Source organism: Chaetodon auriga, chromosome 14 (assembly GCF_051107435.1).
Source record: "Chaetodon auriga isolate fChaAug3 chromosome 14, fChaAug3.hap1, whole genome shotgun sequence".
Classification (NCBI taxonomy): domain Eukaryota; kingdom Metazoa; phylum Chordata; class Actinopteri; order Chaetodontiformes; family Chaetodontidae; genus Chaetodon; species Chaetodon auriga.
The window spans coordinates 9,510,809-9,571,756 of NC_135087.1; the positions used below are offsets into that span (position 1 = coordinate 9,510,809).

At 43.1% G+C, this 60,948-nt stretch overlaps 1 protein-coding gene across 2 annotated transcripts; it reads left to right on the forward strand.

Annotated features, from left to right (window-relative positions):
• The first annotated feature begins 5,847 nt into the window (after positions 1 to 5,847).
• On the forward strand, positions 5,848 to 60,312 carry cdin1 (CDAN1 interacting nuclease 1). 2 transcript variants are annotated; one of them, XM_076749612.1, is made up of 12 exons: positions 5,848 to 5,940; positions 6,196 to 6,323; positions 16,418 to 16,463; positions 17,504 to 17,568; positions 18,458 to 18,518; positions 21,625 to 21,697; positions 29,065 to 29,144; positions 29,535 to 29,584; positions 31,097 to 31,164; positions 32,710 to 32,775; positions 32,935 to 33,040; positions 58,855 to 60,312. In XM_076749612.1, the coding sequence occupies exons 1-12, from the start codon at positions 5,938 to 5,940 to the stop codon at positions 59,009 to 59,011; spliced, it is 903 nt and encodes a 300-aa protein (XP_076605727.1). In that variant the 5' UTR covers positions 5,848 to 5,937; the 3' UTR covers positions 59,012 to 60,312. The 2 variants fall into 2 exon arrangements, with proteins under 2 accessions (XP_076605727.1, XP_076605726.1); XM_076749611.1 differs by lacking the exons at positions 29,535 to 29,584; positions 31,097 to 31,164; positions 32,710 to 32,775; positions 32,935 to 33,040; positions 58,855 to 60,312 and adding an exon at positions 29,686 to 30,322.
• Positions 60,313 to 60,948: the final 636 nt, after the last annotated feature.

Below are 60,948 nucleotides of genomic sequence, written 5' to 3' on the forward strand. Positions count from 1 at the left end.
AGTTTCACAATGTTCCTCATGAATTAGTTAAGTCTGTTAATTGCACATTTATTACACTCAAGGCCACAGAGACATACACTAAATGGCTGCGGAATAAAATAGCACTTGAACACGTATAGGAATCATGAAAAATAAATTAAGCTTTTATATTACAGCTTAACCTTGTGTGGCAAAAAGAAGGCGGATAAATTCTATTTATTTTGTCTTTTCAGAGGAAAATGACAAATTCTTAACCTTAATCATTTCATTGGGAGAAGAAATGTTAAATTCCACATTTTGCTTTAGTTTAAAAATATTGTTAACAACGTGTATGCTTGATGCGCAGGACTGGGTGACAAATCAGACAGCAATGAGTCAAATTTAATTTTAGAAAGTTTATTTTCAAGAAAAAATAAATAAAACGAACAGCCCTAATTATTCCAATATTTACATTCGCAAAACAACAACATCGTAACGATCATATTTATTCAGAGACAAGAAAATAAGGCAAATATCAAAATGATCCGGCTGCATAATCTCTTTGTGTTTACACTTTATCATCGCCTTTTCTGATCTCCGGCGTGTTTCATTATGGAGTGACGTTTGAGTGACACTGCGCCGGCTGTCACAGCCATGTGCTGAGGTTCCCTCTCATTTCCAGCACCAACAATAATAATGACTGTTCCAGTGCTAGCCCCACTATTTGTGTTATTGTTGTGGGGTGTCAGACACAGGCCCTGACGTTTGCTATGCTATCAGCAGGAGTGTACAAATACAAACACATTTGCCTGAGTTATTGACCTTTATCTCCCCACTTTCTTGACAGCCTTCTCCAGTTATTGACAATACAAACACATGGGACGACGCATAACCTTTCATTTACAGAGCACTCTCTCTCTCTTTTTGTCTCTCTCCCTCTCTCTCGCTCGTTCTTTCCCTCAGTCTGTGTCTCCCTGCTCTTGCAATCTGTTTAAATAAAATGGGGCAGACAATGGTACTGCTCATTTCTGCCATTTTTCTTTCACTCCAAATTTCAGAGGATAATATCATTAGACCGATACAATGGCTGCTATTCAGCCTTAGATACACAGATATTTCAAGTATTCAATATAGTTTTGACATGCTGACATTAGGGGAGAGTGTTGTTTCCCTATTTGTTTGCTTACAATGTCGATTCCATCATAAATCTTGGATTCCTACGGCAAGATGTTAGTCTTTATAATGTTCAGATTACCACAGAAATATACACACGATCGGTGCAATCAAAAGACGAATAATATGCAAAAGATGCACAGATAAAAAAAAAAAACAAAAACATTTTGAAATACTAAAAATCGCCACCGTTGAAAAATAAATATTTACAGTGCATTGTAGCGTTTACATTTATGTTTAAATACATGGAAAAGTATATGGAGTGTAGTTTTATTTATGCAGAATGAGAAGCAACATAATTATTCTGAAAATGGGACTGAATCCATAAACCCATAATAAACAGAATAATTTACTGCATCTCAATACAGCATTGAATAACAATGGTCATAAAAACCACTAGTATTCCACTAATGATTCTCCTCCAGGATTTATTGTGTTTTTCAATGTGTGTCCTCTTGCATTTCAGCGTGAAAAATAGCATACATAAAACACGGGTGTCCCCACCAGTAAGCCCCTCTGCAGGTACTTCAGAGCCCCAAAATTAAATTTTAAACAATCCAGACCAGTGTTTGGTGACCATGGTTAATCATCAAGAAACAAAGACATCAAACAATATTTGATAATGAGAAAAATGCCTCCAGGATATTAGGGGATGGGGGGAGAGCACAGCGTGAGCCTCGGCAGCAGGGCTAGGTAGAGAGGCCAGACCAGACACAAGCCGCATTCACATGTCTGTGTGCGGTGATGGTGGGTGTCTGTGTGTGTGTGTGTGTGTGTGTGTGTGTGTGTGTGCGTCTGACACACAGAACCCCACACACACGCATGCACACATGCATCAACTTCTATCTCATGCACATAAACACATGCATGTACGTACACACACACACACACACACACACTCCTCTTACAGAGTTAAAAAGCCATTAAAACATTGGCTCTTTTTTTTTTAAAGTTCATGACGAGATAATTAGAATTCAGCGTATGGAGCCAGTGCTGAGATTACAGCTTTGTGAAATTGTGCTACATTTTGAACTTCACTGCATCACACCTCAACCCAATTATCTGCAGTTAAAATGGCTTAGTGAGGCTCCAAACTGTGGCTGCCAAAAAATAAAGACAAACCAGAAAAGTTTTCTTTGTAGATAAAAGTGATCATTTTCCTCAAATTTCCTAAAAGGCTAAAAAGCCAGACTTCTAATTGATGTATTGTTCAAACCAAATATTACCACATTTGGGCGATATTTTAAAAAGTGTATTCGTGTACTGTAAAATGAAATATCTAAATTGAAATATTCAAGGATTTCAAACCACGTAATTCTTAAAAAAAGAATTCAAATTCTTACTCCCAGTAATAAATGTAGGAGAATGGTTTCATTTTTCATCAGGCCTGTGTAATTAGTGCTAACTAAAATAAGAAGTTGGGCAGACGGGGGAAGCAGGGAGGGGAGGGGGTGTTGGGTAATGAGGAGAAAATGTTTTTTTCCCTTTTCCTCTGTCATACTGTTACTGGGTTATCCTTGATTGACGCAGCGTTAACGGTCTGGCCAAATCAAGGCAGATCCAGAAACCTAGTCCGAGCGGCAGCATGTGCAGCCACCTCGGACATGCAAATTGCACCCGGGCAACCCGTTGACTATGATTAATGAGCCTGGGCTGCAGCCTTTGTTTCCGCGTGCAGCCGTTTAGAGTGAAATACAATCCCAAAATATTATCAATCCCCTATTAATCCAGTAAATTTGTTCACATTGCACATGTTGTTTTGAGCAATTTACGGCCAAATGTGTGCATGTGTGTCTGCATGTGTGTGTTGGGGGGGGGGGGGGTGAGCACAATCGCATTTAATTACATGTCCTCTAATTAAATTCATTAGAGGATAATAAAATAAATGGAAGAAACAGCTTTGAAAGCTAGGGTGAAACACATGTGTCTTGTCTTCCATGATGTAAAATATGGATGTGGGATTTTCAGGGGCAGTCATGCTGTTCAGGGGGGAATGCATGAATCCGATACCTTGCTAATACTACAGGCATTTCCTGGTTACGGCTTGCCTCATGTTTAAACTGTGAATTTTAGAGCCGAGATCCCAGACTCCCTGAAGATTGGAGAGCAATTCTGTGGTGCAGAGGAGTGAAGTCACTTCACAAATGGAAAAAAAAAAGAAACATTATGACAGTAATGCTGACAATCTAGTGTAACAAAATGCTCTGTCTGTATGGCGAGTAATATCACTGGATATGGTTAGGAGGTACTAATGTGCAAGACATGGGAGGACTTGCAATTTCCTTAAACTGTGTGATGAGTAAAGGAAATTATACAACCTCACAAATCTTAGATTCATCGACTGAAGATGCTGTTGATAAAAAAAAAAAAAAAACACGTGCACACACACACATTTTCTCCTCTGCACAGCCACACACTTTCCCTCTGCTGCAAGCAAAATGTAAATGTTTTCCAGGCATTAAGGTATATAAGTGCCATTAGTGGCACAGTGCTTAGCACTACAATGGTGCGCCGAGAGCAGTGGAGCAGAGATCAGTGCAGCATCTCCTGGATATCAGAGGGAGACATCCTTTGTAAATTCATCTCCCACTGTGAGCAGGCTTCACAGCTGGTTAACGGCACTGTGTGTACCACTGCCCTGTTTACACGCAGCCTCCAAAGCACTCGTCTTTCCCCCTGCATCCTTTCCATGTATCCCCTCCATCGCCTCGCTCTCTCCTTCAGCTCTCATCACAGCTCACTGTGGCTCTCATAGCCATCAAAGATGCACACAAACTGATTTGTGTGTGCGCACGCAGGGGCACGTACACACACGAGCAGACACCTACACACAACAAAATCTCTGATCCCCTCGCTTTTGGGGCCATTACAGTACACTGCCTTCCAACCCCTTCTCTGATTTTTATCTTTTTATACCATCGCATTACACTGATCCTTTTATACCTATTACACACGCTGCTCCCCACCAAACCCCCTGATCCTCCGATACCTAGATGAGTAAACTGCTCCTCCTGCCCCTGACCTCAGCCCTTTGTAGCAATCAGACCAGACTTCCTCAGAGGCCCTGATCTTATCTGGCCATACCAATCCCACTACACAGCTCCCTTTTGTAGCCACCACAGAGCACTGAGCCCTTTCAGACCCAGGGACTGTGCTGGTGAACACACAGCCCGAGACCTCAGCTCATCTCAGACATCATACTACACTGCCCAACAACAATGAGCTCTATTTTCTGATGCACCACAGGTCAGATAGAGCCTTTCTGCTCACTGATGCATTGTTCACCCACAACGGAGGAAACCAGCAATGTTCATGTCAAAAGAATAGACCATAGAATCATTTGGTATTGTCAAAGGCTGGCAGACAATAATGTCAATTTGAATTGAGATCTTTGCGCATTTCCAGGCTAATTATTCGTGGGGACAATATTGATAAAATAATAAAACAAAGCAAACAAACAAAAAATACGAAACTCACCATAAAATGTCTTTGAGGCTTCCTTGCATCTGTGTGTAAAGAGAGAGGGTTAGAGAGAAAATCTATTAGACTGAGGGAGTTTTAGCGCTGTTCAGAGACTAATTAGACAATAATGCCTTTGTAAAATTGTATTGTTCTCAAGGGATTTATTTGACAAATAAGGTCTTTAAGATTTTAGTCCTATCTTGGTGTTATCTAAAATCAACACTCAAGAACATGAGGCAATCACATGGTTCAGGGGGAAATAAAGAAACAAAATAAATACTTAATTGACTTTTGACTACTTTTCATCAAATATCAGTTTGCATTTCTAACCACTAGATAGCTCTTTCCATTGAATCACACGCACTTTGGACTACAGGCAGAGCAAACATTTATCCTTTAAATTTAACATTATTCTGGAATGTGTCACAAATTTCTCAAGCCTTTTCTACGGCAGTGCTCTACACTACATCACCATCTTCAGTCTAATTTACATATTTCATTTAAAGAGCTGCCTTCACTGGTGAGGTGAAAGGTGCCCATGATTCTGGAGGCCCACAGCTGGGGGTGGCCCACAGAAATTTCTGCAGGTTTTAGGAAATAATTAAGAAAAGCCCAGCCAATATTCTCTCAGGAGGTTGGGAGAATTGACGTCTATGCCCCAGCTTTAACAAATTCAAACGTTAAAGAAAACAGTATACTGTATGCACATTAATGTTGTGTCACTGCAGTGGAATTTGTAAAGAAACACTCACGTACTTAATTGCTTTTATCAGCAGCTTAACAAGTTGTACCTTGAAGGTGTAATATAATAAAATTAAATGAATGTTGTTGAAACTGTTAGGAGTGCAATTGCAATGAGCTAAAATGTCGTTAAAAACTGATATTAGTGACGGAAATTGTAGTGAGCAGCTGTACGTGTACTCTGCTTTACATACGCATTCAGAAAGGCGCTCCTTTCACTCTCCTTCCCTATGCTTCTATGTCTCTGTCACTCTCTCAAACAGCTCTCCCCGTCCGTACAGTTTCATAATCATCATTATTTTTCTTTACTCTGTCGGACTTCTCGACGAGCACTACAGAGGAGCCCGCATCTATTCATTTGAGGTACCTGCCTTTGTATCGCTTGCATTCGACGAGAATACTGTGACGCTTCGGAGATGCAGAGCGTGAGCAGCATGTCTTAGCTAGACACCGCCCTCATGCTGCCAAGTAACCAACCACGTGCGGATATACTCAGCTCCATGGATGAATCGACCAATCAACGCGCTGCTCACACAAAAGTCACCTCTTCAACTTCCTAGCGGGAAGCCGCTACCGGGAACTATCTACAGGCAGCAGGAATCAATGGTAAACAACCCTTTTACATGTTATTTATCGTCCTAGAGTTATGTTTGACAATGTGTCGCATCCTGTAGTCGTTCAGCAGTCCTTCGACGAAAAGACAAACTGTTTTATTTAGTGATACGCGTTTAGTGTGTCGCGTTAGCCGTAACATTAAGCTAAGTTTGGTTAGCAATGCAAGTGCAGATGTTTTTGACAGCTGTCAGATCAGATAGCCATAGCGGCACCCGTTAATCAAACTCTCACTCTCTGATTGCACAGATACATACAGTAACTAATGAAAGAAAGATGAGACTCTCCCGAGGTGAATATAAGGAGATAGTGAGATGGACCGAACATCTGAGACCCACACGCCAGTGCATGAAGATGCTGAAGGAAAGATTTCCAAAGTAAGTGGCTCCACACGGGACTCTCTATTATGTGAGCGTCCTTACACGTGCTAATGTATTGTGTATAGCTGAAGTATGTGTGTTTATGTATGACAGTGGGTGAACGCTATTCTGCTGTACATAAGCATGTTTTACCATATTTTGGACATTATCAATAAATGATTAATATCTGAAGTGCACAAAACTAAATGTGCTTAGATAATAATTTATTTACATGAGAGCTAATTAAGGTAAATTCAGTGATGATGTTATCATCTGTCTGTCCATCAGCTCCCTATGGCAGGCTCATTTATCCCTGTGTCTATTTTTTTTTGTCTGATATTATTGCCTTTAACATCATTTAATTCACTTCTTATGATCACTCATTAATTCCACGCAGCTTTCTGTATAGGCTCCCACCACAGCTTCAGCCAATGTTTTGCCACGCAGCGCCTCCACATCCAGAAATCGAAGCGAGAGGTTAATGGTTGTGTTTGCCTTTCTCCTTGACACTGAGGGCCCTCACTTTATTGAACGTAACATGTGTAATCCCCCAAGGCCACCAGGACACCATGGCTGATCCCGTCGAGGTCACTTACAAAGTCGTATGTATTTGGAGCTTCCTACTTCCATTGTGCCCTAATCACCAATCTAGAAGAAGGTATCAGGTCCCCAAAGGGGGCACAGGGGAGCTTGAGCTTGCCTTTGTTCTTCGCTGTCAGCATTTTACAGAATATGTCATGCATATAAAGTTCATCCAATATCCTGTATGTTTAGGCACCAACACCAGGAGGTCCTACTCATGTTTATTTTCAGTTTCCTTTCTCCTTTTGGTTTCCTAATCCAAACTGTCTTTAACAAACACTCCAAATGCCAGTTTTTTCAAAACGAGGCACTGGTGGGTGTAATAATTAAAGGAAAACATTGGACGGTTTTCATTCCAATAATTCTGCACGATCTCTCTCTCCCGGAGGTGCTTGCTCTTTTGTTTAGTCTTGCTGGTTATTGTTATTATTTCGTTCACCATAACCAATCTTGGGGAGGCCCTTGCTCTTTAAAATCCCTGAGTCTCGTCACAGGGCCTGACAGACAGGCACGGCAGCAGTGTTTTCACAGCCTGCGAAATTATTCTGGTTGTCCAATCAGCTGAGCTGGGCTCTGGAGGGTTAGTGATTGGACTGGCAGGAAATCAGGCTCTTAAGACATAACATATCGACTAGGCCATCCATCATCTCTTAGCATGCGCTCAGGCACGGCAGTCAGCCACCCCCGCCCCACACCCCTCCTGTCCCCTCGGACTGTGTGGGAGCCCTGCCACTGCGTAAATATTGGCCAGGCTGGCGCTGGCAGGGGAGGTGTTGGAGGGGGGTTAGCGGTTTGTTGTGGACAAGCCAGCGCTCAGGGGGTGGGCAAAAGATCGGTTGGGTTATAATAGTGAGAGAGATAGAAAAGGCAGGTATCTGGATATCAGATCATTTCACATAGTACTGAGTGATTTCCAAATGATGCAAGCAATGTCGAGTGAACTGTAGATTCATGTGTTCTCTACCAGGGTCATGGCGGGCAATGTGGTATTTTTTCAGGGGCATGTGCCATGTTTTCATTGCAGAGGACATACTTGTTGTTTTTTTACGTGACAATTTTATCATATGATACCGTTTCTGGTATTTTTGTACAAACTTTGCCCAGTCACTGTCTGGAAATGTTCACCAGGAAATGCATGCTGAGAGTAATTAGTTGCAATTAATTATCTGTTATTGACTTAAAGTGAAATCATGTTGTGATGATATCATGGTACAGTGTTATCATTTATGAAATTGCTCCGACTTAATTAATGTATCTGAGCAAATTGTAATTAAAAAGTAATACAGAAAGGACTTGTAATATTTTTTAATTCTGTTTATTATTATTGTTATTATATGTGTGATTATATGTGCAAAGATTCTGCAGTGCAGAACAGTGGCGTCACTGTGTTGAACATCATTTGTATTATTTTACATGCAACTGAATCTTCCGCATGTTAATGACAATTGATATCAGAAAATAAGATTCCAGTTTATATCAGTTTTGACTATTTTGCTGTCTTTTTTGGCATAAGAACTTAAGATCTGAGTTCCAGTGATTCAGATGTATAGGAATAGCCTTTGTCCTCAATTCTCTGAATGCTGTATTGAGTTCAAAACCATTTCATTATCATTGCTTTTGATTGGGGACTTAAAGGGAGGAAAATTTAAACTTTGAACAAAATGATTGCTATAGACCATTTCAAGGTAATTTCCACGGAAGGTCTGTCATTCTTTCTGTTGTAGTTTGAGTGTGGGTGGTGGGAGGAGAGAGGGAGTGTCCCATAGACAGACAGAAAGAGAGAGATTGCGATGTGGAGTCCCTCATCTGTAACGGCTGCATAACACAGATGTTGGGAGTCATCTGTCAGCCTGGCCTCTCTTGCCGGGCCCGAGCTGCTCTGGGGGGAAAAGAATTGGACATGGTGCTGTCACTTTTTACCCCCACTCACAATGGAGGGACATGCAAATATCAACCCCCATTCCTGCCCTCTCTTCCTTGCCGTCCTCTTAGCCAGCCGTGGTGTCCTGCCTTGTATCTGGACCGCGGCGAGGCACTGAGGGGGGTGGGAGGGCACGTCGCAGGCCGGTGTGGGGGGGAAATGTGACATCAGTCCCATCACGTCCTTCTCTTGCCACGTATTAGAATTGGAAATGATGGGCTGCTCTCTGAGGCTTTGCCTGGCTTCCCTTGGGTCTAGAGGGGACCCCAGTCCTTCCACCCATTGTCCCCAGAGAGAGTCTGTGTAAGACGGGCGAGAAAAAGTGGGAGGGAATGTGAGAGTCCGCTGTGTCCTTCTGTGCCATATTATGAATGAATTTGGATGTAATGATTACCCCCCTCTTTAAAATGCCATTCAGCTCACTCCTCATATGGCTTTCACGGTCATGAAAGTAGGAGGGTGTGCAGAACGGGGCAGATGCCTCTGTGTTGGAAAATGCTTAAAAAGTGAAGTGTGAAGCATCCCTCCCCTCTAAACACAGCCACTGCCTCTCTCTGTCTATTTTACTCTCGCACACACACACACGCACACACACACACAAAGCTCCCTGGTGAGGAGTCCCTGAACGTTTTTCGAATCGGGCCCTAATGTGCCGTTTTCATCAGCACTGAGGCGGGCTGCAATATGGTGCTGGGGCTCGCTCTGGGAATATGAATGTTGATTAAGCATGCGTTCAGCCTTTTGAAATTCTGAAGAAGTGTCAGAATAATGGATGTTGAGCAAATGTCAAGCATTTGTTAATTTCTCTGTTATTTGGGGTTTATCTAGCATGATCTTTGGAAGGAAAGCGGGGGACAGGGTTGTTGTGGCATGTGCCATTGATATGGTGATTTCTTGGCAACAGACACTTTGTTTTTGATGGTAATATCTAGGCTCAGGACGAAGCTCAGGGACTCGCTCATTGATTATTTATTGTGGCTGTAGTGTTTATCTCTTTTTTTTTTTACATGCTGGTTAAGGGTTTTGGTAACAGGCGTGATGCATTAAACCTGCAAGCTCTTTATATGTTTAGTTTAAAGGTGCAAATTGTAAGAATTCGATTTTAAAACATTCAAAAATTAACTGAAATTATCAACAGAATGTGAGGAAATTACAGTTTTGGCATCAACATCTATGCACTGTTACAGAGATATCTACTGAAGTTAGCATGCTAACCAGCTAGCCCTGTCTCGTAATATCACTTTGTACCTCAAGAGGCAATAGTCCGATAATATCGATTAATCCTCTGGAGGTGGCTGCTGACGATAACGACGGCGGGCTGATTGATGCCCGACCTCACTCTCGCTTCTCTCCCTCTTCACACCTCTCTTGTCCCCACCTGAAGCCACTGTGTCTTCATGGTCCCCAAAGTCCAGTTCAGAGTCCTGGTTGGAGATGTGTAAATCACCTTCATACTGTATTCCCTGTTGTCACACTGGCCTCCGTTGGTCTCAGAGGCTGTCTTCCCTGTCCCAGGACTGAAAACCTCCTCCTCCAAGTGTTTGAAAGCTTCATGGTAGTGGTGTAAACACCAACATTCTCCCGGTTCTCTAAACTCCCAGTCCAGGTCCGAGTCAACTGCCTGATAGAACCAGTAGCTGCATGGCTAACTGAGCAAACTAATATCAGCTAGAGTCAGCAGAAGTTATTGGTTCCTCTGGTTTGTTCGGAATATGAATTTGACAGGTACGTATTACACCTTTTAACTTTATATCTCTAGAACTCAACAAAAGATGTGACAGATTGGGATTTACTGTCAAGTCTTAAGTAAAATCAAATGAATGCATTTCTGAAAATCTGTTTTTATTCCTTTATGACATCTTATATTTTGTAGTGTAGGTCATAGTTGTAGGAAGCCATTTAAGGTTTTTTTTTTTTCTTTTTTTTAAGTTTTAGATAGAAAAAATGTATATGTAAACAGTGCTCGGGCTAAATGTCTCAGTTGGAGTGTTTCTACATTTAACTGTGATTTCCACTATTGTCTCTGTGGAGTCAGCTGAGTTGCTCTGTTGTAGCTCTTGTGGAGGTAGAATTCTACCGCTATGTTGTCGCCTGGAAGTGGCAGTGACATTACCCAGAGACTGATCTAGTGCAGAGCCTGTGGGGGCAGCCCCGACGGCCTTCAGTGCACGGCCTCACACTTCTGGCTGCCCATATTGAACAAAACACAAACTGGCAGTTGGGGCTTTGGGGTACAACCCTTAAAGGTTGAGAGGCTGGCAAAATAATTCCACAGCTCTATGTGGTTAGATGAGCAGTGGAAGGGTGAAGGGATGAATGAAGTGTAAGCAGAGAAGAGAGACTTAGAAGGAAGAGAAGCTGTGCTGAGTTTACAACTTCATGTCAGGCTAAGGAGTTCATGAATAATAGATGCAATCAATTACTTGATTAGGAAGCACAGGAATGACTACTTCCTCTTGATATCTAAAGGACGTTGTCCAAGCACGCTCTATACATTGTCAAGGCTTTTCGGCTCATTGGGCTAAAAACACTGAGGTAAGCAGCCTGTTGCTTAAGTAAGGTATAGCAATTATAAGGGTCTGGATAAAAACTGTGGTTATTGGATTAGACAGATGAAGATGTTAGTATAAGTATCTGCACAGCAATATAAGCTGTTGCAAGACCAGCATCTTGTGCCTTGCACTGGGCAGTATCACCAGTGTTGTCCATCAAACCCCGAAGCCATACACACACACACATAGCATAGAGTACCACCGTTCAGCTGGCCAGCTATGGTAGAGCCTCTTGCCCCAGGTTTTCTTTGCATACTTGGATCAATTGCAAAAGAAGAATGAAACAAATTGCCCAGAATGGTACAAGTTCCCCAGCCACGCTTGGGGGAGTAGGCAATTGGTCAGCATAATGTGTTTCTTTGCCAGAGCAGTGGACGCTCGCCATTTGACAGATAACATGGGCCTCATTTTCAATTTCCATGAGACTTTGCAGAAGCAGCAATGACAATAATTACACTACAACAATGGCAACGCACCATAATAGTTATAACATGCTTTGTCACAGGCAGAGTCATGAAGATCCCTATCTTTCAGGAGGAATCACAATTAGACGGTGATTGTGGGATCTTTCTCGCTCTTTTTGCCACCGTTATATAACAGTTTTGACATCTCAGGGCACCTCAGCAGACAGAGATTTTAAAGGTTGTAATAAAGTGAAGTGGGCTGTGTAGGGGTCATATTTTTCATCTATTAGGACAATAGTAGGCAGTGAGATGCCCTGTTGTGCTTCTGCTAAAGCCATTTCTGTGCACAGTCCCCCGCAGGCTTGTACTTTTGTACGGCCTTCTGCAGAGAGACAGTGGGGGGCCACTATCAGTAAATGTAGTGGAATGTGCTCTGAGTCAGGCTTTTGGCAAAGCTTTCTTTAGTTATGGGGGGAAAAAAAGCTTGAAAAATGTAGCAAAACTGTTGATTTGTCATATTTTATATACTAATAAAAGAATTAAAAAAAAAACTAGAAACAGAGTGATACATTTGTACAACTACAGTAAGTAAGATACATGACATGTTGCATCGATTGTAATGGGAAGAAGACTTTACAGCTGTTTTGCAGAAAAAAAAAAGTAAAACAAATTTGAACTGTAAACACGTGTGCTCATTGTGCAAGTATTTGTTTGAAGCTGCATGACGCGCCGAGATTTGTGTTTGTTTCTATCTCTTGTCAAAATATATCACATTTATACATTAACGTGTAAAGATTTTTTTTTTTGCTACACATTTGTTTGGCTGCTGCTGACGGTAGGCTTAGCTGAGAAACAGATGTTAGCATTTTGCCTATCAGCATGTGTAATTAGCAGCATTTGCATATCCAGAGTTTAACCCACATTCAACTGTTTTTTTTTTCCACTTTATAAAATATTGATCTATAGGAAAGTAAATGCTTAATATATTACTGTCAGCACTTTTGCTTCCTTAGACAAGATATTAATCCTAACTATCCTAGGAAAGTATTAGCTAGTTTTTATGGGAATAGAGGTATGGATAACAGTAGAACACAGTGTTAAAACTAAGCAATATTTCCATGCACTTTATAAGACTGACTCATTTCATCCATGTCATTCCCTTTTCTTCACTGCCATTAGTAAAAATATGTGCTATGCCTCAATTAGCCAGATCCATGCCCCGAAGAGTCGCACCATGCAACACTCTCTGCATGCAGATCCACCAAATGCTCAGTACTGTCACAGCATATGATACCAATGCCATTAGCCAGGTGGCTTTCATTACCTAAATTATAGCTATTGTTTATAATTAATTATTTGTAAATAGGAAGATTCTGAATATAATTGATAGCTCGAATTCCCCACATCGCCTATTAATTAGGTTGATGGGAATTTCTCGGCGTTTCGCTGCTGTTTTTCTGCTGTATGCTTAAGACGCTGATGCACTGTGAGCGCACGAAGAGATAAAGCAATTGAACACTCAAACACGAATTTGTCACATTCATAACCAGTGGATAGCCTAGCTTAATAGAGCCTAAAGCACTGACCAGACAGGCATACCAGCTCAATGACGAAGTGAAAGTCCCTAATTGTTTTTAATTTAATCTGCTGCTTTACTATTTTGGGTGCCAGTGCATATTAATGCTCTGTCTTATGTTGTAAGGAAGGGTAATTAGGTTGAGAGTGAATGATTCCCAAACCACTCTTCTGTCTCCCAACCTTCTGTTTCCCCATGTTCCAAATTATATCCAAGAGGGAGGGGTTTTTTTTTTTTTTCGTCTGATAAAGGTCAGTGTACGGATGTGCTGCAGTTCCACACACTCTTTTTTAAAGTAATTATCAAACGTGCATTGTTTGCTTTAATATGTTTTAATAACCAAACTTTCAAACCTTTCTGTAATTCATAGAATATAATCATGTAGGCTAAGGAAGCAGGCCATATTGACAGAAGCATTGAAAAATCATCTGTGCTCAGATACAGTTAGAATTCAGGTTCACTCAGCTGCTGTCATAGCCAGGGCGTTGTTTTAGGATTCATCCTGAGAGGAAATCAAACTAATCTAACAATTAAATAAGTTCAATCAATATAAAAAACTTACTTTATGTTATATCATATATCATAATCCTTCTGCTGTGTTCATCATGTGCAGAAATCCAAATACAATACTGCACATGAGCCCTGTTAAAAGCCAAAAATGACAAAGAAGAATGAATGTGGTTTTGGAATATATTTCTCGTATCAGCTTACTTCTTTTTTAGAACCACTGAGATAGGACAGAGTCCCTCAAATGCTGGTATTATGAGGCGGGGTGGGGGGGGTGGATGTATTACAGTGAAAATGTAAAGCTACTGTGCAGCAGGACAGATCCAATCCCCATTGTGAAACTGCACTTGGCTCCATATTTTAGCATGAAGTGAGCATACAGTGCCCAGGAGAGTACATGTTGGATATACATTAATGTAAACCTCGCAATAACTTACTATTAATGTCTGTTAAATGGAAAAAGGGCATAATGCAATATGAGCGCAGTGTAAAACTTGACAGACTCTATAAAACGCAGACAACTCTTGGTTTGGATCCAGATATCTGCCCTCATCTCTTTACATTGCTCTCATTATTTTTAGCTTTTTCAAGTCTTACAGTGTTTTGGTGCTGCAGTTATTTTCAGCACTTTTGATGCTTTTGTCTGGTTTAAAAACTGATTCAGGTGAAAAAGAAAAAAAAAGTCCCCAAAGCTCTTAGTGTTTTTGAAACAGATATGTTTTCCCAGATATTTAGAGCAGTTATGTCCCTTTAAAGTTAACAGGGTATAGATTTAGCAATTAGGCAGTAATCATGCTCATTATAGAGAGTAATCCATTTAAAACCTAACAGATGTCTGTTCCAACAGGGGGATCGTGATGGTCCCATGCCAACAATAAGGCTGTAATGTTGTTGAAATGCTCAGGTGCAAGGTTGAAGTGTGGAAGAAATTTTTTGCCTCACTTAAGTGTCCACATGTTGACAGTTGACCATTTAATGGCCCACTTAATTGCAGTTGCCCCTCCGTCCCCAAGTGTCATTGTAAATTAATACTGAGGTGGCAGTGTTTTTTCATGGAGTGTCTGTCCTCTCCTTTAGTTCAAACATTTGTAACTTTGTGGTTGACGACACTCATCTGTGCGATGCGTCGAGCCCCAGAGAGTTTGAATAGTTGAGAATTAGCTGTTCTCCAGCCAGAGCCGTAAAACTGTTTGAAACTGGCATCTGGAGAACCCAAGATGACGTCTTTGGTGGGGTAAGTCGTTATAAACTGCTGAACTATTCCAGTGGTTGAAATACTTTTCTTAAGATATGGTCACATCCTGAGACTCCAGACGGAAATCAATGTTTGAGATTCCTTTGACTTTGTTTACATGTCACATGGTTGTTTCATGGTTTATAGTGATTGATGTCGAAGGCCTATGTGGACTCAATATTTCAATGCAGATTGCAAGCTTCGGCTTCTCGTTGGTATTTACATACCACTCTCAGGTGACTTGTAACGAAAAGTCCATTAAATTTAACAATCGAGTGTACTGAGAGTGGTATATGGAGACACAAAGCCGCTGGAGAGCGGTTTGTATGTGTATGTCCATGTGTACATGCTTCTGCTGCATTCGTGTGTGTGTGTGTGTGGGGGGGGGGGGTTTCTTGTTGTTGATATGCAGGTTGGAGGTATGCATCATCCAATTAGAATAATATCTGTCACCGCTTTAAATATCTTCAACTCAGAGGATGCTGTGGGGGCTGGGGAGGCGTATTGAAGGGGCTGTGAGTCCCTGTTGGAGCTGCCTGTTTTCCAGGTTTGCCTCTCTGCCAGGTGTTTGACATTGACTGGAGCTGGAGATGAATGTAACTTATGGCAACCCATGGAATTGACCGACTCCTGGGACTCCCAGCTTCCTGCAGTGAAAGTTTCCATTTTCAAAGCCCATCAGTTGCAGTGGGAGGGCTCCAGAACGGCGCATATGCCAGCACTGACAGTGAAGCAGGAAAACTTTCTCCTATCTGTGTATTGCTACATACAAACACACACACACACACACTGACAGTGGTCCGGCCTTTGCAAAGAAACACCTACCAAACCAAGGAGCGTAACTGTGCATGCCGTGCTTCTCTCGAGTGGCGATTGGACTTGAATTCTATCAGTTATTTGCATGAATGTCATTAATTTCTCTCCGGTTGTGTCCATTGTTTAGTTTGGCTATGAGTGAGTGTTCTTGCCTTTTGTGTAGTTTTACAACAGCAGACACTGCACTTCAATTAAGAGCAATTTAGCTTTCAGCACTCTCACTGCAGAGAAAGGGGACGGGAGACGATGGTATGTATGAATGAGTGAAAGAAAAAAAAAGCAGGCTATATTTTTCTCATCTCTCATACCACACACAACCTCCCCCTTTTCTCCCACCCCCACGCCATCGTGGCAGGAATCCTTTGTCAGAGGTGTTCATCTGGAACAACTTTGCCACACTTGTTTTCATGTTCTTTTAGATTACAGGGCAGCTGGCCCCAGCTTTGAAGCTCCCCCTCTCCCTTTGTCTCTGTGCAATGCACTCTGGTAATTAACTTTGTCCTTCTTTTATTTGTTCCAGTCACTCGCAGTCCACTCTTCTGAGCATCTTCTCCCTGGAGTACCAGGTTAGAAGTTTTCTTCTTTTGTGAGCCCTGACAGGTGCCTAATTGAATGATGAATGTCCCTTTATTTCTTTGTAATTGAACTGCCAGCTCTCTGATTGGTTTGGAGGATGCCCCCCCCCCCCACACACCATACCCCCGTTTATTTCACTCCCCCCTTACCTCCTCCCCCTCCTCCTCCTCATGTTCTCGTTGAGGGCCCTTGCCTGCCTGAGCCTCAGTGGATGTCTGCCAAGCCTTCCCATCCATCTGTCTAATAACACCTAGCCCCTGCTTATTTGGTGGACCTGTAATAAATTATGCTAAACCATTATTATTCTGACAATAATAATTTCCCCGTGTAGTGCGGCTGCGTGTGCTAAATGTTTGCTGACTCGCACTGTCACTGCTGCTTTCCACGGCTGACAGCGGATGATGATAAATGGCCGCTGCCGCCAGTGGCAGAAGGCAGCACAGGCAGAAAATGGAGTCATTTATCATCCCCCTGACAGGTGTCAGTCACAGTGCCTGTCTCGGTGGAATTACATTTTTTTTGTGTGTGTGTAGTAGTTTTTAAATAAGTTGTTTTTAACCAATGCTCTTCCTCTTTTATCCCCTGTCGTCCTCCTTCTCTGCAAAGATGGCAATTGAATTGCATGGAAATGTCAGCGTGTGGAATGTGGAATAAGGTCATTGTTTGAATGAAAAAGGGGAAATGAATACAAGGTTTGAGTGAGGGGGGTGCAGGTGGGGATAGGGTATTTGAACAAGGTTGCCTTGGCACACTTTGACCCTCAACAAACTTATTGAAATTAAATTACTCTGACCCGGGATCTCTTGCGCTTGTTGGTATAGAATAGAGCATGAAAGAGGAGCCGAGGCTGAAAGCGTCTGCATTTTGTTAAGGTAGACTGTGAAAATGTAAAGCTTTTGCCTTGTAACAAACTGTATTGTATCTTAATATATTATTATTACTATTATTATTACTTTTACTATTATCCATATTAATATTAATACTATTATTACTGTTCATATTTATGATGCCTGTGTTCTCTTTGTGACAGAAACGAACCAAAAGAACCATCTCCAAACATCATGCACCAGATGTTATTGAAAGCCACTACCAAAGGTGCTGTATTACGTTGCACTGTGTTACTTTATTGCTCCTCTCTCTTCTGTCCAGCACTGTCTGTTTATCTTCCTCTCATCTCTATCACTGTTTTTCTTATTTTTTTTTAATTTTTTTTTTTAATCTGTCTCCCACTCTTGTGTGCTCTCTTTGTCTTCCCTGTTCTCTGACTGAGGAAGGGACTTGCCAAAGTCCCTTCCTCAGTCAGAGAGTAGGTGGGCCACCATGACAGATATAATCTCCTCCAAACAAATCACCACCCTCAGGATTCATTCCAGACCTCCACTTGCACCTGCTAAGCTAACGCTCTGTTCTCCATGTCAAATTGGAAGCAGAAAAATAAATAAATAACCAGCCATTGGACATTTGGCTTACACGGGCTTATGATGGGATGATTATCTGTAATTCAATGAATAAGGAAAAACAAGAAAAAAAGAAAAACAGGCTGTAGGGGGGGGCAAACCTCTTTGCATATTGCAATTAGCCTTTATCTAGCTTATTAGGCCATTGTTCTGGGGAAAACAAGGCTGGATAATGCACTTCTAATCCACTTACAACAACAAACCTCAGAGATGATCTGGGTAACATCTGAGGGGAGCTGCAGTTTTAGCTGGCGAGGGAAAAAAGGCTTTTTGGGCGGCAGGGGTTAACTAACCATCATATGCTTGTCTGGCTTCAAGGAAATTTGAAGCCCTTCAAGCAGTGCTGTTTTAACCGCACTGAGCCTGCCATATGCCACCTAGGGCAAAGTCATCAGGGACATTAGCATGTCTTGGCTAGCCCAGTCGAGTCCCCTCTACCCTTCTGTCTGCCTTTGTGGGCCATGTTTTTTTTTTGTTTTTTTTTTAATTTTTTGTCACTGCTGTTGTTCTTCTTTGTTATAATGAAGGTATCTGAGTGAAGCCAAGGCACATCCCACTGCTCCTGTCCTGCTGGAGTTGGCCATTGAGGTAATGGCATAACCTTTAGTTTCTTGCTTTTTTCTTGTCCTCCCAAAGAAAAACAAACTCCTCAACTGATGCTTTCTTTTTTTCCATAAATGGATAGGTAGAAGTTGGCCGCAGTTTTTGATTTTCTCCCTTGTCTGTTAGTCATTATCAAAATTGGCAAAATGGACCGCTCCATTATCAATTATTTAATTAGCTCTCGCCTCTATTAAGCAGATGTGAAAATACTTTTTGTGTTGTACTATGTAATTTTCCAAATTGCACTTCAGGCAGAGTTGCCGCAAACTGCGGACAGGTGAGGGCAGGGTCACTGCTTAACTCTCCTCTTCATCACTTGTTTACGTGAGGAGGTCAGTGCAGGATTTGTCCTCTGGTTGATGTAGTAAAAGGTATTGAACCATATGATTATATGCAGACTTAAATCCAGGTTAGTCAGGTGGTGCATGTTTGTATATTAGATATGAAATAGCCACATGCTGTAAGCACTTAAATTATTCACATCACCAAGTTTCTGCATTTCACATTAGTAAAGAATTAATCTACTCAGTGCCCACTAGTGTCCCTTACGTTTTGCTCCTAGTCAGTAAATTATCATATCCATTAGGGCAGTACAGACAGTTCCTACTCAGTGGACAAAATGCAGCAAAAGCAGCTGTTGTGGCTGAATTACAGCAAAAACACATTTTAGATTCTCATGTCCTTTCCGTCTTCTGTGAAGCCAGATGCTGGAGTGTTTTCCACATTTCATTATTTGTCATTTGAATACATTGTTTGTGTTGCAGTTTCCTCTTATTTTGATTATTAGAATAGGCTGCATAACCTTTTTAAAATATTTAAATGCACATTTAAATTTTTATTGGTGCTTGCAGCAGGCGACGAAATTTGAGGGCTTCTTAATCTAGAGTAGTTCACATGCATCAGTGGCACCTCAAAGCTAACTGCCATTATTCATTCTCCATTTAATTGACACATGATTTTTTTTCTCCAAAGGATTAAATCCAGCTCAGAGATAACTGTCTATGAACCATTTAACTGTCATTTTAATATGCTACTTAACATTTAAACCAAGCACTCATGGTCTCCCAGACCGCTAATTGATGTAGTTTCATCCCTTTATGAGACAATATATCTCCAACGGAGGGAAATGATTAACAATGATGAAAACTATTCACGGATTTCTTTTTTTGCCCCCAGAAGTCTTCATGAATGAGAGGTCTAAATTCGACATTTGCTGTTTTTTTTACACGCTTTATGTGGAGCTTTATGTAAAGGTTACTTAAACATATAGGGTTTAGAGCAGGTGCAGTTACGCTGTACTGTGTGTGAATCCCACTAGCTGTGGGGGCTAATAAAACCAGACTTTTACTGAACAATAATTGTTTTCTGCAGGAGTTCAAGGCTGTGTGAATCTTAGTCACATGTTAAACACATGAAGTGCTGCGATCTGACGAGAGAATGGAGATGGACTCATGATTAATATGAAAATTAGGGAGACGCAAGTACCTGAACTAATCAGCTGGTCCTTATTCAGGCTGGGCCAGCGGTGGTAATGTTGCCATTTTTCATGTGTCAGCCCTGATGCAGGTTACCAGGAATCTGATGCACTCTCGTTATCCAAAGGTGTGAATGGAGAGCAGGCCAGCAAGCACAAAGAGGGAAGCACTGAGAGGGGGGAATAAAGAGTGAAGAAATGAGAAGGGTTAGGGAGAGGAACGAGAGCTATAGCTGCAAGCCACAAATGCTAAGTCTGAAACGTTATCAGAGGTCTTAATGAAGATATAAACTCTGTGTTCACCCCTTAATTATTACAGACGCGTTTGGCCTTTTTTACAAGCTGCCTTCTTAGTGCAGTATTATGGAGATGTTAACAAATACTGCGGGTAAAAAGACATTGTTTAGAAAGCAGCCTCTCTGCTCCCAGCATTACCAGGAAGCATCAGAGGAAAGATGAAACCCACCATTCTCACTATAGGCTGAGGGCAAATTCACTTTTGGTACCCAATTATGCTAACAAGAGAAAAAATGATCTTTGGCTGCAAGAACGTTGTGTTTCCTAACAAGCTGGCTAAGAACGGCAGTCTTCAAGCAATATTTTAATTCCCTCCATACTGAGGAGGCTGTGAAAGTTAGGAGTGAATGACTTAATGTGTGCTCTTATTTGCAGCGTATGTATTGTTTAAACAGAGGTCAAATACAAAATGCTTGAAATGAAATTGCCCCGTACGCCTGGTTTGCCTTTAAAGCTTCAGAACTGAGTAACATATTCTGCTGGCCTTGAGAATATCTGGATTTTCACCGCATACCATTCGAACACTTTCATGGTGATATTATTTCTATGTTGAAGGCATCGTGCTGATAAGAATGTGTTCGGATAGACACCTTCGGTATCAGTCATTAGTGCCCCCTTACCTGTCAGGGGATCTCCCTGCCCTCAAACCAGAAACACTGCACACCTCTCAAGGTGTCTCTGTGTTCAAAGGGTGCTGCAGCCATAGGTTCTATCCTTCCTATTAAGGACTGCATTCCCACAGTCCCTCCGGTGTGTCCTGTTGGTTTCTGCAGTTTTGACTTGGTGATCATCCTATGATTAAAGCTTTCCATCGTCTCTAGCCTGGGCATGGCGTGCGCTGCTTTTTCATGGGAGATGAGAGACTACGGTTGTCCGTTTGACTGAGGCGAAGGCAATTCGGCTGGGTAGCCTGGCTGCGTAATAGGCGATCCCTTGTTCCTGTGGGAAAGGTTATTGCAAAGCAAGGCTTTCAAAGACCAATTTGCACGGGGATTGTCGAAAGTTAGGTCAAGGTTTGGAAATGCAATAATATCATTTAGAGCCATTACAGTCATTATTATCTATGTGACATCAGCAGAAGGCACTGTAGACTCGCAGTGCAATTTCAGTGCTATAATTCTAAGGCTTTGAAATTTTTTCTCACTTCCAGCTGGATATGTGGGATTTAGTCTGACGGTTTGTAAATGGAGTAATTCTCCAGAGAGGAATTCGACTGTAACTATGTTTTGAAGAAGCATTAACTCGCCATTGACGCCATAGCCTGTTTTTTATTAAGGCAAATTCTCTTTTTTTTTTTGTTGTTGTCCAATCTACGTAAAGGTGGATCTGTCTCCTGCACTGATGGCTCGTATCATCCTGGACAGGTTCCTTCAGGGCCTGGAGGGTGGAATGCGTGAGTAACACTTTTCCAATCCCCACTCTGTCCTTTCTATCATTCCCCCCCATCAGTCTTCATTGCAGCACTTTGTCTTTTGAATCTCTTTGTGTTTGAGTCCCACTTCCAGCTCGAGCTGCTGTATTTTCAGCCTGCCCAAGCCTAATGAGAGACAGACCACATTTCGTAGTAGCTGCATCCCAGGGCACATGACTGGCAATTAAACACTGGGAGGACCACCCACCTCTCAACTGCGGTGTGGATCAATGCTAGCTCACCTCATCAGTGTTATTTATAACGCCCTTGATTTCTATCCTCACCCTCTTTTATCCCCCAATGCATCCATCTACCTCCTGCCTTCTCTTCTTCTGTCATCCTCTTCTCCTTTCTCCTTTCCTGCTGGGGTCCTGCGAGGAAAGTGAGTTGAAGGAAAGCGAGGCAGAAAAAGCAAACCATTCCGAGGCAACGCTGATGGACAATCTGCGGGAGAACAAAATTCCAGACACAAACATTTTTGTTGAATGTGTCAAAGAGATTGTCCAGAAATTGTGTGAATAATTATCCATGCACTTTCTGGTTAGTGTCTTTTTTTTTTCTTCCTCTCCAGATCTTTCTTACATCATCTTTTGGCACAAACACTGGCATAAGTTGCAGTTGCACCTTTTTACATGTGACATTTGTTAATTCATACAAAAACCCTTCCTCCCTCTTTTTTTTTTCTCATTTGGGAACTCCCAATGTCACATGCACATATGGCCCCATATCATTTCAATATGCCTATCCTGAGGGGTGTGTGTGTGTGTGTGTGTGTGTGTGTGTGTGTGTGTGTGTGTGTGTGTGTGTGTGTGTGTGTGTGTGTGTCTGTGCAGTAGTCAGTGCTTTGAGAGTGAATCGCATGATGTCAAAAAGACGTGCTTCCAATTTAATCAAGAAAGAGATTAAAGTGGATGTGTGTTATTTTCAACTTCGCCACAGCACAGCCATTTGTCAAAGTCAAAGATGTGATTGCTTTGGACCTACCCTTATCCACTGCCTGTCAAAATACTAGTCTGAGCAGCTTGTAGAACAGAGCATTCATCCAGGAGAAGCGCTCCGTCTCAGATAATAGCACACTGCATCCCTCCATCTCCATACAGTGAAAACATGCTTTATTACTGCTCAGAATAGACTTGTAACAGATGAAACTTCCTGGATGAGCGTTGTTTCATTTCTAAACATTGTTATAACCATTGCGCATCTCAGCGTTTACAGGCTAGCAAAAGGAGTGTCATGGTTCCTCTCGTAGAAAGCGATTTCACAGAAGCTTGATGGCTTTTGCAGGACGATCATAGATCCAAATCCGCCTAACTAAGCCGACATGCTGTGACAAAACTCTATGATTTAGATCAGATTAATATCTGGTATCTTATCTGGTAAAGCAGTTTGACTGTTACCTGCTCGATGAGCATGACACATTTTCAAACGATGTCATTATTCTGCACCTTTCCATTGTGGCCAGCTGTAAAGTCACTTGCTTTGAGGGTGACTTCTGTTGTGACAGAGCTCCTCTGCAATGGCCCGCGTGGCTTTGCAAATGAATTGCTGCCCACATGGACTGGGCGGTCAAATCGTCCAATCTCCCTGTGTGTATATTAGAGTCCAGTAATGTGCTGCCATTATGAAACAATGCAAGGATAATTGTCTTTGCTGGCAATTAGCTAACAGGTTGGTTCAGTGCTATTGTCAGGCGTATCCGTCATGCCCCCCTCCAGCACCGGACCGCGCTCCACTGTGCATGTGTGTGTATTTGTGTGTTTTTGTCGGACTCCAGAGGGAGGGCAGGCAGGCGCACCGCAAAGATCAATAGACTTCTATATAAGGGACATTACCCCCAACTGGGTGAGTGGCTTGCTCTGCCTAGCATCGTTTTTTTATTCCCCTTCTCTTTCCCTTTGCATTTAAGAGACACGGGAATGGGGCCTTTGGGACTGTGGAATATATGTACAATCACTAGTGCTGGATCAATACAGAGTTTTAAATTGTTTTCTGTCCCTTCCTTGTTTTGTTTTGCTCGCTTGTTGTTGCCCCCCGCCTCCCACGCCTCCACCTCCACTCCATCCCCTCCCTCCTTCCTTCCCAATAGCCACACACACCACCGCCAACACACCTCAACGTGACGACGCCACCAACGAGCTGCCTCCCCCTCTCCTCGCAGCAAAAGTATTGGAGAGAGCATCAGTCAAGCAGAATGAAAGACTATCTGGTGGCGCTCGTAAATAAATCAATACATTCAAATCAGTTTTATCACATATTGAATATGATATCAACATCCATAATGCTCCTTGTCTCATGAAAACACACCGGGCAGTAGGGGAGGAAAGGTCATGTGCACTTTTACACTCTTTATATCCACTATTTTAAGGTCACCAGAAGCTGAGTTTTTGATGATTTTTAGCGAAAATACAACATTTTAAACCAGCAGAGACAGCTTCACTGTGTATGTCTGAATTCCTCTCAGGGTTGTTGGTTATCGACTAATGTCCGAAATAGAAAATTAAGTTTAAAAGGCATAAGTAAGGCAGTGTATGATATTAATGAAAAACATTACAGTTCAGTCTATCCAGATAATGATGTCATCAAATTGGTTATTTTCTTGTCTTTTTGCTGTTATTTAGTATTTATGTTTTATTACCACTCTGTTCTTTTTCTTAAGTTTGCATATGGGAATGATGAAAACGCTAAAAAAAATGTTATTATACAGTGATTTGTACGTACAAACAGAAAAAAGTAATAAAAATCTTCATATTTGACTGACTGGGACAAGCACATGTTTAGTGTTTCACTGATTATAAAAGCAAATCACTTTAAATTGATCATTGAAAACTGAGCCGATGTCACTAAAACGCAATGAAGTCTGTAACTGAGATAATGATGTGATTTCTGTTTATCCACAGCAACAAAAATAATATTTTAAAATAGTTTAAAATGTTTACGTTGGCAGGGGCCGGATGTCGTAAACTGGATTAAACCTCCATCATGTGTACATGCTACGCGTCTCAGGCCACTTATATGTTCTGTAAATGATAGAATTACATGGTAAACAGCCATGTTGACATTCCAGCTCTCTGTCGGTGGATACTACTGCACCTCTTACAAGTCACTAGAAGGCACATTGGGGGAGCTCCAGCTCCTCTCGTCCCCCTCATGCTATCTCTTCATCTTTCTCTCTATTCCTCCTTTGACAGGAGTTGATGTGCCTCTAGATTTAGACATACTTTTTTGAGGAGGCAATTTTGCTAGCTATTTGACCTTTTCCATTTTCCCAAGGCCCAGCTCCAGATTAGATTGCTGCTCCATGTTTTGTAACTATGTGATTCGACCGCCTTTAAGATTTATTGTCACATTCCTTTACAGAAGCCTTGTACGCAAGGTTATAAATGTCCTGCGTTTGATGTTAACACTGTGAGAATGTTGGCGTCTACTATGATCCTTTGGTTCCTTGACAGAATTCGTAATAGCTTCAGTGTTTTGCAGATCAGACGTGTTGATAACTGAATATTGTATTATGCCCCATCCAGTAAAATCCCAACTTCCACCGTGATTGTTATGGTTCCTCCTCTCTTGTCTTCAAGTGCTCTTCTCTTCTCTCCCTCACCTCTCTGCTGTGGTTGGAGCTGGTGTGTATATGCAGCCTTTTTTTTTTTCCAAATAATGAGAGCAAGGGCACTTCATTAGCAAGAAGGGAGGGAGTAAGGAGGCAAAGGCAGTTTCTATGCGTGTGTGTGTGTATGCATGCAAGGGGTGGGTGCAAGGGAGGTAAGCAGCAGCGTGGCACTTCACTTGACAAGTATACTAATTACTCCTTTTCAGCAGAGAAGCTCCAGTCAGCCTCTGCCACAGTCTAATGGCCTGACCTAGGAAGCCTCTCTCCATAGCAGAGCCTCCCCAGACCTACTATTACTATACTGCTATACACACATAGCCGTGTGCACACCCCCACACACACACACAAATGTAGAGTCTCATCTCACCGCTATCAGGGAGAATCAGGTGGAAGCAGATCAGTTCTGCCCCAGTAACCTCTTCAGGGACTGGGCTCCTCCTGCACAGAAGATACCACTTCATATCATCAACCAGCACCTACACACCACCACAGATAGTTAAAAAAAAACACACACACACACACTCTCTCTCTCTTACTCTCTCTCTCTCATTCTTTCCCATCTTCTGTTTTTTTTTTTTTTTTTTTTCAATACGGGAGGATAAATTTAAAAGGAGTAAATTGGAAAATCAAATGAGGGCTTTAGGCAGCCGCAGAGATTTGCAGGGCTGTCGGCCAGCGTCGCAGAGCCTCATCCATCATGTCCCACAAGTAGTCAATTCCTCTAGTATCTGTAAATGTTTTCAGATATTAGCCAATTTATATGCTCCGAGATTCATCATGGAAAATCAGCTTTAGCGGCGCACATTATCAGGACCTGTCTCTCCCTTGCTCCATGAAGTTTGATGAACGAGTGCCCCTCCACAGCTCAATGGCTTGTGCATGGGGAGCGTGGGGGGGGGTGTGGGCATATAGAGGAAACGTGTAAGCAACCCCCCCCGCGCGCCCCCCCCCACCCCCCATCCATGGAAAAAAGTGGGTTTTTTAATTAATAAACAAACTTGCAGAGGAGCTCATCAGTGTCAGGGGCAATAACAATCGTCATCCGTTACTGTTTATTACGGTCCTCCCTCAACAAATGTTGCTATCTAATGAGGTTTCTCGACATTTTTTTGTGTTTGAGATAATGACTTTTTCGCCCTAGTGGAGAAGGGAAGAGGAGTTACAAATGACACAAGTAAGCAGTGAGAAATCAAGCCAAGGTTATGTCGCTGTTACCTTGCCTTATATAGTTTATCTTGTTTTGGGGTTGCATATGAAAAAAGCCTTGTGATTTGTTTACACTGGTTGTTTTCTTTAGCAAATCCCAACGGAGGCGTAACGTTTCACATCTATTATTCTCCTCTTCTCTGTTCAGATGTTGAAGGTGTGATATGGTGCCTTAGTCAGAATTTATACCAACATGGGACAATTACAGTAAATTTGGTGAATGTTTACAAGGTGCAAAGTCGTGCTGCAGGGCTTTGTTCCCTGCGTCTGGTGTTCTTCAGATTATGCTTTTTATTTTCCTGCATGTGTTTTATGTGTGTGTGTGTGTGTGTGTGTGTGTCATGAATGTGTGTGTTTAAAGAGCACGGTGTGTGTGTGTGTGTTTGTGTGGCAGAGAGGAGCTCAGGGTGTCATAGAGGAGTGCTGCCGTGCGAGGCGGGGGCGTCTTTAATAAATGTATGCTGATGTTGGAGGCTGCAACGATGCGAGGGATGCAAGGGCTCTGTTGTTATTTACTGCTGTGTTTGTGCACAGCAGCGAATCCTGGGCCTGCAAATGGCATTACAGCCCGTGATGAATGAGCATTAGGGTAAACTCATTTTAAAAGCATCCTGATTTATTATCGGCCTGGCCTTCCATTTTCATCAGGTCAGTGCTTGGCTGAAATTCCACAATGTCAGCGCCAAGGTCACCTCTTTATGGCTATTTTTAACCCCATCGCTCAAAAAAGAAGCAGAGAAAGGGATCCTATCACTTACTGTGGCCATCTACCAAAAATATCAAAGGTCTGGGTGGACAAGGAGAGAAGGAGGGAGAAGCCTAGTCCTGGAAGTGTGTGTTTGTGTGTGTTATGTGAGAGACCAAAATGTGGTGGTGGTCAACCTCCAATTATGAGTGCTAGTAAGACAAGAGCTTTAATGGCTACCGTTTGCCTTCAGGGAGGTTTATTACACACTACTGTTTTGCAGAAGCAGCGTCAAATCTATAAAACGACCATTAGGAAGAGGGAAAAAATCAATCAAAATGCCATTAAAGTGGAATAAGTTGCCAATATTGCTGATGTGGTTGCGGGTCCTTTGATTTTCCTTCAGATTATTAGGCACAGTCGAGTAGTGACTTTGTTAAGGGAAACCAGTGTTGTTGGGGAGTAATACGTCTCCTGGCTTCATAAAGTTTGCTGCCTCATATTTCCCGCTTTATTGATTATCCATTATCATTTGTCATGAGGTGTCCTAACTCAAGGGGAAAATATAACCCTCTTTCTTCACCGCCGCCCGCACTGCACAGGAGCATGGTATGGATCTGCGTGTGAAGGTACCAATCTCTGAGAAAAATGAGCAAAGAAATAAAGCACAGCCCTGTGCCTTGCAGCTCTAAGAGGGAGTGAGGGGTTATGGGGTGGGCTGGGGGAGTACCGTGGCTGGGGGAGGCTGAAATGGAGAGGAGGTAGCAAAAAAAAGAAAAAAGAAAAAAAAAAAAGAGGTGGCAGAGAAAAGATGGAGACAAAGAAGAAGAAACCGAGAGGAGGGAGTGCTGAATGGGCTTTGTTCTTCTCCACACTCCTGCCTCTTTATTTCATCATAAGGTAGATGAGGGATCACAGCACTGTTTGTCCTCTGTGATAGCTTTCTCAAGGAGTCATGCCTATGAAAGAGGCGCAAAGGGGAAGACAGGACAGAAAAGAAGGGTTTTAAAACGTTCCTCTAAATGCCTTTCTATTAATGAAATTCATTAAACACACCCTTAAAAATTCAGTCAGCTTTTTGAAAAACTCCTTTTCAGTTGATCCTTTTTCATTCGGGGGTTTTTAAATCTCCCTTTTTATCCTTTTTTTTTTTTTTTTTTTTTTCCCTTTTAAATCTTCAAATAAGCTTTCTGGTTTTTAACAGTTATATACTTTGCACAGTTTTCTAGATGAGCCTGGGAGTCTCCGGTACAGGCACCATCCATGCCTGAAATGTGAATAGAAACATTCCTTGTATTGTCTGTAATGTTGCAAGTCTGTCAGGACCATGTATCACTAAAATGGTGTGCCTCAACCATTTCGTCACACAATGATACAATCCATTTAATCCAAATCTTTTTAAGAAATGATTTAAGGAATTTTTTGCTGTTGCAGTACCAGCGAATCAATCCAGCAGGCTTTCCTTTCTGATTTATAATGTTAGTAGAGCAAGAATGGGGATGAGAGATGCAGAATAGTCGGCGTTCATAACATAGATAAACTACATGGGGCTCCTGTGCTCTGGACTGAAACATTTATCTATAGAAAGTCTGCATAGACACCAAGCAGCCATCTAATGGACTAGTGTAGAAATACTGCACTAACAGTAGCATGGTGAATTACAGTTTGTCAAGCCTGTCTTTGTCTGTGTATTTTCACTGTTTGCTCTCAATTCAATGCAGCTATGAGAATATATGTTTTTGCGTTTATACGTTTGACAAGCTGCAGCTCTTGATGCAATTTTGCATATTAATGTGATTTTTTTTTTGTCTTTGTTTCTCCTCCTCTCCTGCCTTTCTGCCTCATTCTCAGCCTCTAAAACAGTCCTCAACGGCATGCTTAAGGAGCCATCCTTAATTCCAGACCAAATTTTAGCCAATAACATCTACCAGGTAAGTGTTTTAAATTTTAAATCTGGACTGAAGTATTATGGGAAATTGTTGAAATTCTTTGGAGTCAAATTGTTTTAATTATTTCAATCCAGTTTCATGTGCTGTCATAAATTCCGTTGCGTTACCTTTTTTCCGTGTAACACATCTACTGCTTATGTACAGTGAGTTTTTAAGTGATATTGTACCACCTGGCTGACAGACGGCATCAGCCGCTCATGTTTGCTGATGAGGTCACGTGAGAGCCGGCGGTCATGCCTGCCAATCTGCCAGCATCTCCTGTGTTTTCTCCTTTCCCGGCACTGTATGGGCTTCCTTCCCTCACCTCCCTTCCACCCACCCACCCACCCACCCTTTTTCGCACGCCATAATATTTCTTCCCCCTCTTTTCAGTGCACAATAAATGACTGCTGTTATGGACCGCTGGTAGACTGCATCAAACAGTATCCTATCCCATAAAATTTTAAGCCTGGAATTGACGAGGAGCTATTGAAGGGGATGAGATGTGTCTGGCTTCACCTGACATAAAAGTTCTGCTTCACAGAGGAAGTGTTTCATCCTGCCTGCCACCCCACTATCACCGATACAGGGGCTGGAAGGTGATGGAGGGAAGAGGAGGAGGAGAGGATCGGCTGATCTGAATGCATCTCCATGTGCACACAGTGGATCAGACCCAATGTTCTATGATACAAGAGAAGAATCAGTCATAAGCTTCATGCTGGTTAATGTGTGCTTGTGTTTGGTGTTTTATTTCACCCAGATGATGTGTTATTTTACGTTACTTACAGAAAATATTAATTGTTCTTACCTGCAACATTGTAGAGTCCTTTTTAATTGGCTTTCATTCAGTGCTGATAACCCTTATGTGGTTCAGCACCATGGAGAGTTCTGGGCACATCAGTCCAACTTCAACATTCAAGTTCAATTGTGCGTTCGTTTTATTGTATTTATTCATGATTCAGTTGTACTCCTTGTGTTTCTGGTGTTTGGATTGGAGTCCGGCCGGCTGTTTAGGGGCAAGCAGCTGGGGAGCAGAGCAACTATTTCCTGGGGGAGGGCACTTATTTGAATGAGCATACATGTGAAGGTCTCAGTGTTTTTGTGTCTGTCCACGCTTTCGTGTGTGTGGTGGGGTTGGGTCGTTCTGTTCATAGCCAGTCAACCCCGTCCCGTCCTGCCCCTCTTCCGCAACCTTTCTTTGGCTGTCCTCGTGTCAGTGTCAACTCAGAGTTAGTTACTCCACCAGAGTTCATGATAGCCGCCCACTACTGAGAGCTATGTATTAATTAATTAGAATCCATTTTGAGTGATTAGTGTTTGTTGAAGTATAACGCTATAAGAACCTTTCTCTCTTGCAAAAAGCTAGTTTGGCATATATGACATATGGCCTCTGTAATGCAGGATTCCTTCAAGAGGCTTGCATCCTGATGCAAAATGACATTTATTCTAAAAGCATTTTTCTTCAAGGATTTTAGAGGAATGAGCGGAGCAGCTCGTCCGGGCGCTCTATGCATTTTGCCAAATTGGCATTTGTTTCGTCTTCCTCATTTAGGTAATGCACTTTTGAGATTTGTTGTGAAAGCAGATTAAGGTTGAACTGAAAACTCGGATGGTGCTCTCGCATCGGCAGGAAAGAGAAGTGGCTTCTGCTTTGCATAGTAAGCCAATAGTGGAGAGAAGCAGATTCTTAACTTTAACTGATGGCTAACATGCAGGTTTGAGCTTACCTCACCTCACGTCTGCACGCTCATGTTGTTACTACAGCAAAATAGTTTGACTTGTGGTTCTGACTAATTTTACAGGTGAAATGCCTGCATGCCCGGCTGCTGTGTTTTGTGCTCTCATTATTTTTGACAGTTTTCTTTAATTATACATTATTGCAATTTAGGTGTTTCAGTAGAGATGTGAAATACTGCTGTTGCTGTAGGTTGGAATCCTTAACTCTTCCTTCTCAGCGCTATTGGCCAGGAGCATGAGGTGCTGCTCCGCGACAAACTGAAGGAGAGAAACCTTTCCTTTCTAGGTAAGCCATCTCTTGACCTTGTCATCACATTTCTAAACCCAGTCCGGTCATGGCGGTGCAACCTTTTTGTGGAGGAAAGGAAGACCTGGACATGAGTGATGCAGTGGATGTTATCTCTTATTGATTTGCTAACAACAAGGGGCTGTTATCAAATATCCTTAGCTGTTTATGCAGCAGCTGTATGAATATTTCAAGAATAAAAGCTTCAGAGGTCCGTTTTAATGTTTCATTAGATGTAATGTTCAGTCCTCTCGGGTTTCTGTTCAGTTTTCTTTTTCTTTTTTTTCCAAAAATGAATCAACAAGACCAGTTTCTATTTACATGAATACTATGTTGGCACCATTCTGTGACTGGAAAGACTTTTTGGGGGGTTCATGTTTAGCAAAAAGAAACCTCATACTTTGTGGTTGTAGTTTCTGATTTTTAACTAGTTACGTTTTGTAATAAGAGAATGTTTCCTTAATACCCTCCCCTTTCCTAACACCATTGACTCGTTCCAACAATATTAAATCAAGGTAGAGACTCCAGGTGTGAAATTGTGAAACAGAATTTTGAACCCTCCCTTCCTACCATCACCCCCATCCCATCACCATCCCCTAGGTCAGATGAGTGATGAAGGGTAAAAGTCATTCCCTCTGCCATTAAGACCGTATCATTTATTTGGACCTGCAGTGCTGACCTTTCCTCAGAGCTGTACAGAGGACTGTTCTAAAACTGTCAGAGTTCGGGAGGCACGAGGGCCACTGAGGCAGCCTCACCCCATCTGATAAATGGATTGGAAATAAGCTACCCAACAGCAGGGATGGCCCATTAATTTTAATCAAAGGTGATGTAAAAAGGCGATCAGAGCCACATGACAATGTCAACAGCCTGGTAGGTATGAATAGAGGCTTCCATCCTACCGCATACACGTCTACACCCACATCACCACACCCAGGATGCCCCTCTGTACCACAAGCCTCTGGCAGCCTCGCTGACCTCACTCAGCTCTCATTCTCCCCCCGTGGCTGATGCTACCTCCTCACCACTGACACCGCCACCCTCCATCTCTCCTCAATTCCCTTCCATGCCCCATTAGTTGAGCTTGGCTGGAGACAAAGAGGCAGGCCCTTGGAACTGAATGACCTGGTCAGCCTGAGATTTAATGGAGAAATCAGGTGTTGTAGGGATAATGGCCGAAGCGCACCAGAAGTCAAGGACAATGGCTGCGGCCTGTGCAGGCAGGGGTCAGGCTTACAGAGGCTATAATGCCAACCTTATCCTCTTGCTGTATATTTTATAATGCTCTGGCAAACTGCAAACTGGGTAGCAGCTCTGTAACTGGGCTTTACAGGTTTTTGTGCAACAACAGCGAATATGTGACAGGTTTTATTGTGCTTGCTGTCCTCTACTGTTATTCCGTCTTTGCTAACACTAAGGGGTTTTGTTACCAGCACCTTGGTCAAGGCTGTAAGGTTACCTGCCTGTTATTGACGTAACTTTTGCGGTGAAGATCATTGCAAAGTGAGAGCCAGATGTTCAAATTCTGCACTTTATCTCCTGTAGACGAAAACCAACTCAGAGCTATGGGCTACGACAAAACACCTGACATCATCCTGGAGGTTCCCATTGGTTAGTATTTACCTTACAGATGTAAATATTTTCTCTAAAATAACTGCCTGTTAACTTTAGCTAGAGGATTATGCAGTTGTCAAAACACTGTCATGTAAATGCCAGATCTTCTTTGATTTTTGTGAATGACGGGGCTGTGTGTGACTGTTTCTGAAAAAGCCGTGGAGGGGCACATTGTACACTGGATTGAAAGCAAAGCCTCATTCGGAGACGACCAAAGCCATCGCACGTATCTCAACGAGCAGTTCTGGAGCTACTGGAACAGGTGAGTGTTCTCTGTGCAGTCTGTTTTCATTTGGTTCATCTAAATGAATTGTATAATGTTGCAACTCCCATTTTTCCACTTCGCATTTTTTTTTTTTTTTTTTTTAACTACTCATATATCCGTCCAGCAACGCTAACCACTTCCTCCCTGGCCTAGGCCACACTAACCTCACACTTCCATGGTGTGCATCTGTACATCACACCACTTCCGCATCCACTTCTGTCACTGGAGCCTTTCACAGCCTGTGAGCTTGATTGTTCCAGAGTACACATATTGTTTTGGAAGGGAAGCTCGGAAATGGGTGATTAATCCTTTGCATCTGTTGTCCTGAGAACCTTTGGACAGGAACAGGCCCTCATGGTCTGACCCTGGGAGTACAGAGGTGTGTTTATGTGTATGCTTATGAATGTGTGTGTCAATGAGATGCTCAAAATACATACAGTACATATCTCATTGTCTCTTGAAAATGTCAGCCAGAGTTTCTCTTCGAAAACGTGTCAGCCCACATGTGCTGGAAGATTTCGATATCCTGAACAAATGGGGGAAATTCTAGTCAAATGTCATCTGTGTTTGTGAACCATATTTTCCCATGTTTTTGTGTCTAATGGGGACAACAGTTGTTAAAGTTGGTCCAGTATTGACTGAGAGTGCTGCAGCAGCCAGTGCAAAGTGGCCTGCAATGTACTTCCCTCCGGGTGTTTGTGCACCATCAGTTTACGTCCACTTAAAGTGTTTGTTTTTGCCGCTGACAGGTTCAGATTGCTTTTCTAAGTGTTAGACAATATATGGAAAGGATCCCTAAAGAGGTGCCTTTTTGTTAAAGAGTGAGATCCTTTTTGTTAAACCAGAAATGGCTGCTGTATCCCTCTCACCGAAGCCACCAGACTCCATTTACAGAAACAGTGATTTTATAATCGTAGAACACACGTCATTCAAACTCGACAGAAACTAAATAAAACTCACCAAAACCGTCTTGGTTCAGTTTTCCACTGTTCCTGCAATCACCTCCAGCTCTGGAAATAAACTGAAATAAACTCTGAATTCGCCGAGTGAGATGTGACCATATCAGGAGAGGAGCGTGAGGGAGGGCAGACATCAGAGAAGCTGCAGGGGAAAACAGCGTGTAGAGCCAGAGTATTTTCACACCTAACTATGGAATCATTGTAACCAGAGAGATTTAAGTATGTCAGACTTCAACAGATTTCCCTCGTAAAAGAATGGTAATTACTGAATAACGCTAACTCTGGTCCCAGCCAGTGAATAAATTGGATAGGTCACTTTTTCCCTATTAAATTCCAGCAAAATTGGCTGTCATACAAAGTGTCATCAGCCATTATCCAAATCATTTAGCACAATTCTCAGTGTTATATTGACTTAATTTCAAACTGAGGCAATCAGGTAGAGCGACTTTTGTGTTGAGGCACACAAAGTTGAAAAGACGCCCACTCTGCCTCCATTGGCCCCGCTACAGCCCCGGCCCCCCTCAGCCGTGACGGCCAGCTGACATGTTGTGACATGGTGCTGCAGCGCCACGCCGTTCCAGACCCCAGGCACAGCCGGCCTCTCTTTGTTTTTGTTTTCTTGGTGCACCTACAGTCCCAAATCGGGATCAGACTTCTGGGTCTATCGAGAGCACAGCACAGAGAGAGAAGCCGTTTATCACGCCTGAATTTTCTTATACGGTTTTTATGCATTGTTCTCAAACGTGAAACAATCCCTCTATTGTCTTCACGTCAGAGATTAGATCGCAAAATACTTATTTGTGTGAGGGCTTTCCTGATACATATAACTGATATTGGATCCTTATTCTTAATTTAGAATACAATAAACAAACTAAATTGTTCATTTTGGAATGATAACCCCTTCATACTCTACAGGCTGCCTTTCCTACAAATGATGTAAAATGAATCTGTATTTCAAGCAATAACATAACATTTTTATTTTTTTTTTAATATGTAAAGACTTCTTAAAAACTAAATGAAAGAGAAATTGTGGCTCCACATTCAGAACATGTGACCCCGCCTTTAGATGAGTGACCCGCTGATTTCACTCAGAAGCTTTCAGCAGAACAATCATTTGATTTTCAGGGAAGATGACTCATCCAATATCACTGAGCAGTTAAAATGTGAGATATGAGGTCAAGGTCATAATCAATGGTGTGTTTTATTTTCTCAGAGTAACATGGTTTTATTTGGAAATGGTCTGCTTCCACAAGAGAAAGCTCTTTTTCTTTCTTTTTTTTTTAACTATCGTTGACATCAGGAACTGGAAGTTACTGAGATGTGAATTTACAAAGGGCCGATCCTTGATGGTTACCATCTTTTTTAGGCCCCATTAAATGTCGCTAAAATAGTTGGTGACAATAAAAGCCTTTGCTTAAGCTCCAGAAAATGTGTTTGATGAGAAAGATTGCTGTTTCAGTCGGTCAAAGTTAAAATAATGTGAAAAGAGCTGACTTGATTAGCACCTCGGGCAGCATGACATGAAGATCAGATGTCTCCATAAATATTTCACTGTGTAAGTCGATGGTCTTTCTTCGTTTGGATTGAACAAAGTGTTATTAATTTGTCTTTGGTCTCCCTCTTTGGTACTCGGCAGTAGTTTACAATAGGTCAAAATATCAGAATACTAACAGAGTGATTGGACGGTTAGGGTCCGTCTGAGCCTTACATATTCGCCCACGGGTGTCTTTCATTGATATTCAGTGGGGCGGCCTTGTCCGAGTGTATTAAGGAGATGACAAAGTAGATTCCATCATGTCAGCCAGCAGCCCGGTCACGTAAACATTGTTGTGTCAAAAAAGAAAAAATGTCAGTCCCTTCAGACCTTACCTTTTCCAGCACCCTTGTAATTTTTAATTGACATTTACTGCTGACATTTTGAAAATGTGCCTCATCGCTCTCTTATTGTTGGACCCCATGCATTGTCATCTGCGCACACACTGTGCATGTTTGTGTATGTCTGGAAAGTGAAGGCAGTGAATTTGGGGTCAGCACTGTGTAGTCACAAACCCATAAACCGGTAGAGAAATGGGGGACAGCAGAGTGATGGGGTGACATCATCCTCCTTTCACTTTTCATTAGTTGCTTGCAGTTCTCGAGACGAGCCCTGAAGGACTGATGTTTAGGGTTTGTGTCCATTCCTTCAACGCTCAAACTTCAGTGCTCGACTCTAAACCTTTCGGTTTTCTTCCTGACTGCCCTTGGAATCGCACAGCAGTGTTTGTAATTACTTCATTGCCCCTGATTGACATTTCCAGTGATTTGCTTATTTTTCATGAATTCCCTCTTTGCTTTAACTGAGCTGCTTCACCCATTGCCTGTGTTAATTGTTCTTGGTTTGCCCTCAAGCACTGCAGAGTGAGCTATGGGGACATGTTTTTGTAGACGGAAAGAAAAAACATAACTAATTTTCCCTCCAAAGCCCTCACCAACTGCATTTATCATCCAAACAATAGTCTTGCCAACACACTAACCCCATAATGAACCCCTCTTCAGTGGAGTGAGGGGTAATGACGCTTCACCTACAATGCTCCCAAGAAAAAAGATAAAAGGGGGAAAAATGGAGAGAGAAAAAAAGTCTTCTGCAGAATCAAACGGCGTGTTCAGGCCCAGTGCCTGGATGAGATGGCGAAGCAGCAGCTATTGGTGTCTTCCAGCCATCAATCTTAGCTGGTGGCGTTCCAGAGCCAGCGAGCCCTCTGCTCTGACGGATGTTCAGATAATTGAGTTATCCATCTCGCCCAACTATCAGAGTTGCATAAAAATTATTCACCTGCTGGTGAATATTAAACACATAATGAGCCTCTTGTGTGTTTTAGGAGAAGTGGGTAAGGTTAAACACAGCATGTAATGAAATATGGACCCTTGTGTGGTGCCACCTTAGCTGCCCCTGCTTGATTATGGTGTACTTAAATCAATTACGGCTGGCAAAGTTCCTTCAGTAACTCTCCAAGCAGCAACTGAAGTTCTGCCCTTGTTCTTGTCTGATTAGTTTGTCTCATCAGATACTTAATTCAGAATGCATTCAATCTGCTGACTTTCTGAATGTTTCTGTACTTGCATAATTGTGATTTTTTTTTTTGTTTTGTTTTGTTTATGGTCATTGCTTATTGCATCTCTCGACCATGCTATTGTCATGATCCCTGCGTGGTTTAGTTACTTAATATGTTCTTCTCAGTCTGTGTAATCCCTTTGTAAACACTGTGTATCAGGAATTGAGGACAAAAGGCACCAGAGAGAGTTTTGATACTTGATGGATGGACAAATAGATCCATAGATCAACGATTGGTCCTCGTTGTCAGGAGTGTGTGCATCACGTCTCATACTAAAAAAGATACAAAACAGAAATCAGTCAAAACATTAACGTCCCATCAAAGCACACTCTCAAAGAAAACATCTGACAAAAATGGATTTCTCTTAAACTGATTTGCATTTTTATTCGTCCGGTCTTTGCTTGTTTCATCGTCTCACTGCATCTCCTCTCTGAGAGAGTCCACTCTTTATTAATTTGTCAGATTATGAGGGATCTTTGCGCGCCTTAATTGCCCTCCATGCAGCAGTTGAGTACCATGAAAGAATCAATAGAGTAAATCAGAGTATACTCTTCACCACAAAATAGCTTTTCAGCGACAAAACAGCTTTCCGCTGTGCTGTAGCACATTAAAAGGGGAGAATGTAGAGTTAAATAAATGGATTCCGAGTCCGTTCTACTCTTCGCCTGTTTTCCCTCCCCCTTTCCGCCCAATCCAACACAATGGACAGCCTGTGTGGAAATGAGCATGGACGCCAGCATGCCCCCTCCCAAAGTAAATCAGCTGTGAGATTCGTAAACTGCAAATGTGTCAGAGTTGAAAATGTTAGCTCTCTTAATGGAGGCTTGAAAAGGTTAGATCTGATAAAAAGCTGTCAGCCGTCCACAAAAAATGATTTATAGCAATATAATGGGACAGTATGCCTCATTTCTCCCCCATATGAAATGGGGGTTAAGACTTTTGGGTTTGCCATTATACATCATCTGGTTTGACCACTTGGAAATGTGTTGAGACTCGAATGCACGCACATGCATTCTGTTTCATCTGGCTCTTTTGTTTTAGTAATTTTGAAAGTCATGGCCTGTTGTAATGTGGATAATTTATGTCTTCCCATAATTACCAGCAGAACGTTCTCATGCTCCAAAAGTGCATATCGATCTCCATTCAAATCTGTTTTGGGCCGATGAGATTAGCGCTTTGTCCTTTGTTGTATCACATTTTGTTGCACGTAATAGAAGCAAAACTACAATTAATGAGGAAGTCATAACTCTGAGGACTCTCAGCAGACTGTTCCTACATCACTAATCTGCTTGCTGACACCTTGGCTAATGAATAGACAAAAATCTGATTTATGGGATGTTTTATATTAGTTGACACAGCTGCAATTAGACATCTTGAGGTCTTTGCAAACTTTTTCCAATTATATCTGGAACTGTATGCTGTGGATTTCACAGCTGAAATTGCATGTTAATTCTGTTATATTCTCAGAACGTCAATCCATCTGCGACATGAAATTAATTTTTTGATTCAAGATATTGTACATCGCCGTCCTCTTTTAATGGACGTGTCCATCACTTTTTGTGGAACTTTCCAAAGCAGCAATGACAGGAATGCTTAATAAGAGGAGCGTAATGAACAGTGTGTTGCAGACATCCCTCATTGAATCCAGCTGATAAACCTTCTTCTTTAAAGAAGGTGTTCTGCCAAGATCCTTAGATGTGCAGTTTGCTTTTAAAATATGATCGTTAAATTAAGGCTTTCGCTCATTTTTAGAAATACTTGCATGTGTATAAAGAGTGTACCAATATGTGTCTGCTTGCAAGCACTCAGGTTATGTAGAAGCATAAGAGTAATATAAGCCACAGCAGCAGCAGCAGCAGCAGCAGCAGCAGCAGCAGCAGGGCCATCATAGAGCCAGAGCAGATAGGGGATGTCACCTGAGAGAAGGCGCCCACAGGTCATGGCTGATCCAATGAGGCTGGACATTACAGGGCCATCCCCGAGGACAGGTGCTGGTGCTTCTGGGGTGACAACGCGACACCTCCAAGACCTGTGCCCTGCCATACTTTCCCCCACCTTCCCCGTCACAGATGTGCACAACAAAGAAAGGGTGAAAACTGGCAGAATAAAAATCTCCACCGCACCAGTGGCTGTTAAAGAATAACTGATCTGCACCAGAATCAGTGATTGATTATGTGAAGAGCAGCATTACTGCTGTTACAGCTGTATGTGTTCCCTGTGCTGCTTGTCCCTTTTCCTTTCCTGTCTTCTCCAGCTCTGTCCAGGTCTCATTTCTCAATGATTTGCACCTGGCCTGGGAATGAAGTGCTTAAAAGCTCCTGTGCCAGCATCTGAGCAGAGAGGCTTGTGGCGTGGGGGGACAGCTGGTCTTGCTGCCTCTCAGCCTGACATTTTGTGACGCTGTTGTGTTTCGACTCTGTTCCTTTTGGCAGTCTTGATCTACAGTTGTATGTGGACGTAACACTTCACCTACCAGCGGTTTGCTTAGTTTCTTATATAAGCCTTTCTATTGTGATGTTGATGAGGTGGCTTTTCAGGGTGTTAAAGGTTGCAGAGTTTTTCTTTAAGATGCATGGAAAATTCTAGTTAGAGCTTAATTTTCTCAGTTTTTTAAGAGCACAATTATCAGTTTTCCTGGTAAACCGCCTCTGACATTGCCCTCCTCCTATTTATAGTTATGGATACCCCATGCAGCGCAGGAACGTGGCCTCTTTTATTGTTTCCTTTGTTATGACATCCTCTCGTAGAATATTCCACAGCTAGAAAAATAGCTATCCACAATGGTGGTTCCTTTAGGGCTTTACAAGTGTTTGTTTTAGGGCACATCAGCACACACAAGTGCAACGCTGGCCCCCAAAGCACAAGCAACGTGGAATATTAATGGCAAATGACAAGTCGGCTCTGATGCTTCAAGGATTTCATGCTTTTAAGGATGCACATTTGGGTGCATTGTTTAAGGCGTCTGGGGTGTAATCCGCACTCTCAGGTCTCCAGCAGCCTCAGGATTTAGCTCTGGTTAAGCCTCCATGTCTCCTATTTATTTTTGTAGGGTTGTATGTGTGCATTATCCAAATTTGTCATTTACCATTGAGTGTGAGAGCAGCTTTGACACGGCCGCTGTGTGTATAAACGAGGAGCGGGACAGAAAGCGGCACCCCAGCGATACATATCCCTCCTCCTGTCTTTCTGCTTGCCTGTGACACTGTGAGATGGAGAAGAAAGCCTCGAGTAAAATGAGGTGCAAGCATGTCTCCTCCGTGAATTCCTGTTTTGCTATGGAACTTTTTCAAAGATTAACGTACATTTCTTGTCAGCTTTCACGATGTATGTTATCAGATTTACAGAGACACCCCCCCACACACACATGCTGCCTCTTTCCCCCTTCTTGTTTCCCCCTCTGCAGTGACCTTCCGGTTTTCATTCCAGGAAGAAAGTCAGCAGCATTTGTCAAAAGCTCTGAGAGTAGTGGGCAAGGATTTGAATGGCTCTTTTTAAAGCTCAGTCTAACAGGAGAATTTCGATGGCCTGACCCTCAAAGGACATCCAGGTCCACATTGCATCCAATGTGCCGTTAAACCCGCACCGATATTTTCTCAGCACTGGGCAAATAGATCTTGCGCACAATACATGGTGCTTCCTTTGCACCACACAAAGGCCAGTGTGCACATTTCAGAGTCTCTTTTGCTGTGGTTATCTTCACATCTGTGGAAAGTTACAAAGAGAAATGCAAAGATAATTACAGGGATGTCTGTTATCATGCAACGGTTGTGCCCCTGTATTTCGCTTTATCTATCGTAAAGGCTAAAGGTAGTTTAAACCCATTCTTTCCACGTACACACACTCATTTAAGCCCTGTAGACATAAAGCTACAACACAAATATTTAATGCTTTCAAGGACCTTTGGTTCATGAGGCCTTTTAAGTATTTTATTTCATGCACCTCCACAGCTGCTTCAAAAGCATCTTGAGGCTACCCAACTAAAAGGCTTAACTGTGTCTTAACCTCAATGTAGAGGAGGTCGTCACGTGATTCCTCCAGTGTCCTCCCACGACCTGAGGAGAGCACCGGACCATGAGTCCTGTGGTCTGTCTCTGGAAAAAAATCCAATCAAGAAAAGTGCAAAAAAAATACATTTTCTTTACTGGTAAAATTCCCAGTTAAATGGAAACGTCTGGTCTTTTGTTCTTCTCGCAACCATCATGGTCCTGGTATTTTGTTTTAAGCCATTTGATAAGAGGAAGAGAGCTTTTATTCCACCATGGTTCACAAGTATGGAGGAGGAATGCATATGTGCATATTTTAGTTCTGGACACGCGATTTCATGACATGGCATGTGTTTAACAGCTTTTTGGGAGATTATGATTTCCTTGATTTTCTTTTTTTTTATCAGCTTTATTTATTTTATTGGGTTGAGCAGCATTGCTTGATGCATGGTATAGCATGGTTTAGGTTACATGTGCTCATCTTTAACAGTATACTTCAAGATTTAATTGGACCTTACATCAGTAATCTTTTACATGCTGTAAATTACTGGCTTATTTTAGCCAATTTATCTTTAATTTCTATGCCGCTCTGCATTGTCTTGTGTATTTCTGTGCAGAAAAACAGTAAACACTCGTTCTATTTCAGACCAAGAATAAATAGAATATTTTTTTCCAAATGACAGCCAAGGAAACAATGCTTCATATTTCTGCCTTTGTGTTTAAAGAGCAGCTCTGTGTGTACCAGATAATGTGCTGGTACTCATGGTCTGTGGAGGCCCATCAGTCACCGTGTGGAGCTGGTCGCTTGTGATAAGTGGTTCCTTATAGATAATCTAGACAGTGGGCTTCTTTTTATAGGTCCTCTGTCCCTCACGTAACCTTGTTTTTTTTGTTTTGTTTTGTTTTGTTTTTTTACCATCCATCCTTATTTTCTTTCCTTTCACCTTCTCGTTGATTCTCTCCGTTCGCTCAAATCTTTTCCTCATCTTATAATTCCCGACATGTGCTCAGTGAATTTCTGTGTAAATAATGTTAATCTGGAACAAATGTATTACTAGCAGAAATATAATCCCATATAAAAGACACACACACACACACATACAGTTGGAGTACATACACCTGTGTTTATGGTACTGTAGTGTTCAGTATTGAGCGCTATCCTGGCTCACTTTGACCTCGGCGTGTACTGACTGCAGAAAGATCCTGATAAAAAGGCTTTTTGTAATTTATACTGTACATATAACAAAGCCCTGATATTCTGACAGAAAGATTTTGAACAAATCTGTAGAAGCCTGCGTCAGTAATCAGCTCCTGTATCCCTTCCACAGCAAATGACGTCAAAAGCAACAATACTGTTCTCAATTTGCACCCATCATTCTACATTTAGCTAAGTAGGGATTTTAGATTTTTTCCATTCATCGTCTGACCTCATTCACGTCCCAGAACGGCACCGATATATGGTTTGAATTGTTCGCTTTGCGATGAAGGACCTTTATCTGATTGTACCTCACATGACAGTCATCTTGACGGATGTACCATTAATACCTGAATTTAAATCCCAGATGAAGAGGCATTTGTTTTTGTGAACTTTGCTTTATATTTCAGTATGAATTCACTTCACTGCGCCGTTGCCAGCAACGCTGAAAGAGATACAAGCACATCTGAGTCTTTCCTTACCGGCCTGGCATTTGTTAAAGAGCTTCGTCAGGACCCTCTTCCCCCATCTTTGTTCCCAGGCAGCGCTCTCCCGTCTCTGGTTTGAGTTTCACGTCTCGCGGCGGTCTGATTGCCTGATAGTTTAAACATCTCTGCCTGCCTATCCCTTAGTGGGAGTGTGTAATCAAAGACACATGAGGAGCCCGTGTCCAAGTGCTGACCTTCTGATTTTGCTCATCAATTCTGGGGGTTAATGTGCAAGATCTATCAGGTCAACAGATTTGTCTCCGCATGCTCTGTCCGGTCTGTAAATGATTAGACAAAAAAATGCATCTGGCCACTGAACCCTATTAAAACTTCTTAGAATAAATGTGCACTCAATATGACTGCTAATATATTCTTTCCACCCGCTTGTGTTAATAATGCGAATATGTTTTTTTGCTCTCTGTTATCTATTTTAAATGAGCACCATCAAGCAGACCTTTGTGACACGGGCTTAAGGAGTTAACAGGGTAATCATATGATCCGAATTCCAACTCTGTCCGCTGTCGATGTAACGTTTCATCATAGGCGGGAAGTTGAAACGACACCCAATCCTTTTCCTTTGGACTGATGCAAGATAACAGTGGCATACATTTCTGAACAAGTGAAATATAAACTCCGCGCAGAGTTTTGGGCTTTGAGCCGCCCCCTTTGTACGGCCGCCACGAAGACGTCGGAGAAATCTATTCCTCATTTTGAGTGATATCTCTATCGGCTGGCACGTTCGCACCATGAACCCCCCCCCACACCCCCACCCCCACATGTTAAACCCGGAATCTGTCTCTTCAATGACGGCTGTGTGTTTTAAATGACCGCTCTTATTTTTTGTAAAAGGCGTCTGTGTGTCACGGAGGTTACAAGTGAAAGGGCAGAATAGAGCTGTCTGGCGAAAGGCCTCTGATAGAAAGTGCCACTTCAATTTGAGCACAGCTGCAGCTAAGCCCGGGCTGGCTCACTGTCCGGCCCGACACGTCACATTCTCTTCTCCTGCGACTGGAATGGATGTGAAAACTATTAACTTTGCACAGAGTTTTGGCCTGACCAGTTCTGATCCCTCCGCTCGATTCATTGTTTATCTTCAGCCTGTTTTGTCAGGAATGCGCGCTGACAAAGACAGTCCCAGACACCATTTACATTTTGTTTATTTAAGTTTGCTGACTCCTTGAAGGCCTTGTTTTTAAAGCTTGGGCTCAATGTCAATATTAAAACAAAGCTGGAGCTGCAATATAGCCCTGCAAAAAAAAATATTATTACATATTATAATGTCACGCACCGTTAAATTACATCTTACTTCCTTTTTGTAATGCTTTTCCGTTGGAGAAGCCATCGGACTACAGACTACACCTCTCCTAATTTGGTGATGAGGGGGTTTAACAGTTTGAGGAACTCTATCCCCGGAGCTGCTGACAGTCCTCAGCCCCCCTGAGTCCCTGCTAAGGATAGAGCTCGCGGTTAGAGAAAAGACTACTGGCTCTGTTTTAAATATTCGCTGTGGTTTGAATTAGAAAGGGGATAAATTCTCTGAATAATGATCGCAAAACGTTTAGCTTCAGCTGCCCGGGTGAAACAAAACACGCTCAAGTGAAACTTTGAACTGCTCTTCTTTCCCCCCCCTCCGTCCCCCTCAGCCGTTTTGTTTTCAAATTGTAGCGCTGAGTTCGTGGGAAACTCACTCCGAGGTTACCTGCGCCCCTGCAAACTGATGGGGAATAAAAAAAAAGGATTACAGCCACAAGAATGTTTTTGCAGCTAGCTGAAATATTGCTAACCTTGTCAAATGTCATTCTGAATGAGAAAGCAAACATATTTTAATCAGGCTTTTAAAGGCAGAGCTTTTCAAACTGGGACTCTCGGAGAAAGGGGTCAGCTAATTGCAACATTTGATGTCATGTTTGGTCTCTCCCTCTCGTTCTGATGCGACTGCCTGGAAGCACGCTCGCTCCCTCGCTCCGCTCTGCGTGTCTCTCTATATATCAGGCGCACACACACACACACACACACTCAAATGAAAAACTACTGAAAGGTCTCAGAGTTCTCAATGCTGTAATCTTCATAAAGTCTTCGCTCCTACATCCTGTCAGCCCTCCTCTCAACTTCCAACCTCTCCCTGTGTGCGTCACTGAAACACAGACCTGCCATCGGTGAAATTTAAGGATCTTATTCATAATTTTGTGAATGGATGTGTATGGGCATGCTAGTATACCAAGGGGGGGGGGGGGGGGATGTCAGTCTGTGAACCCCACTCGGGCCAAAGATGTGTGCAGAGCCCTCCCACCGCACCGTCCTACAACAGGTTAATCTTCCAAACACACAATCCCAAATCTCTTCGGTTCTCATAATTACTGTTTTAACAGCACCAGAAGAGGGGGGGATTGGTGGGGGGGGGGGGGGGCAGAGGGATATACATTGTAAATTATGTTTGACAAGGTGGGGTTAGTGGTTTTGTCGTGGCTTGTCTTTAGTTATTACTCACACTTCCTCCTGCCATAGATAAGGTCTGTTGGTGAACATACCAAGGTGAGCGCTGGCGCAGGGCTCTTATCGCCAGCATTGATTTAGGGCAAGAGCCCAGTGACAGAGGTCATTGTGCAGTAAAGCTATCCATCATTCACGTTTGATTTCTGCTCAGACCTGTCTCCAGGTTGTCTACACACAGGCGAGGCGCAGGGAGTAGAGGCCACGGGAGGGGTGGAGCGGTGGGAGGTGTGATGTGGATGGTGTATCGAGGAGCTCTGGGTAATGCTAACCGTGCTAAGAGATGACAAGAATTAAGCATTTTAAGTCTGTGATTACAGGTTGAGAATGATGTTTAGATATAATTTGGAATTACAGTAACAGGGTAAACTTAATTTGATCCTGTAATTATTGTATGGAATCCACAAACTGTTTGTCTAACATTTAAGGCTTTGACATGCTCCAGAAAAAAAAACGTAGCCTTGATATTTTTTCCACCGGTAGCTGATTGCCTGTCTTTCCACAGTTTATTTTGCATCTCACAGTAATTCCCCACGTGTCCCAGGCATTTTTCTGAATATGTGTTTGAGACGCTCACATTTTCCTCCATTTAAATTTCAAGGTAGTTCTCAGCCTGTGGTAAATAAATTTACAATCGTAAACACAGTTTTCTCCCTTTGCAGGGGTATTTTTTCAGATGTCTGAAGATGGGTATTTATTGCTGTTAATGTTGTTCATGGCCTTCGTGGCTAGACTTGTAACTTTTGGCTTAAATGTTCTGTTTACCCTGGCATCAGATCGGGGAGCTCGTACTTTCAAATATGCCATGAGTCATATTATTGATTTGTCATGAAGATTATTTATTGCGCTTTTTACTCCACTAACTTCTGCAAAAGTTGGAAGCTGTCAGAGATTCTCCAGGAGTGATTACATGCAAATGGCTGTAAACTGGCTTTGCTGGATCTTGAGGGTAAAGGTATTCCTGTAGTATCTAAAGGTCTCTTTAGTTATGCTTGAATAGCTAGCTACGGCGGCGGGACTGCTCACTGCAACCTACCAGAGGATAACTTAAGTAGCTAATTAGACTTCAGCCTGTAATCAAACCCATGTCAGGTTGTCTGAGAACCTGGATTTGTGTGGTGGATTTCAGTTAAATACAAGGGCAGCTTAAACATTTTATGGTTCTCTCCTCAAATTAAAGTTTTTTTTTCCGCAATCCCTTCTAAAATGTGTCATATCCCATTACACAAATTTGGATATGGTAAATTAGCGAGGAGAGTGCTTACGCTATGAATATGTTGACTTTTTTTTGTGCTGTGTGCAGAGGGTTGGCTCGCTGGGGGTTGGGGGTGTCTTTAACTCTAAAAAGTTGTCTTGAATTTTCTCTCCTTGCAAGATGATGTGTTTTTGCAATTCAAATATTTGCTCATTCTCCTCTCCATTGCAAAGCCCCCTTTGAAGCGGAAGAGTTCTATCAGGACCAATGACAGCGTGAGTGTGCAGCGTGACAGCGCAAGAGGCAGTGCTGGACTATTTCTAACTGCATATTTAAATAGCAAGGAAATCCAAAATCAAATGTATGCAAATGATGGCATGTTTTGCATGCTGATATTTTTATGATTTGGGGCTTGCATATTCAGGTGGTGCTCAGTACGTGCCTAGCTTCAGCAACATTAATCAGAATTACTTCATGTCTCCACCACATCCTTGATCTCCCTCTAAACAAACATTTCTGGGGGTGGAAGGCCTGCAATTTGGCAGATTTACTTTTAAGCTTTGCCTAATGTTTTTTATGGACTGTTTTTAATGGAAAGATACTTAAGGCCTTAGGCTTCAGAGGAAAAGTGTGTAACCCAGAAACTCTCCATACTTGCTTCTTGAGATGATTTTTTTTTCTCTATGCCGTGCTGTGGAAGACCTAACTACCTGATATCCTTTACATTCATCACAGCTATATATAGATCATTTTTGATGTACACATATATATGCCTTCCTCTTACGATGTGGGGCGCTTCTTTTCACTTAAATGAAGATTTTAGATGTATTCATTATATTGCGCATATGCGCCATGAAGCTGTGTGTGGGTGCTTTGAGCATTGTGCGTGTTGCTGTTTATGCAGTGAGCAACATATCAAGACAAAGCCCCTCGAAAACGGGCCCGAGGCCTGTCTGCACTCCTTAAGGTATAGAAAATACAGCATAAAATAATTAATTGAATTGTCATTTGTATGAGCAGCCCTTGCTCTCTGCACCCTATAATTCCAACCTCTTTCTCCCCCTTCCCCTCGCCACATTTTTTCCCTTCTTTTTTTTTCTAAACAGCAATTAATCTCATTTTTAGTCCAATTTCCAGCCCTCTGCTGGAGTCAGAGCGAGTCCCCTGTTTTGTTCCTATTTGGCTTGGTTCCTCTGCATAGTCATTAAGGGCCCAATTAATGTCACCCTTTAGCTGAAGAGTGCTCATTTTTATTGGGGAGCTGACAGTCACCGCCATGAGTGCCGCAGTGTAATATGCATTAATTGCCCCGTAACACTGGTAATTACCAGTTCTTCAAGCCTCTCAGTAAACTGTCATGCCCAGACACGACTGCTTTGAAATAGATTACTCATTAGGGGGACCTGCCCTGTTTTCCAATGGGGGCTCGCTGGGTTGGCATAAAGATGAAAAAAATCTGGTGCTTGAACAAATAGTTGCCAAGAGCAATTTCCTATTACAACTTCCCGGTGACGGCTTTTCTCTTTCTTTCTTTCTCTCTTTCTTTCTTTTTTTTTTCTCCTCAGATGGCATTCCAGCCGTCACTTGAGGTAAAGATCAGAAGTGGAGTTAGATGTCCATCACAGATCTTGCTGATAGCAGTTGGTTTGTCTGTCTCGTCCCGGTTGGACTGAATGAAAATGCGTCTTGGGATTTCCCCGTTCGACATATTGCCTTGGTTTTGACTGAATTCTTCGGCGGTGATTTTATTTTGCTCTCGTTTTTTTTTCCCCTTGCCTTTGTACAACATTGCCCTGAATGCCCAGAGAGTCGAGTATAAGCCGTGCATTGAGAGTGTCAGCGTTGTTGCTTAATGTGGGGCATTTCAAGGCCTCTGTACATAAGATCAAGGCAGTGTTGATGTGAAGTTCTTGTTCAAATATTGATGCTAACTTTGCTCAGGTCTTGTGTTTGCAAACTGTGGAATCTCTCTTTTAAACACGAGCTTATGCTTGACGGTTCCTGAAACCTGTCCTGTGTACCTCCAGAGAAAGAAATTGATAGTGAGTGCAAATAGATGGATTTAAAGAAACGGTTAGGGGACAAAAGCAGGGGATGTAGTGTGGGTGTCGCCGTTGCTCTGCGATAAGATATTATAAAGGAGAGACCAAATCAAACAATGTTAGCAATCACACATCTTCTGCACAGAAAGGTGTTGGCCTGTTTAGTCACGCTAGAAACAATATTTAGATTTCACCACAGCTTTGTAAACGCTCCCAGTGTGCTGTGGGCCGATTCCTTTCTGGTCCCTGTTCTTTCTTTCTTTTTTTTCAAAAGCACTTTTGTGTCATTACCCATTTACCATAGCAAGGAAGAGAACAGAATGTGAAGACCAGGGAAAAGCCTGGCACGCACACACACATACACACACACGCACACCAACGTGCACGCACACACTGAGCTTCTCAAAGGTGCTGCTTTTGTTTTATCTCCCTTATAGCACCTGCTTCAGGCAATCTGCTCCCACTCGTCTCAAATGAATTTTGTCACAGCCTTTCAGATTCTCAGCCAGCGATGCGCTAATGAAAGGAGATGGTACAATTTGAACTGACCAGGTAGCAGCCAGCAGTGCACAGCTGAGAGCAAAGGATGGGGACACACCACTCCCTGAAACAAAAGACAAGTCAACCATCCGCTGATATACCCATTACCCTTCTCATTAATACCCCGCAGACCTCGGCGTGCGAGTGTGTGCATCTGTGTGTGCCTGTGCGTGCATTTATCTGTTTGTGTTGGTCGAGCACTTATCGAATTGTTTATGACAGGCCTAATTGGGCTAATTGAAGACATTAAGATTACCTGTCAGCTGTGTGTATCCAGACTCCCTATCTGTCTGACAACTCCTGACAAGTGAGGGACCCCGTAGCATCCGTCATGATGGAGCATTCCCAGGCCGTAATGGGGACAATAGGGGCCACTCTAATTTGATGTGGACAGCCTTAGCTACGCGTGTCCGCCTCTGTGTGTGTGTGTGTGTGTGTGGGTGAAGTATAAGTGAGAGTTGGGGGGCTCTGTGCATGGCCAGGCTAATGGAGTCCCCTTTGGCAATGTGACAAAGCGATGAGGCAGTCTGAGGGGAAAAGTGAAAGGGGTTTTCAAGTGTTTAAGGACATGAGAGGGAAGGCGCTCGAGGTGACGGCCTTCACCGACTGAGTGACAAGAGAGGAGCGCTGACATCTGTGTGTCTGTGTGGTTGTGGACGTTCACCCATGCTGCTTTATCACAGACGCCCAAACTTTTTGACATGGGGGAAAGACCAAAATGTAACTGATGGGCCCACTCCATCCTTCACCACATTTACAGAACGCCGTTCATAAGAAAATCGTGCACATTTGTTCTGAAATAAAAGTATTTTCTGAATTCTTTTAAGGTGCAGATATTCATGGTTCAAGCTTCCCAGATCCTAAGCAGAGCACAGTCCTATCTTCTTAGGCTTAAGGAATGTGCCTCTGCATATCTGTATCAACCCAGCCTCCCTCCCTTTCCTCCTCGCTCTGCTCTCCCGTGTGGGCATTGTGTGGGGCTTTGCAGTGTCATCGCTATGACAGATCAACGCTGTCAGCCCAGGAGATCCCTCTGTTTGTTTGTTCTCCTCCAAAAGGGGTTAAACTGTCAAGTTGACAACTCACAAGACCCTTAGACTTTGCTCTACTGCCTCTCCCTCCCCTCTCTCTCCATGACTCCCTCCCCCGCCCCGTCCACCTTCATCCCCAAACGAGTGAAAATCAATACCAGATTGCCTGAGGACCACTGTTTGGTGTGGGCCTGACCCCTAGATGTCCCCCACTCTGCTTCTTTCATTACATGTAGCTCAGTATTTAACTTCCACCCTGATCCTTCGCCTAATTAGTTTCGATAAGCTCTGAGTCTCCCTCTCTCCCCTTCTCTCTTACACATGCGCCGACACACAAGCGCCGCAGACACACATGGACATCTTGCTTCCTTGCCCTTTGAAGGGACTCTCTGGGCTGGAAGTAATAAAAAGACAAATCCCAACACGCACACAGAAGCCCTCAGCGACTCTTGCACTAGGATTATTGTTTTGTTTGCATAGCAGATTTTTAAAAACTACAATGAAATTAGATTTGCACCCTAGATCATCAGTGAAAACACTGGGGATATCCTGTGTTGGCTAAAGCTAATGGCGCTCTGTGGTGGGCCTGTTAGCGGGGCTACACCCTCACCGCTGTGGTTTTATGCTGGACCCCAATGTTAGCTTGCGTCTCTGTTTAGTTGTCCAGTGACAGACAAAGCAGCCACTGATATTCTGTAGAAGATTAAAATTTCATATAACTAAACCTGATAAATAATTGATTAGCACAAACATAGCAGTTCCAGTGATTTGTCTGCTGGAGGTCTGCGCCTGTGTGTGTGTTTTTGTGTACCACCCACATGTCCAGGTGCCGCCACTGCGCCGGCTGGCCCGTCGACCACTGACAAGCCCCAACGACATGACGGCCCCCCTGCTCTGCTCCCCCCTCAAAGGGCTAAAATTACCCTCAGGAATGTAAACAGACTGCCGAGTAAGCACACGGCTTTCTGTGGCCCTCCGCCTGCGTCCGTCTCCAAACTCACCCCCCAAACTGGGACAGTTCCATTTTGGACCGAGAGGCCAAGGTTGATGGCAAGGATTTCTTAACCTGGCTTCGGCTGTTTTGTCACCGCAGTTTTCTGTTCAAGCAGCAGGATTAATACAGTGTTTCTGTGTCATCATCACACTGGTGGGCTGCAAATGCTCCATGCAACAGCTGAAAAAGAAATATTTGTCCTCTTTCTCCTCGTATCTCCTTTTCCCTTTTCATTGTAGCAGACAGATGGGCATTCACACCAATTCATTAGGTGTGTGGGGTAGCTGTAAGCGGTGGAGTCTGGGTGAAGAAGTTCACTGGGCCGGGCGCTGACATGTTGATTTAGTGGTGGTAACACGACTGCACTTCCAAAGGTGCTGACTTGGACGAAAGCCAGGCCTCTTTTTCTCCCAGGGAGACATTAGAGGCCACACTCTAATTTTGGGGCAGGGTTCTGCTCATGGATGCAGAGGCCAGGAGGCCCTACACAACAAACATTCACACCTGCCTCTCCAATGCCTAACTTTTGATTCAGCCCTCACCGCAGTGGCAGAATTTAAGATTTAAGACTTATTCCTGAACCTAATTGGCCAGTGGATCATGTGGCTTTTTCAGAAATGAAAGTTCCTTTTTTTTCCTTGCTTCATTAGTTAGATGTTCCCAAAATAACGTGTGTTTAAAAATAGAGCGCTGACTTTCATTGGTTTTGTACATATTTATCATGAAATGTGTGTGTTTGGTTTGTAAAATGACTTTCTGTGCAACTTGCTTGTGTGAGAGTCTGCTTGTTGCGTGCAGTGTGGATGTTTCTGTGTTTGTTTCAATCGCATAACAAGATGTGGAAGACAAACAGCCGAGGATCAGGCACACATCCTATGACCTCACGTATAAACATGATATCATCCATATATACACACATAACGCTGTTCCTCTGCTGGACGCACCAGGTTTGCAGGCGCCCGGTCAGGCTGACGCTGCCCTCGCAAGGGCAGATAGGGTTACAGTACAAACTGTTGTTGATTAGGGCCGTGCCTGTAGTGGGGGATCATCCTAAATTGAAAACACATTAGCCGCCAGGGTTAAGGGCAGGACTAGGACCAGGGCTGCGCGGCGAGGAGCCGCGGCAGACACAAAATGGCTGTCCCTCTGCCCGCCTTTGACTGTGTTTCCCCAGAGACAGGTGGCAATTATCGGCCAGGGCTGCTGGGAGTTCACAATAACAGGTTAAAGGAGCATGTATCCCCCTGACGCTGTGGTCCTCTCCGTCTGCACAGACCCCCAGCCCCCAGCCTGCGCGCCTGCCACCATGGGGAGCTTCCTGTCTCCGAGCAGAACTCACAGACATGGGGACTCATCAAAGGCCAGAGGGACTCGCTGGACAGATCTCCAAATTAGCACTGTAGCCAGTGTTTGGCTGTGGAGACCAATAAGCCTCATCTGAAAACAGTAAAAGCCTCAGAGACGTTTTGTCTGTTATTTTTACTCCCCATATCGGATATAATGAAGGTCGTCTCAATCCCGTGCAGTGCTTGCGTGTAAAATGTATTTACACACTCAGATTATTGCCTACTCACGATTTCAGTTGAGTGCTTGCAGAGGAGACACCATTTACAGCCATCGCCATAATAGAATTTAATAAAATCAGCATCAAGTGTTAATGAATACCCACTCAGTGTGTCATAACTGAGGAGATCAAGCCATTTCCATGATGTAGAGGGTCATTACAGAGGATGGGGAGTCGATATCTGAGAAGAGATCAGGTGAGCTCTGACCGTCTGAATGTTCACCCTCTCACAGGCGGAGAATAACACAGAGGGAGTGCTCTTATCATTACATTCAGATTACAGAAGCTGGATTTAAAAGTGACTCCGTTTGTAGAAGAACGACGCACAAAGAGGTTTTGTCTGAAATTGTTCCCTGACTCCAGCTTAACTTTGATACGCATCGCCGTGGAGCTGTCGCTGGTCGCTTGTTTTGTCGCACGCTGTGTCTCGGACGCTGTTTGGACCCACTTCTGAACACCAAGGAGACAAAGCCAAATCCAGACCACACCTTGTTTGGTTTCGCTCCACATCCAAAGCAGACCGGAGTGTGTCAGAGCGCGTTGGACCGTGACGCCGCAGATCTGACGGGGGACCAGCACACATTACACACGCAACACACACTTGTCCCTCAGATATGTGTTGCTAATGTGGTAGGCGGCGTGCTCAGTTAAGGGACTTAACGAGTTCCAAACACTGATTAAGACTCCTCCCTTTGGCTGGAGGATGTTTGGGAAGCATGATATTGTACAAGCGGCTCCTAAGCAGGACCAAATGGCGCTGCGAGGCCGTGCTTTCGATGTCTTGCTCTTGCGCTGTCAAAATAGAAATAGAGCTGACTCGTATTAGCTCATGCGCTCATTCACATAATCATGCGCTCGCCGAGTTATCAATCAGTTGATTGATATAGAGTCTGTCAGACTGTGTGTGGTGTGTGTGCAAGGTGATAAGATTTAGGTTAATGTGAGTAGGTGGCCGAGGTGATAGGAGGCTGCGGGGGAGACGGAGGTCAGAGAAAGTGATAATTCGTTAGAGGGAGATAAAGACAGCGCCTGTAATACACTGATGTACAGGGAGCTGAAGTGTGTTGGGAGCTGAAAGTTATTAATACAATAATTATAAATCATTTGCTTTATTAATTATTCAGGAAAGTCAAATAACCAGTGCGCAAAGCATAGATGAATTGTAAGCAAAGGTGGCACATAATACATATTTTGTCATCAAATCCACATCACTTTCATTTCTCAAATATTAATAGACTTCTTATAAAATGCTCTTACACTATAGATTTAAAGGAATACAGGAAGTCGTGCACGGCTTCCCGCCTCCTGAGCTAAAGGTAGAAGGTGTTGAGCGGTGGGGTCAGAGTGTGGTTGCTATGGTTACCCCATGAAGCACTGGAATCCTCCAGTCTCTGCTCCGGTGTCTCGCATCAGTGAGCGTAAATTAGCTCAGAGTGCAACATGCAGCTCACAACGCACTGACTCGACCTGACCTCCCACGCCCTTCATAGTCACACACTGCACCTCCACGCCTCTGTGTTAAACCCAACACCACACTACACAAACACGCATACGCATAAAACGCCTCCAACGGCGACAAAGACGAACCACATGCACGCCACGTTCCATTTCCATACCCCATTGACAGAAAACATAAAAATGTCGGGGAGAATTACACCTGGCGTAAGATGCTTTACTCTTTATTGCCCTCTATTCCACCTTAATTACGATGCTTGTGCAGGTTTGGGCGTCTCATTTAACATACGATTGTGTGCTACAGCTGCCTTGTATTTATGTTTAACATACCTGAGCAGAGCTGGGACTTTTCCTTCACTGCAAAAACAAACAGGGAGGTGGAGACAGAAGGGAAGGTGTTCTATTCTTAGCTCTGTGTTAATAACTCGTTCGTGGGAGGTTAACTCTTCCCGTTATGTATGGACAGGTGGATGTATAGTTTGCAGCAAGGGATTATTTACCACACTGTTCGTGGACACCCCTCTGGGCAGAGCCAGCCTTTAAATATCCTATTTGTGTGCACGGAAGCTTGTGTTATCAGGGCGTCTTCATCATCAGGCTGGTTGATTTGCTATGAACAGCTACCGCGAGGCCATTAAAATACTCAGGCTGGTTGTAGTGATGAGCTGCGGGGCCATATCACCTGGCATGCAGGCTGTGGGTCACTGCCCCCCTCTAAAACTCCACACATCACACAGCCATTATCTGACCCAGTGCATAACTCCTATAGGAAGTGTTGGGAAGGTACTTTTAAATGTAGTAGGTTGGAGATTGCTAGTTACCCTGTTCAAAATGTAATAAGTAATATTTCTTTTGTAATTTCCCGGAGGTGCTTTATTTTACGTGACCATCTCAGGTTACAGGAACCCACCTGGAGATGGTTCTTCAGGTTTGACATCAAGCATTTCGACGTTCAGCATTTTCACAGCTGGTAAACAAGCTTTAACAAGATTTCATGAGGCAAATATTGTCCAATTTCCTGCACTGAAAAGCGATGACGTACTCACCTGCCTTGATGTGGCCGCTTGGCTGCCTGGTTGCAGACGTGGCGGACTCAGGCTGCCTAGAGCAATGAGCATTGATTTGATTGACAGACAAGAGGTGATGCAAGTTCAAACAAGAGAAGCAATCAAGAGCAACACTCCTGCTTACATACGTTTTCAGATTGCATTTATTTTGTAATTTAACAGTGTTAAAAGTAACTAGTTTCTCCCAACACTGCTGGTCAGGAGCATACTCTGTGGACTGACCACGGAAGAACAGGCCATTTGTCACTAACACGCACATTTTATCTCTGTCTTTCGTTATGTACATAGCTCCTCTGTCTCCAACACAGAGACTTTTATTCCCACGTAGCTCTCGCCCCGATCGCTCTCGACGCTTTCTGTCGTAAAAGACGTTGAGCAGGTTCCGTAGCTGCGTTTCGGGGAGCAGAGAAAAGACTGACTAAAGCTAATGTTTGGCAGTGCTTCACGGGGCCTACCTTGTGACCTGATGTATGGATGCTGAAAACAAAGAGGTCTTTGTGGGGAGACCTCGGAGACACGGAGTTCACCCTCAGGTGGAGGCTTATGCTGTCTAAATCATTGCTGGGGCGTATGTTTGAAACGGGTCTGCGCGGTATGTAAAATGAAGTGACGGTGTTTTAAAGTCGAGCGTGAATTCGTCTTGATTTTATTGATAATTCATCATGTTGTGTAATGGGTTTTGGCAGAGGTGCTCGGCCTCCAGTTTTACTGAAGCCTTTTCTCACCGAATGTGGCAGATCAAATTAGCCTTGATCTGTGTGTTCGGTGGAAAGGTTTTTTTGTTTTGTTTTTTTTGGGGTGGGGGCTGAAGGGTCTGACCTTCCTCAACATCAGCCTTCTCAGAAGATGAGAGGGACATAAATAAAATCAGGAAAGCACGTTTGCACATTCTTTATTTTATTGTGCTTTTTTAGTTTTTAAGGTTAATATTTTTACTGGAGCTCTGTGGATTTAAGATGCACAGATTTAATTTAGTGCTCAGCTCTGTGAGGCTTCATTGACTTTCTGTGTGCGTGCGTGTGTGTGTGTGTGCACGCGCGTGTGTGTTTGTTCCCGAGCGCCTTTTGCTCTCATTAAGCTGCCATAGCAAGCTGCTTGGCACCTGCTTTAAATGCGACCGCCGCCGCCCGCTCATTAACACTAACGAAAGCGTGGCTGGCAGCCGCCATCCACGCCCAGGTTCGTCAAGTGGCCCACTTGCTGAAATTAGCTTCATTTCACAAACAATTTCACCAACTCGTTACGTAGTTAGGTGTTTATTGGAAGATGGCTGACTCTCACTTGAGAGGAGCTGCGTGTAATAAGCACACGCCAGGTTAAGATGAGCCAGCCCACATAATAAACCATAATTTGCCAACAAATTCGGACTGAACTTCCAGTCACTTCACCTCGAAACACACACACTTCAGAGGGTCTGTATAGTCACTTAACATCATATACTCTATATTTTTAATTGCTCTTTGCAGTGCTAAAATGCTTAAAACTTTTTCTTCTCACACTGGAGCCATCGGGCTCAGCCTTGGACCCCTGACCCCTCCCTTCCCCCCTCTGTGTTATTGTTTGTATTCCCAGTCTCAGGTTTTCACCTCAGGGTCCCTGTAGTATTAACTTGTATTAATTCTGAGTAGGATTCAAAGTCCATTTATTTTCTTTACGATATGGAAAGGCCGTGGTGACATGGCTCCCCTGTGTTTAAAATTTTGCTTGTTTCAATTTGTGCTCGGCCTCCCCAGACAGACCTGGGACATGATGTATCGCACACCGCCGCCTTATCTGTTGATGTACAGTTTTAACCTTTTCAGAAGGTTGCCTCTCTCCACTCTGCGCAGACCGCTCTCCCTTTTCTCCCCTTTTCAGCCTCACTATCCAGAGCACAGGAAATACATAGAGCACGGCGGCTGAATGAAAAAGAAGAGCGTAACCCCTTTTCCAAAGGCATCTAATGTAAATGTTTAGGTTTTGTTTCCATAACATTTCCATATTAAGAGTTGGCGACCATGTGCAGCGGCGGGCCGTGGAAACGATGAGAGTTTGGGGGCTTGAGCTTTGTGCGGCGCTGAGAGGCTGAGCTATGTGTGTGACATTGTGGTGAACTTTCAGTGTGCATCTGTGGGCTTTCTCCAGGGCTGTTAGCTTTGGCCTGTTTGCTCATAGATACAGCACCGTAAATCACACTCTGTAAAATGTAGAATGTGGGGATGGGGTGCAGAAGCATGTACTGCAGCAAGGGCCTCTCTCGTAGGGAGGGGCGTCGAGTCACATATTTCTTCGTGCATGTGTCTCTTTCCATACAGGTACTGTATGTAGAACATGCACTGCCTCAAGGCCCAGTCAATGGTACACATATAGCTGTGAGCTCACGTTTATAATTTATGTGTTTCAAATACCTTGTTGAAGTTGTAAGGTCAACCATCAAGGTATTTCTAATAAGCTCGTAAATTATAACCATGCAAAAGACTGAGGATTTCTGTAATTATTATTAAAATGACACCATGGGGTGTGCGAGTGTGTGTTTTAATCTGAAATCATTGATTGCAGGTTCAAGGTTTTATGAACTTTACCTTGAAGCTGAACTTCTGGTGCTCTCCGTGGCCCTGTGGAAGCTTCCTGTCTAGGTCTCCAGAGGCCCCACAACACTGTTAACTGTCTGAGGATAGAGTGTCTGGGACCAGAACACTGTCAGCCCCCTGAATCTGCTCTTGCATGTGGGGGCTGAGGTGCTCTCTGCTCAGAGTTCAACTGTGACATGTCTTTATGCATGGCAGCTAATGTTCAAAGAATAGGTATGATCTATATGAGGCAGAGCGGGGCCACCGTTGGCTCTTCGGGGCATAATAAATAGCTTGAAAGATGATTTATTGGCTTTGTGAGGAGAAGTAGTGAAATAACGTTGCATGTACCCGGTGAAGAACTGCTGCATTTTAATTGTTTCCGCAGCTTTCAGCAGACCTTCAGATGTACAGTAGCTTCAGCGTCTGTAAGACACAACAGCAACAAAATGATGAGAGGGAAGAGAACAAAAGGTAGAAGTGAGGGGAAAAAAATCACCTTATGTTTAAATAGTCTGAACCTGACTTCTCAGTTGTTTGGCAAGTCATTATTTATAGCTTTTAGTAACAGCAGCGCTCGCCAACTAAGGCAAAGTTGCTCTGGCTTTCAAAGCGACTGTGAATGAAGCAGCTGGACACTGTTGGATTGGCTAACATTAACCACCAGATGCAGTGTGTCTTAAGTCTCAGACTGCGTTGAACTCTGTGTGCTCAGCTATGTGCCAAAGGCTTCCGATGACAGGATGAGGAGGCCTCGGTGCAGGGCTTTGTGATTTAACAGATTATTGTTATTTCACTGGCATTGTAACGTGATCGAGTGTGTATCACCCTGTCAGAAAGATCTTAATCTTCCTGGCGGCTTTTTTTTTGTCGTTGTTTGATTCAGCGCAAGTTTCCTGGATGGTGATCAAAGAAAAATACCTAAGTGACCTTATCTCTCGTAGATCAGTCTCGCTAGTGTCCTATCTTTCTGTCTCTCCTTTTTTTTTTTTTTTTTTTTTTCCCGTACGGCTTCCAAAACCAAAGTCAACAGCCGTAAGCATTTTGCAGATTTCGATTTAAAAGGTATAACTCATAACTCATTCATAGCTACTTCAGAACTCCCTGAGATGACAGCAGTGATGTACCAACAAAAGACGGGTTTGTTTCCTTTGTTTCGCACCGCAGGTTTGGTCCGGGCCTTGTGATCTACTGGTACGGTTTCATAGGAGAGCTGGACTGCCAGAGAGACAGAGGCATCCTGCTCAAAGACTGCTTCCCCACAGACATCGTCACACTGTGCCACGCCGCCCAGCAGGACCGAGCGCCGCAAGAGCCAGAATAAAGACAAAGAGTGAGGAAAAAATAAGGAGTGGAGCAAAGAAAAAACAAAAAAAAAAAACTAAAGATGGAAGGAAAGAGAGCGGAAGACGAGGAGGCGGGGAGGGGTGGATGCCTAGATCCGGAAGCAATTTGGCTTTCCTGCGGAGTGAGACTCCTGGCAAAAATCTGCCCTGAACTCCACCTGACCCTCTGTTTCTGTCTGTCTCCCTTTTTGCCCTCCCTCCCTCTCCTTCACTGCCCCAAAGCTACCACATGTGAGTACGTGCCAGCATTCTGTGTATCTGACAGCACAGGGTCACATTCATACCTGTGTGTGAAAACACCGTCTTGGAGGCTTTCCTGGCTGCGTTCGGCTCCTGGCCCCTGGATGGCCTCTCGCAGCGGACGGCCAATGTGAGAGCCGGGGCCAAAGCGGGACATATGGCCCTTCCTTATCACACCCAAAGCCCTGGCCTTTGTCACTCCTTCCTCCCCTGCTCCATTGGCAGATAAGAGAGGTGCAGTCCGGCGGCTGGGTGGACGCCTGACTCTCACCTGCGTCACTCGGTGCCCTCTCAGTCACTCTGCAGGGGGGTAAACAGGATCATTTCTGATTAAATCTGCTCTCACTGTGACCTTTTTCACTTTGCATTAGAAAAATCTATTGAGCTTTTTTTTTTTTTTTTAATGTAACCACAGTGAGTGGAAGCAACAGTTCACACCACAACTACATTTTGTCAGCATTATTATCCAGACTTTGTATCTGCTTCCTTTGAGTAAATGATCTTAATTAATTATAATTACTTAAAGCGCGATACAACAGGTGGCTTTTCTCCTCGGCTGGTGTTCAATATAGGTATGATCAAATACTCCCCATCCTCGATTAATTTAATATTATTTCAGATTAACTGGTTAATCAGATAGAGAAATTAAATTCCCACACGGGAAGATTTTTCTGTCTGTCGACTGATTCATTAATTGATGATCATAGTTTAGAGTGTTATCTGTTAGCCTAAAGTGTGTATCCTGTAAGCGGTGTTAGCTTTTTGCTAACATCAACTAGCGGGGCGTGTAGCCTGAAGGTACAGTGTCCTCCACACAAGTGATTAAGGCATGTGTTGAACCAAAGAGCTGAGATCACAGTCAAATAAAATACTAATTAATTTGGCCTATATGTCACCACAATGAGTGCACTGTAGGATTGTAAAAAAAAAAAAAAAAAAAAGTCAGTCCTTGTCACTGTGATCATTTAGAATACGTTTTTTACTGTACAGTGCAATTTTATGCATGTGTTAATTATTAATAAATAAGTTTTGATTCATGATTTTGCTCTCTGCCGTGAGTATTGACAGCGTAAACTTTATACTCTTAGTACACACTTCTTAAACTGAAGTTATGTGAGGGCCTACAGGTATATATATAAACACTTGATTTCCATGTAAAGGTGTGCAACTCTACAGCAATTGTCTGTTGCATTTCTTTACAACCCCAGTACCTTTTATGAGCAGACACCAATGGAAGAAACACAGTCCGGCTAGGGGAACCAGAAGTGAACATAAAGTTGAGTGATGCTTTTAGAGGCAGATATGCGCTGCCTATAGGGTTCCCCGTCGTGTCCTCTTCTTTATGGTGCAAAAAACGACAAGAGGAAAGAAAGTGAAAGGGTGAAGAACCTGCCACCACCTAAATGAGTGCATCTTCCAATAATAAGTGGGGTCATTTTACATGTGCTGTCCCCCCCTAACTGGTGCAATATGGAAAATAGTAGACAGTTTGGCTCCTAATGTCACAGATCACTTGCCTGTTGTCCTGCATAGACATGAATCAAAGCATCTCAGGTGAAAGGTGTAGTGACACATGACTGAAATGATGTTCTCCCTGTATGCACTGCAGTGTTATGATTGACCTGACCCGCTCCGCTTCTCGAACAGAGAGCTCCCCCATATAGAATAAAAATAA

What these genes read in the sequence shown, in the direction of transcription:
- cdin1 (XM_076749611.1), top strand. An exon ending in ATTGAAAGCCACTACCAAAG is followed by an intron (nt 17,569 to 18,457) that starts GTGCTGTATTAC and finishes GTTATAATGAAG; the next exon opens with GTATCTGAGTGAAGCCAAGG. An exon ending in TGCTGGAGTTGGCCATTGAG is followed by an intron (nt 18,519 to 21,624) that starts GTAATGGCATAA and finishes ATCTACGTAAAG; the next exon opens with GTGGATCTGTCTCCTGCACT.